Raw genomic sequence first — 71,571 nt, forward strand, 5'->3', positions numbered from 1 at the left:
ATAATAAAATAAAGAAAGTCTTTTTTTTATTTTAATAGTTTTAAAGTAAGTCAGAAAGGAAGCTTTTATGGGTATTAATAGTTATAATCAAACAAGATATAAAAGCAAAAACTGGATAATTTAAATCGAAATATCAGTCGAGTTTTCAATTAATAATAATAATAAGAATATACAAAACAATTATAAACTGAAAAACAAGATGACTTTTAGTTATAATATATATAATAACAAGATCGAGTTTGTATTTAGTTATTTATAATTATTTATAAATTACTGAAAGCTTTACTTTTATTTGTATTATAGTAAGCTGATATTATTACTTCAATTCGTTTTTCTATTCTATAATTTCGGTTATATAATACTCTGTGTTCTTTTAAGTAAGGATAATAAAAAGTATTTTTTTTGAAATATAGTTTCTCAATATCTTTTATAAATCAAGCTATTAAAAAAAAATTAATTTTACTAAAAACTAATAAAGTTATAACTTATTTTTGCTATATTATTGTATTCAGTAATAGTCACTTAATATTAAAGAAATATTTCATAAGTCTTTCCAAAGAATAAATACTTATACTTATACTTATTGATAAAATAAAGTAAATAATAAGTTTAATTAAATAATTAATTAGGAACTTGATAATATATATTATCCCTTTTATTAAAGATATAATTATATATATAATCTATACAAATCCAATTATCCTTTTGAATATATTATTTCTATTATAGTATTATCTTTTTTGATAATCTTTTGCTTAGAGATTCTAGTTTATTGATATTAACAAAACTAACATTTCTATAACAAAATATATCGAAATTATAATTAGATTAACTTTGATATAAAACCTTTATAATCTCCTTTCTAATAATCTTTTATTCATTATTTTCGATATTATTAAAGTAATATATTACTATAGCCAACTTATTAGCAAATTTCCTTTTATAATTATTAATACAATTAATTAAAGAATTATATTCTTTTTCTAAATTTTGCCTAGAAATATAGTAAAACAAGTATATCCAATAAGTAAATCAAAGATCGATTTCATTTTCAAAAATATTATTCTCAGCAACTATAATTGTATTTATTAGATAAACTAATTATATACTAAAAATAAATAAATAAAAAACCTCATTTATATTCTTTATTAGAATTCAATTTATTATCCACCTTATCAGAATTATAATTACTTTTATAAAAAGACTCCTCCTCCTTAATAGACTGCTTACCTCATATAATAAAAGAAACAACTGCTTTTTTTTTTATAAATTAAATAGAAAAATAAGTTAATAAAACAAATATAGAAAAAACTATAAATAATTTATTATTATACATACATTCTCCTATTACTAAATCTATACCAGTAATAGCTTACTCTTACTACCACATCTTCTTTTTAGAATTAAAAATATATTAACTAACAAATATAAAAGGATTAATTAATAAAAAAAAATTTGAAAAAGAAAAGAGATTTGATTAATCTATATACTTTATAGAATTTGATTAATTATTAGACTATAAAATAATTTCCTTTACTTTACATATATTTTCTTATTATAAAAAAGAAAAATCTATATATATACCTATTTATTATACTATTGTAATTAAATAACAACAATACTATCTCAAAATTATTAATTTAATAATTAAAATAAATAATTATAAAACTTAAAAATAAGCTTTTTCGAAAAAAAAAATAATATTATAAATTAATATTTAATTATAATTACAATCACTCACATACACATACACATATATATACAATTACATATACATAATTAATATATAGATACATTCAATAAACACTTTACTTTCAATTCTGTAATTGTAGATTTTAAGGATAAATTGTACCCTGCTCTCGTAGTTCTTCTAAGGCAAGACGTCACAATTTTTACTTATATAGAATCCTCTTGAGCTGAATCGCGGATATGTTATAGAGTTTGTTTTTAATGAATAGAGTGGAATATATAGGTGTATTTGTATTTGTAGTTTAATTACTATAACCATTACTATTATCATCATCATCCCAAATACTTAATATATTTACTATCGTTCACAATCATCTCCATTTCCCTCCCTTCACAATCCCCTCACCCCCACCCCCACGTCCAATCCTCCTCGCCGTTTAAAATCTAAATATCCCAGCACCCCTCTCTCTCTCTCTCTCTTTCTCTCTACCTTTCTAATCCCCTCCAATCTGACCTCCGATTTCCCATCTCTGCTGACGCCATGCCATCCCTCCGGTACGGACCCTTCCTTTCCCCGTCATGTCGTCAAATTCGTCACATCCGATCCTATCCCATCCTTACTATAAATACACACACACACACACACATGTAAGATTCCACACCCCCCTTCTCCAAATGTTAACCACGCGACCTAGTTACCCCTGAGTTTGAGTTACTTCGCCGGGTGGGATTCTGCTGGCTGAGGGTTGATTTAGGTAGGTAGGTATGTATTTGAGATTGAGGGGTTTTGATTGTGTGAGATGGGATTTTGTGGGTTGATTTAATCTTGTGAGATGGGGGATTGAGGAATGGAGGGAAATTGATTATTATTTGATTATTGTTTGATTACTATTTATACTACCTACCTAATATCTCCTACTATTTCTTGAAAATAAGAAAGAAAGATGACAGACAATGCTTAGCTACCTAATGAGATGAACGATGAGATGAGATGAGATAAGATGGATTGTGATGATGACAATGATAGTGGGGTAAGTGTAGAAAATGTAGACAAAAAATAGATGGTATTTCTGGAAGGATGATCGAAAGGCTCGTGATATGAAGATGTTTCAGCATTATAATTGTATATGATATAGGACTGAACGGATGGACGGGTGGTAAGAAAGGTAAGCTGTGCACTATGTAGGCAGATATCGATGATCAAATTATCAGTCACGCAACGCAACGCAGCGCAACGCTACCTCCTTTCTTTCCCCACGTTCGGTAACCCACCTCATCATTACTAGGTAGGTATCTTACCTAGATATCATTCATTGATTCAGCCTTCGGCTTTCATACTGTAGAAATGATATGAAATAAATTGTATCTGCCTTATACCACACATATTCACACATATTCTAGGGTTACCTATCACTCAGCTCAGCTCGGCATACAGTAGAGTATTATCTAAAACAAAATAGCAATCCACCTTACCAGTCCATCATATCTTGATTATCAACCAGCTTGGTGTGTACATCTCAATCCCACAAGGCACTGCTTCTTTCCACAAGTACCTAGACATCTGTAGACTATCTACTTACCTATAAAATTCGAAATTTGAGATCCGAGATATGGTTGTCCAACAAGTTCAAAACCTTTGCTTGTCCCCTGATATCTACCGTATACTCACTCATAACCTATAAACACACACGTCAATAATCCATCTCGTGACTCCAGCACCAACAGTAAATCTGCACTTCGAGAAGAAAAACATCCATCTCCCTGTCTTGAATTAAATATTGTATACCCAGTTCCTTTCAAGTAAGTAAGTCCTACTGTCTGTCTGTCTGTATACACATGCCTAGTATTCCAACAATACGGCGCGTAATTAACTTAAAATCTTACAAGCGCACGAAACAAAACAATTCTATTTACAAAGAAATTTGTATTTCTAGCTGTGAGATAAAAGCTCATGATTAATTAATATATTTTTATTTCTCAGCCCCGTGGAGAATGAAGTGTTCAAGATAAATTCGATTTAATAGAATGATTGGTTATTTATTCGTTGTTATGTTTCCTCTCATTTTAAGAATGGGATGGGATGGGATAGGATCTCGCTTGGGAGGGGGAGGGGGACTTGGAATAATATGTGTTGTGTATGTAGATATTCAGATATCACCTATATTGCATGTACGGAAGAATTATTCATAGATGAGTTGGTGAATAAAGAGCAGGAAGGATGAATAGATGAATAAACACACGAACAAATTATTAATTCAAGAGCAAGAAGTAATATTTATTTTATTCTTGTTTATTTTTGTTGATTGTATTTCATTTATTCGCGATACTCACTCTGTACGCCGTGCAGCGCCCATTTTTGAAAACAGGTACCTATGTATACTATGTGTATGTACAGCTGATCCTCAATATCTTCCAAGAAAAAACAACAACGTGTGTTGTGCATGCATGCATAACGGCGGTGAAAGAAAGATCTGGAAGTCATGGAAGGAAGGATGGGAATTCTAGATGTGATGGTAGATACATATTCATCTAGAAGATACATACACACACACATACATACATACATACATACATACAAAAAGTGGCGGGATGGATGGAATTTGATTTTTCTTATTGGTTAAATATTTTGGGGGGATTGTCAATTTATTTGGGAGAGAAATGAGTGATGAGTGGTGAGGGGGAATGTGAAGAAAGATTGGTTGGGCTGACTTTTCACATATCCTCCGTACCTACCTAGTGATATATTAACGGCGCGCTTATGAGTGAAGGGAAGAGGGCGCTTGCTTATGGTGTGAAGAAGATGGTGTGGTGCATAAAGATGAGGGAGAGATGAGATTGATTGATAGGAGAAGGAGAAGGAGAATGGGGACCTGAGTTGAATTTGAAAGGGAATTAATGATTTATTATTTGAATATTATTTTATTGTGATTATTATTTTTTGAAGTGAATATGTAGAAGTTGTTGTTCTTGTTGTCGCTATTTCTCACGATGTTGAAGTGGGATGACCCCCTGTCGCTTGCTCGTTTGTAGACTCTAAAATCCCGGTTTAAGATACTGTGTGTATGTATACTGTAGTCTGTTTACTTTGCTTTGTCTACAAATGTACACTGTGATCTTGAAACTCTATTTTCTCACAATTCATATATATCCATATTATATCTAATAATGTAGAGAATTTCCTCACCAAAAAGGAATCCCGATCCCATACAATCGGCACAGAAATTAAACTCCGACCCAGAATATATAGTTTAGAACTAACTGTAGGTATCATCACTATCTCATATCTACGAATCTTAATCTAACCTAACTCTTTTCTTCCGTGGACGGTCTTTCCTTTCGTCATGAATTCACGGGCTGGAGCAGTATTTGAGATTCGTGATATTGAGAACGGATTAGCATAAAATGAAAAGCCGACTCTGATGCTAAATACCGACACCAGTACCAAGATATGCAAGCATAAGAAAACTTATGCAGTAATAGCTTTGACACTAAATGTATATTCCAAGATCCAAATCGTTACTATTATAGACCGTACATGATGAATGAATTGTTCTTTTGTTCTAGAAGGAATTACATGAAGTCTATTCTTTCCTCTTCCTTTCCAGAGAAGTCATTTGAAGCGAAATGTGGAAGTCAACTTATTCATTATACAGATTTGTACATACAGCCTACATGTTGTTCCTAGATCTATCTAACTTCTGAAACGGCGACATCCGTTACTAGAACCAAAGAAGAAGATACGAAGTTGATGAATATTCTCATCCATTCGTTGTATTTTCCTCATGTAAAAATAGGGGATAGACTCGTCATGACTACCTCATTAACTCGTAAGCACAAACCACTGTGGAAAAAATCAATAATATTACACCAAATATGAAAAATTTATTCTTCACGGCCCTATTAATTATCGTCTTTATATAATCATTGCATTTTTTGCGGTAAAAGATCCACTTAGTAGTCGCAGAGACGACACCGTCGAGAAAAAAAAAGAGTTAGTCAGGGTGAATGCATGGTTGATAGCTTAAGTGTTGGTAGGGCTGGAAATATAGATGGCGATGCAGATGTAAGGACAACGGTATGTAAGGTCAGTCGATACTAAATAACGCCCTGAAACTTCGTATGTGTGCCAGCAAAACGGTTGAGAGGACAATAGGTGGATGAAGATGCCAACAACGATGTCCAACGAACATGTAACTATTTACGAACGAGCTTACAATTGAGACTTTTCCACAAAGTGGAGTTGCACCGGTAGGTATGTGTGTGCGCGTGTGTGTCTAGGTATGCATGTACACGAACCAACCAACATGCAGATGTATATTTAAAATCTAGAAGATAAAAAATTGGTAAATCCTTTATGCGATGTTGCATTAGGCAGTTTACTAACGTGTAGACGAAGTGGAGATGGTGATATTCAGGGTACTTTTGGCCATGCTCGGTAAAATTGAAGGAGGTGATAATCTTCAAATTTCTGCTTCTGCATTATAATATTATAGATATCGGCGTTTCTGAGACCTGGTTACAATTCGCCCACCGAGTAGAATATTTATGTATGTAACCAGCGGTCATAATGCTTAGTCGATCGTAAATCTATCCATTCGGATGGCTTCAAAAATCACACAAGTGACACAAGGCTGACAGCGTGTGATGTGAAAGAAATGAAATCGACCTCCTCATTCATCATCCTTCATCAATTTTTGATATCACACACGCATTGGTATTTCCACGACCTAATCACTGGAGTCTCCAAATGTCAGATTGATGGAGGGTGCCCCAAGAATCCGGAATTCCCCAGCTGGAAACCAAGCGATCAGCTCCAATTCTCCAGATGATCATCCCAATTTTTTTCACAGATCTCACATTCTCAAACTCGCTTCGGACAATTGAAATCCACCACTCCACTATCCAGTTCTCGTAAACTGGATCCCTTTTTCCAAAAAATTTGTACACATACACTTAACTGCCACTCCATTTTTTTCTCAACGTGATTTCTACATTCTCCTTCCTTGCCTTTTAGGTGGATTTTTCATTGGGCTTGCCGGGAACTAGAATTTAGATCTTCTAGTTCAGGAGATCTAGATGTTTAGTTTAGCGTTCTCATTGATCATTTGTACTGCTGGTGACATGATAGGACAATTGACTTTATTGGTTTTTGAATTCCCACTTATCTTGATTCTTTACAAAAAATTACCCCTCCATGCAAGTCACACGCTTTGCTCTATGGCTCTAGTGGTGTTGTGTCACTAGCGTGCACCGCCTATGCAAGACCAGCATGCATAAGGAGTAAAGTCAAGCCGAAGCATAACCGCACATTGGGTTTGGGCCTTTTAATAAAAAAAGTCACATGAGGCGACTTTTTTTTTCTTCCAAAATTCCATTGTTGAGATGGCAATTAACTTTTTTCGGTCGCTGTGGTAACCTTATTGATGCGCTCCACTTGGGCAATTCGGAAACGACCGGGCGCAATCAGTGCAAAAGGTTTATCGTCCATACAGATACATATCACATGCAACGCTCATGCATGTACCGAAACCCAAAACGGGAGTTTCCTCGTCTTGAGAGGAGAAAATGCTGTCTGCTGCAGTCACTCGCGGCGAAATTCCTCAAGTGGGGCGCACCGAAAAATTCGACCGAATGTGCTTTTGAAGTTGGCAGTTTCTCTCATATGGTGTGCACGGAAATGTGTCAAGATGAGAAGAGGGATGAGTAATGACCATGCCAATGGGTTCTCATTCATGGGCGGAAAAGAGGAGCTCATGTTCATCAGGGGTAATGGACGTTGTAACAAACAGGTCTACCAGTGAGGGTCTCGGTCCGACGGTTGACAATTCCACCACGATTGATATTGCGGCTCGGGGGCTTTGCGGGGTCGAAAAACTTCCAACAGACCAGGAGACAAAAAATCAATGATGACAATGTACCAAGACTGGAGTTGGGATGCTTGCCAAGATCCGACATGTCTAAAGACACCGGTATTTGAAAAGTGATGTCCTCCTTCTAGAAGATGTATGCATGCGAGTGTATGAATTCAAGTGTAAACTCAAAAATATATTCCAACTATGTGGTATGTTGGTTTGTGAATATTTTGATTGGTTGCTCCAATTTTTGTCATGTGTGGAGGATCAAGGAGTCGAGTTTGGACAGGAGGTATGGGAAAAGGTGTTCAAATGCTCATGCACCCCGTGTCATTGAACTCTGTAAAACCTTTTGCCGTTGGAAGAGTCGTGGTTGTGTTTGATTCGAATGTTAGTAAAGAAAAGCCGGTTTGACACTTATGATAATTGTCCGAACGAATCAAAATATTCAATTGAATATTTTTATTTTTATTTCCTCTTCTCAAAATAAACTTAACACCGAAACACTGACTCGAGAATCACACTTGTCAAAGCATTCAGAGTTTTCTAGCTTCCGTCTTGACTCTGAGTAAGAGTAGAGTTTCGCTAATGTAATCTGGGGTTTGGTGCTTGACCATGGCAATGTTGCCTGGTGTCTGATTGTTGCCTTCCGATGTTCTTTTGGCCAGCCATAAGATTTGAATTTTGAATGGCACTTGAAGTTTTAAGATTCGTGATATCGGCATTGGGTAATAGTCTAAGAAAGTCATTCTACGAGTTAAGGAGTTTTCCGCTTAGCACTTGCGTGGAATGCAGGTCCTGGTGTCATAGGGTTTTCGTCGGCTCAAGTTGAACCCGCGTGCTGAACTCTATCTTCGTGATGAAAGTTTAGATGCGTGTTTCGCATTGAAAGTTCACACACGAGATTCAATTCTCAGTAACACACCGTGTTTATAATTCATTTGGTGAATTGGGTTGCTCTTACTTAGAGAACCCAAAAATAAACTTCAGGTCGGTAGGTGGTGGAACACGCAATACCTGCGCCATTCGTTCATTTGATATATTATTGATAAATGCCGAATATTCATATCCAATTGTTTTATGTTTCTATCAATTTGCTTTTTTGAAACGTTAGTTGATTACAGTTTAAATCAATTAGCCTGGTTTGCGGAAATCGAACTCACCAAATGAACATGGTAGACGACATCAAATCTTAATTCCGCTTCTTTACTCCACCGGCACGTTCAATTTAAGTTATATATCCCCTCGCCCGTCTTCATTGGCAGAAGAAAATGACAAAAATTCAACACGCCAAGCTTTCATTCCCGAGGGTAAAGATCTAAGGAGATAATTGACGCCAGCGAATCAAGCTCAAGGCATTGACGACAATTTGGTGGTTTCTATGCTCATGTGATAGATAACGAAATTAAGGACAAGATTTAGGAAATTCTTGGAGCAGCTAGAAATCTTGGTTCGGTACGAATTATTAGATGCAGCCGCATGAGCGAAGACAATTATCAATTGCTAGTCTGACTTCAGAATTCATCTCAACTCGAGGGATGGGCTTGGTGATATTAGGAAGAGCTAATGAGCTTCAATGCACAAGACACACACCGTAAAGATATTAGCAGAGATACAACTGCGGGGTTTAGTTCGCCTGATCAAGTGACAGCTATACTTTACAGATCTTCCCACGTTTAATGCAAGTCACCTTTGCATCGTTTACAGAATAAGCGAGAATCTTTCCGAGGGGAAGAAGCATTCGCGCACGTCGATACATTTCTACCCCTCATACATCAATAGAGTATCTCGTATGCATCAATCAAAAGTTAGAAAAACCGGGATATGGCGACATCGTGCACTTTGACAATCTTAGCGATGCGGAGAAAGGTTTATTTCTTGGGTGATACGAGATCTCCGCACATGTAAAAATCCCATTCTTTCCTCATCTCGTCTTGTCCCCATGCCATTCTTTGGTATAATAAGCTTTATATGAGGTTTTGTTGCAGATTTGTATCCGCGTGATAGTATTCGTGGGGAATGGAGAACGCGGGGTTCTTGCATAGGAGTAAAGTATCGATGATAATGGACGATGAAATGATATTTCTCTTTTGCAAGTCTATCTAATTAATTAGTATGAGAATACTTCGGAGTGTTGATTAGAGTTTTCATAAAGTAATTGTTAGTCGTCTGCTTTATGTATGTCCTGTCTCACTTTACATTGATATCGAAAATCTACAAACTCAAATTTGATGTCTGAGATCTTGGCTCCACTGTTAAGATGGATGAAAATAGTTGGATTGTGAAAAGATGGACATGTCAGAGTTGCATCCATGTGATGTGGGATTTTCTGCATTAGTCCGCTATTGTTATGTTTGGGTTTGGAATGGTGATGGTAAAGAGTAATCGGCTTGCTGAGAGAAAGGTCGTTAGAGACAGCAATGTGGACGAATCTGAAAAAGCTCCCAGCTTGGGTATATTGGAAGCTCATGAAGATCAATTCACGACGGAAAATGTGAGGATGTAAGAAGAAAATGAATGTTCACACTGCTCGCGTGACTACTAATTTGGAAGAAAAGAACCAGGTGACAAGATATGGGATCGGATGGAGTTTGACTACGAGTAAGAATACTAGATAGTGTGCGTTGAGATGGATCGAAATTTGGAATTTTATAATATTAATGTACCGATGCGTGATTTGAAAGAATTGTGAAAGCTGCAATGGGTATGAAGAGTACAACTTCAAAAGAAGAACAAGAAATCCGGAGATAATCGAGAAAAAAAGAGATGAGAAGGGAAGAATTGTAAGAATCAGTAATTTTGATAGAATGAATTATACGTATCCGCAAGGAAAGAAGTAACACCATAAATCTCAATTCCATAACCACATAGATCTCAATTTCATAACCATCATCTCCCCTCCCCTCTCACCAACCCCTCAATCAAACCATTAACCCCCTCTAAAATTCCCCCGCCTTCCCCCTAAACCCCCACCTCATCTGATGCGCCACCATAATCCTAACCCCCAACTCCTCCGCCCACTCCCACACCAATCCCGGATTTTTCTGAAACCCCCTCGCTACAATCACCAAATCTAATTCCGTCCCTTTCCCCTCTCCCTCCTCATCCACATCCACACCCCTCTCCCCACCCCTCCCACTCAACAACCCCTCCGCCTGCTTCCCACTCCCAATCATCCCCACCGTCCCAACCAACATCCTCTCCCCCACCGCCCTCTTAATCTCCTTCGCAAACGGCGCCTGATACCCCGGCCCCGCCGTAATCTTCTGTCTCGGATGATTCGCCCCCGAAGAAACATCCATCAAATCCACACCCCTATCCGCCAACAACCCCGCCAATCTCGCCGAATCCGCCACCGTCCAACTCTCCTCCTCAAACCCCTCATAATCCAACCAATCCGTCGCGCTAATCCGCACAAAAAGCGGCATTCCCTCGGGAATAATACTTCGCGTGAGTTCCACAATCTCAAGCGTGAGACGAATGCGATTTTCAAAACTCCCTCCATACTCATCATTCCGTTTATTGGAAACCGGAGACACGAATTCGTGAAGTAGATACCCATGCGCATTATGGATTTCAATAACATCGAATCCAGCTCTTAGTGCGCGCTTAACAGAAGCGGCCCATGCATCTTTAAATTCTTGAATATCTTCAAGTGTCATGGCAGAAGGCGTGCAATGATGTTCATCAAAGGGAAGAGCGCTTGGCCCTTTGACTTTGCTGGGCCATCCGCCTGCGGCCTCTGTTGCGATGGCGGCGCGATCGAGCCATGGGGCTACCATGCTTGCTTTTCTGCCGGCGTGGCCCAATTGAATTCCGATTAATTGGCCCTGGGAATGTGCAAACTGCACAACTTCTTTTAGTTTGTCGCCTTGAGAGTCTAACCATAATCCGCTGTCTTCAGGAGTAATTCTTCCTTCGGGTAAAACGGCGGTAGCTTCTACCATTGAGAGACCTGGGCCCCGGGAGATAATGCCGCCTAGATGAGCCATGTGCCAGGGAGTAAAGTGGCCGTTAGAAGCGGAGTATTGACACATTGGAGAGAGCATGATACGGTTTTGGAGAGTGAGAGAGCGGATTTTGAGAGGGGTGAAGAGTTTGGGTGTTGAAGGGCTGGGATGGAGGGCTGTGCCTGAGGGAGGACTTTGGAGAGGGGTGTAGAAGGGGACCTAGATGATGTCAATGATTTGTATTCTTGAGAGAGCATTGGAGAACGTACACCAGGTGCAGGTGTGTTGAGAAGACCTGGTCGAGGAGTACTAGTACCACATGAAACACCATGTTGGGGATGAGGTGTTGAAGTTGACATTGTTCTTTGATATTATTATTGTAATTCACAAGATTGTTGTTGGAGACCAAATAGATTGAACTGTATATGTCTATTGGAAAACAGTGAGGACTTTCTCAATCTTAAATATTCACTCCATACAAAGAAGCCTTTCTCCCCGCACCTACATGATGCATCGTCGCATGACATCACGCCAACCTTCCATGCATGCTCCAGACTTTGATGAATAACAAACTCGCATTCTGTTTGAGGTCCCTTTTCGGTATCGTACATCTCTAGTCTACCAAAATGCCTCCAAACATAGCTCTACTATTTGTTGGATTTAATTCATCGTACCACAGCTGTAAACAATCGGGATTGATTGGAGATATTTCGTCCATTCCGTTATGTTGTATTGAGGGTTAGTAATCTTGCTGCAGTGACCAATACTTTTTGATGAAAGGAGAAAAGGCTGTTATGGAAATAGGAAATTGACTTGGCATCTTCCCGTGTGATGCCCGATACATTCCTGTGCTACCGAGCCGAGTATTGTCCGACATACACACTGAAAACGATTAGGACTCTACATTCCGAGCATTTGGGCACGATGTTTTCGGAGAATAAAATTAAATTAACCAAGATGCATTTTGATCTATGATCTGAACCATTCTCTTTTAGATCATCACGGAGAGCGGCGAGTAGAAACCTTGAGTAAGAACGCCATAGTATTAATTGTAAATTCCTTTGAATACACAAATCCCATCAATCCATTACATGATGACTTCATTGGAAACATCCTATTTTTGTTAGTAAAAATACGAGAGTACCACGGAATAGAAAAACATACTCTCTTCAACTCCTTGAATGGCAAACAGACGCAGTTCTGCACACGAACTTCATCACCAACTCCACACTCCTTACCCAAGATCGTAATACTTTGAACCTTGACACCATTCTTGATGATGCTGGTAGTATGGCTATTAGCTGGTGTAGGAGTTCCCTCAACACGAGCCCAAGCACCGACTCTACTGTTCCATCCAATAATTGAGTAGAGAACACAAGCGTCATGCTTAATTTCAGCATCTTCCAAGACAATAGACTCCTTTACTCTGACACCAGGGCCAATAACAGCACGAGGACCGATTGAAACATTAGGTCCAAGTTTGGCGGTTGGGTCGACATGTGCAGTTGGATGAATGAATACTGGTCCGAGGATATTGGCAGATGGTTTGGCCAATTCCTTAGAACCAGTTTGCGATGCCTTTTGGAGGTATAAGGCATTGGCTGGAATAGCTGAGCCAGCGGTTTTGATTTGTCTCCAGAAATCCTTGGTCTCATGAACGAAGAATTGTTTGCTGTCGGCAAGATCACTCAGAATATCTTGTTCCAATCTAAGAACTTCATTCTTTTGTACATCTTCATCATCTTGGAAGAATGAGGAGTCGAGGTTCTCGGAGGATGGGTAGGAAACAAGACGTGGACGGTCGGTACGGCGCTTGATGGCAGTTCTGATGGAAGGGAAGATACATTCGGTTGCGAAGAGATAAACACCGCAGTTGATCAAGTTCGAGATGTGCGATTCTGGCTTCTCAACATAATGAAGAACTCGACGGGAGTGCGAATCGGAAACGATGCAACCGAAGTTGCTAGCAGCATCTTCACTGACACGGGTACCAAGAATAACAGCTTCAGCATCTCTATCTTCGAATAACTTAAGCATATCATTCAATGGGAATGAACAGCAGACATCTGCGTTGAGAACGAAGAAACGTTCTGGCCGTCCCTTGAGGATAGCATCTCTGAAATGATATAAACCTCCAGCAGTTCCCAAAGCTTGGTATTCTCTAAGGTAAACGATCTTAATTTGAGGGAATTCGTGTGCGGCATCCTTGATGAAATCGCGGAAAACGGATTCGTCGTAGTAACCGATCATGCATACTTCTTCAATGGAGGGGACTTTTGCGATGGCGGTCAGACAGTGCCAGACGATGGGATGACCAGCAACTTCGAAGAGTGGCTATAGGTAATGAGAGTTAGTCAAATATCGAAAGAAAAGGATATAATTGTATATACCTTTGGAAGATCCAAGGACAATGGTCTAAAGCGGGTTCCTCTGGATGGTCCACCAACCTAGTAGCCTCATCATCAGCCTTCTTCCTTGCGCATCTGCATACTTTCATGAATATAGAATTACCAGAATGACAGCCTTTGTTGCTGCTTGAGCAGCACTACCTGGTCTTGCTCTATGAGGGATCTGTAGGGACATTTTGAATGATTGAAGTGGTGAGGATATTTTTTTTATGGATGTTTTTCAATATAATTCTGCAAAATTAACAAGAACATGAACATGAACACCTGGCATTGGTTCTAGAGCTGTGGAATTTCAATAGTATGGCTTGTTCCGTTGGAATCAGGGGCCTCAATGGTCCGTGCACGTGCATATAACACATAAATCATACACAAGTCATGTGAAGATAAGAGGATAAGCCAGCTAGTACGCAGCTCGTGACTCCACTTTCTTTCCCCTCATTCCAGCCCAGCGAGATATTTCACTTCAATCAGACTTCAAGTCTAATAAGGATTATTATCATACCTCACTCACAACATTCAACCATGAGACTCGATCATACAGCGACAGGAAAGAGAGCTTCTCGTTCGGTCCATGTGAGAAGCCGAGTCAAAGAAGCAAATTCAAGAATCTCAGCCACCACAATCCATTCCATTGGATAGGCGCATCACATCAACATGGATCAAGACTCAACTACCCGTTACCGCGGGGTGATTAGAGTGAAGTCTGTCAATTTTGAGTCCAAACATCACTCCAATCTGCGTGAATTCCCCAAACTGGCAGTGAGTACAGGATCAAGGTCTATCCAAATGGTACAGCTGCATATCTGAAGTTCTATCAGATTATCTAGTGTTTGTGAAATTAGTTTGGCCATTCTTTGCAATTTTGGTAGGTATCTATCAGTCTTGATAGGGAGGGCCATATAAATCTGATAGTCGTCTGAAATATACCAAAGTGATATCAAACAAAAACAAAACAAAGCTAAAGAATTGAGGTTATTCAGCTTTCTCTGATCGCCGATTCCTAAGCCTTTCTTTCCAATTTATCATTCACTCTCATATTCTTTTGTCTCTCATTCGATGGAATTTACTTGCCCTCAAGACCATATGTAAACACTTTACGCGGTCACGCTCGCGTATTCTGAGAATATTTGATTCCTTCTATTTTCCTTTCACCATCAACTTTTTCTCTATCCAATCTTCTTGTCCCTTGTATTAAGTCCTCGTCGACTCCTGCAAAGCTACTTGCAGAAACCTCGAAGTTAATCGCCATTATTCTACTTCTGTATACAATTCCAAGTTGCTGCCTTGCAACAATCCTCTCCCGCAGTTTTCACAGCGTTCTGCTGGCTGGTTGGAACGATCTTAAATCTCATAGAACAGTCTTCTGCCTTTGTTTTATCAAACCAAGATCCCATTTGATGCTTCTAGCTCTCACTCTTGCACGGTATGGTATTCCGACTTTCAATCTTCACATGTATGGAATGCAGCGCACCACGATCTTAAAACTTCGCATGCCTTTAAGTTTATCGATCTATGCAGTAGCTGATACATAATTGATGCAGGATAACACTCCCAAAATTTGTATAATCCATCCTCATCATGGCTTATCGGGTGCCCAGAAATCGGAAAGAGAACTTCACTCCCACGAACGGCCAATTGTCAATTTCTTCAAGCACAAAACTCCCACCAGGTCGTCGGGCAGTCAAGAAGGAAAGACCGGCCACTAAAGATCTACAAGGCACTGTAGAGTTTCAAGCTGAATCAGAACAGCCTGGATCTGATCCAGATCATCATTTTGACAACAGTGAGAGCTAGTTTATCCATATGCTTCATTGTACGTTAGCTAATCACCAATGAGTGGCAGGATACTCACCTAATTCCTATTACCTCGCCGATAACAACCCCAGAAGCAAATCTGCTACCATCGATATGGAGAACGGCGATGGTATCAAGAGGATCGGCGAGCTCGCGCAGAAGCTGATCGATCATATCAATGAGATGCGAAAATTTGAACTTGAGCATGTTGCTAGCCTTCCCAAGCTCATACTTGTTGGAGACCAGAGTGCCGGAAAATCATCACTGATGTGTGCCTTGGCAGGCATACATGTACCTCGCGACAAGGGCTGTTGTACTAGATGTCCTGCCAACATAATTACAACACCATCGATAGATTGGTCATGCACAATCTCACTTGTTCAGGATTATCGGTACGACGCGCCAAAGGGACGGGCAGTGACAATTAAGGACGTAAATGAACACCAACCTTTTCCGCCTTGGGTTGCACAAGATCAGGTCCGAACTGAGTTCGCTAGACTCACGGACAAGGGGAAACTTGCGGAATACATGAAATGGGCTCAAATTGCTCTACTTAATCATGATCAGGATTATAAGATTTTTATACCTGGTACCGGAGAACGAGCTCTAACAGGTAATATCGAAATAGAGGCAAAAATCACGCCCAATGTTGTCGAAGTGAAGATTTACGGACCTCAACTCCCTGCTCTTTCGTTCTTCGATTTACCTGGTATTATTTCCAATATGCCAAACCCAGAAGAGAAATACTTGGTGGATGTTTTCGAGAGCCTTGCAAAAAAGTTAGCTGAGTTGTTTCTCCTGAAAATTTTCGCAATCACGCTCACAATTCACAGGTATATTGAACAAGAAAATACTTTGATCATCTTTGCCATGAGTATGACTGTTGATCCGGTCTTATCGAGAGCAAAAAAAGTCATCGAAGATTTGAACGCAACAAACCGATGCGTGGGAGTATTAACAAAGCCAGACACTCTAGCAGATAGGACAGGTAACACAGATTTCGAGAATATCCTGAGAAATAAGGAACATCGACTGGGACATGGCTGGTTAGTTACCAAACAGCCTGGGCAAGAATTTCGAGCGGATGAATCGAAGTATCATGAAAAAGCTCGCGAGGAAGAGGAAGAATTCTTTAAACATGATAAACTGTGGAACGGTCCATGGTCTGATTTCCTCGACAGATGTGGTACCAACCGGATTCAAAATGTCCTTTCTGAACTCCTCGTGACTTCTATAAAGGAAGAGTCAGTATCCGAGTACCCTTCGATTCTTGAACCTATCTAACATATATAGTATCCCTCAAATACAAAAGAAACTTAGTGCGTATAGAGCTACGATCGATGAAGGTCTCCGGAAGCTTCCAGAGTTGCCGAGCCAAAACGTCCAACTTGAGGTTCAGAGATTACTGCATAATTTCAGCCAAGAAGTTAAGAGGCTTGTGACCAGTGAGCATACTGAGACCAATTTCCATGGGGATTGGACCAAGCTTTCGCGCCAATTTCACGATTTATTGATACATATTAAGCCATTGATCGGCTGCTCTCATAAATCAGACAAACAAAAGATCCCAGTCATTAGTCTTGACGAAAGTGACGATGAAGAACCTGCATTTGTTGATGCTCCCGATACATCTGGTAGGAGGCGCAGATTCCAAGATGTAAGTAGTAATGTTGATCCCCCGCCAACATTTAAAGCAGAAAACTCGACCCCTGAAAGACCCAGACCAAGACCGATACTCAATGCCAAAGGTCCGTCAAACCCTTTCCGAGGCACCGTCTTCCAGGAATATGTAGGACTTGGTCGGAACTTTGCGACCATTGGCGATATTCAAGACAAAATGCAGAATAGTAGCTATGGTCTACCAAAGGTAGTGGATCCCAGGATTCACCGATTTTATTGTCAAAAAGCTGTGAGCAGGTGGAAAGAGCCCTACATAGCAGTCCTTCATGCCGCTATGAAAATACTACGTCTATCTGTGCAAGGTATCCTAGAGAAGCATCTAGGCATCTATCGACAAACTTTCCTCTTCAAGAGATCGATGACGGCTATTCATGAATGGCTTGACAAGCTTCAAGAACAACAGCTCCAAACGCTTGAAGATATATATCAAACGGAAAACTTCGCCCCATTCACTTTGATGGAAGACGGCATCAACGAGAATAAGAAGACTGAGCTGGAGAAACTTCAGCAATCTCGTCACAAGCATCGTGCTAATTGTTTTGTTGACAAACAGTTAGCCATGAATATCAAAAAGATCAAAGCGGAAAAATCTACGCCCGAATATCACAAGGCGAGACAGATCCTCGTAAGTCAAGTTACTCCGGAACAATTGGGTAGAGATGACTTTGATGTTCAAATCGATGTCGCGGCTTACGTTCGAGGATATTATATTGTTGCAGCAAATAGATTTGCGGATAGTGTGTGCCTCAGCCTAAATAATCGTTTGTTTCGCCACGTCCATGAACAAGTGGAGAACTATCTTGAAAATGCACTGGGTACTAATCATCCTGAAAATGGTAAGTAAATATTTACACTCTTATTTAATACCACAGAGACTTATACGAATAAAAATCTAGGCATTAGCAACAGCCAAACTCTGATGCAGGAAGACAACAATGTGGCCGAGGATCGCCGCAAGCTCTACAAAAAGAAGAAAAATCTTACAGATTTCGAAGAGCGGTTCATGAACCTTGTTGCAGACTGCAATAGCCCTGGAGTTGATGGGTACAATGATTCACGTCTTACATCCCCAGAGGAAGCTAATCATTCAGAAACCCCAGAAAATGAGCAACTCAGATATCGCGGCCAAAGCCCTATTGAAGATATGTTAAGCCGACGCCGCGGTGTATATGATTATGAGCATGAGATGCGACAGGCTCACAAGAGAGGTAGTGGCTACGTCAATGATTCACTAGAGATTGACGAAGTTTGAATATATCGGGGATTTTTGCTCTGACCTCGTTGTCTGCGCCTCTTTTCTTTTGACTCCTTGATCTTCTCTTGTATGCCATCAATTACCTCGCTCCACTTCGCTTGATAACCACTCAGTTTCTTATCTTCTTTTCACTTGCGGTCTACGCTGTCCGTTCTAGTACTTTTGCTTATTCAACATCGAAGTCCTCTTCATTATCCCGAGATAGATGAAGATGATTCAGCAACTGGTCGGTCACCTATTACGGACTGCACCATTTTGCTATCTCTTTCTTTCACAGCCACCTTGTCTTCTGGTCACACAGCTTTCACCAGAGAACTTGGAAGGAGGCACAATTCCAATTCGTCACACCTCGACCTTCTCCACTTAGAGTCTACCCGGTTAGAAGGAATTGATCGATGTACTGGTCTCAATTTAATCACACGCACATGTACCACCACATCTGTCATTACCAACCATCAAAATTCGCTTCTTTCAATACACACATTTTTTCTTTCTCCTCTTGTACCAGTCAGTTTGTACTTGTTTTAATGTTCTCGCAAAAGATGAAGGAAATGCGAGGAGTGGGTGGAAAAATTTCAGAACCTCATGTACTCGTTTTTAAACGATGGACGGAAAGAGTGAAAATGCAGATGGAGAATGAATTTCGAAATTGAATGTACCTGTTCTTGAGGGATCGAGGAAGTAAGTTGGAGAAATGGGAAATAAATTGTGGGATTGGGTGCGTTGTCTTATGGTACATGTATCTATCTGTCTTTTAAATTGGAAGAATGAAAGAGAGATTAGATACTCACAATCACAAATGAGAGAGATGTCATCTCATATGCGTCTTTACTTCATTCATTCACTCATTCATTCATTCACTCATTCATTCATTCATTCATTCATACATCGGAGATAGAAATTCTGTCTTCGTGGTTGGTATTAAGCTACTCCTCCTATGGAATGAATGGATGGCATGGACAATAAATAATAAGGTTACAAATTCTCCTCACTGTTCGTCTATTGATTGAGTCGTATGTGAAAATTCACTCTAAGTATGCGTTTGTGCTCGAATACCTAGGTATCTCCCTCTGCTAAACTCTATACTTACTTAATATAATATTGTGGACTCGAAAGGATGGGAATTCGTATGATGTGTGATTGATTATCTGCTGTGCTGTGCTGTGGGGTTAATGTAATGTAATGTAATGTAATGTAATGTAATGGAATGGAATATGATATGATATGATATCATGTAATGTGATGTGATGTAATGGAATATAATATAGTGGAATGGAATATAGTAAAATCATTTAAATTCATTATATTATATCCCTTTCCATGCATTATATCACTTTTCATGTATTATTCCTTTTCATATATTTCCTAATCATCCTTTCCTTTCTATTCTCCCCTCCCTTTATATATTTTCCTTCCTGTCCTTCACTTCTTAAGCAATTCAATCCAATCCAATCCAATCCAATCCAATCCAATCCAATCCAATCCAATCCAATCCAAACTCCAAACCCCGAAAACTCCTCTTTCTACTCCGCTCTTTACTCCGCTCTCCCCTTCCTCTTCCCTTCCTCTCCTCTTCCTCTCCTCTTCCTCTCCCCTTCCTCTTCCTCTTCTTTTCCTCTCCTCTTCCTCTCCTCTTCCTCACTCCCCTCTCTCGGACTTAACACTATATATCTTCCTTTAATATTATATACCATATACCATATACCATATACCATATACCATATACCATATACCATATACCATATACCATATACCATATACCATATACCATACACCATACACCATACACTATACAATATACCATATATCATATACCATATACCATCAATCTCATTCATCCCCTTCATCCCCTCCATCCCCTCCACCAACCACTTCACAGCCCAAATCCCAAATCCCAAATCCCAAAGCCTTCACATCTATCCAACCATTAAGAAAGAGTAAATATCTAATAGTAACGAGTATATGTGATTGTAGTACATCCCAACATCCCCTCTTTTCACAGATATATCTATAATACCCGGTACCAGTAAATAAATTTTCAATATCATATACTACTGCGTTACCACACGATCAGAAGCGAAAAACCTCATCGGTGGAATAGGTAGTGAAAGAAGCAAAATTAATTTGGATTTAAAAAGCTAGATACATACAGCAGATAGCAAATGGGTATATCATTACCCTCCTCCCCTCTTGGATTGTAAATTGTAAGAAAAATTGAAGAAAATTCGTAACATCGTGTCTTCCGTATTGGAAATCCTGTAGTAACATCCGGCAATACATTTTCCCCCTTGTTTCCTCCAGCTATCTGTAATTCGCCTTTCCCGTAGCTATACACTGCAAGAATGCATCTATACATTCACTACTCTTCTTGAAGAACGTCCACATTTTAATTCTCCTCCAGTGTGGAAAAGATTCGACGTGAAGCAATATTAACCCTTTTTCTTTCCGGAAGCAGCCTGAGAATACATGTCCATGTGACCGATATTCTTATAACTGCCCACCTTGGGCGCGGATTCACTCAGCGAAGCCAAACTACCTGGAACAGGTCTAGAAGGTGCATCATCGTCTTGCCAAGGAGTACGACAATAAACACAAGTGACAGATCCACCATGCTTACTAGCTTTCCATTGAGCGAAACAATCTTTGTGGAAGTTTTGACCACAAGCTGCTTTACACCAAACGATGTCCTCGGTGGCAGGATCCATGTCGAAGACACAGATGGGACATTCGCCTTCGATGGGTTTACGTTTGCCATTGTAGTTACTTTCATCCTCGGGACCGGCATTGGGGTCGTGTCCGTCAGGTGCACGGGTGACGGGTGCGTTGGCCCAGATGAACTCCAGTTCATGGGATAAGAATGCTTGTTGGTAACAAAGATGCATGGGCGCCTTATAAATGATTATCAAGGCATCTATTATCTGTTAGCATATGGCTAGATGCGAATTAGAGTGTGGAGATACTTACAGTTAATATGCTTGCATTTTTGACCACGAATTCTCTGATTTTGGGTCAGTGTTGATTCATCAAAGGGGAGAGTGGCACAACTTACTGCATCCATACAGGTACAACTTGGAACGCGTCCAATCTTGGTTTGATAAATATTACCGGTGCTACCCGCAATATCGAAATCCTCATGATCTCTTCCATTGATCTCGGTAACTTTCTTCCTGTTCAACATGAACATACGCTCCTTTTTGATTCGCTTGACCTTATCTTTGAACTTGGCATCAGGCTCTGCAACAAATTCTCTCTCCCGTCTCTCTCCAGTACGAGTATCAACGTTTTGATAGATGACGACATCAGATGCAAGTTGTCCTTCAATCACAACATCAGGACTCTTTTCTCTCTTGGCTCTCTTTTTCTTTGGTGGTTCATCAGAAGTGGTAGAAGGACCAGCTTCAGCAGGAGGAGGTTGAAGGACAGGAGCTTCGGGTTCATTATGCAATGCTTCCTCATCGGATGCTTGAAGACGTGCTACCAAATCTGCTTTCTTGCCAGTCTTTGGGAGTTGACGACGCTCGAGTTCAGCTTTCAAGTGAGTGACAACATATTGACTCCAATCGATTGCTTCGACTTCCTCAACTTCTACAACGGGACGTTTGGCACGAGGCATAATGAATTGACGAAAGAGTTTTCTTGTAGGAAGTATGGAATATTGATTCAAGGGAGTGGTAGAGTAAGTTGATGATTGATACAATTGTAGAATTGAGCGTGACAGGAATGAATATGTGTGTGAAGAGTATGAAAAAGGAATCAATGAAATGTTTGAATTTCGATGAAGAACCATTCAATTACTTATACTTTTTGAGAAAGGGATTCTCATTGAAACATCGAAAACGTGAAGTCTGTGATGAATCCACGTTTGTTGTATGTTAAGGTGAAATGTTTAATGAGAGAGACGTGTGAGGTGTGGCAATGGAGGAGGTAGCCTGAAATACCCCACTTTTATCCAGGCAGAAGTCAGGGTTTAACACGAATTGGGCAGGAAACCTCGTGATCTGATGAATTATTGGATGACTAAGCTGCGGTTGATCTTAAACTTTACTCAAGTCAACCTGGAGTGAAGCTTGGAAATGAAAAGCATCACTGAAATTAGATTAGTTCAAAAAAAGATGTCTACAACCATGTTTCATTGCTTTCTCTTATTTTATCGAAGATTCGAAAGAAAATTGGATTGGATATAGTCTCAAGCAATGTCACAGAACAGAGCATTGGAGCTATTTCTTGTCAAATTCCTTTCTGCTTTTCCTGTCTACCACTACTATTACAACATCATCTCTTCTCTCTGGCCAAGGGTTTTTACTCCGAAAAGGTAATAAAATTGAATGGAAATGGCTCATGAAGTTGGCCAATATATCTGCCTTTCAAAGAGCTAGAAGGATGTGAATATCGCACGAATAACTTCATACATTGGTATGCACCATGCAGTGCGTGTGTATATCTAGACTTGGGACAAGAGACCCAGCGAATGCTCAAGTGAGCCGATTTTCAAGTGGATTTATTTTATCCGGATTTCAAGCATCAAGTTCATCAAGGGACTTCTTTTCGGCACCTATCTTCTCTATTTAAGCTCTCCACCAATTGACTTTTCCAAAGCTTGTCTCAAATGGAAAGCCAGAAAAATGGCAAGACAGTAAAGATTTCTGCTATTAACCCAGCCACGGAGGTAAGATCTTACATGGTTCAACTACCGACATCATCAACACTCAGGATTGGACGAACAGGCTAGGATTTCCGCCGAGCAGAAGACTACTACTATTGCACACCTTTCTATCACTCATCGTGTTGCTATATATAACATTAATGAGCCCAAAATATCATTGAAATGGTTTTAGAATGTAGCTCCTGATGACGAGGAGACTCATGCATCGCCTAAGCCTCTCATTGAGGTGCTTGGGACTATTCTGAATATTCTAAATCTGTCATGAAAGTGGGAAGAGAAAAGAAACATTGACCAGGACTAACGGCGGACTTTGAAATGAGAAAATTCTTTTAATGTTCCATTGGTTATACCTGATACGCCAGATCTGAGTAAAATTGGACGACGAAAGTCTTCGTGCCGCTGACGTTGAAGCGGAACATGATAAGACCACCGTCAGACCCACTCCCTTGGAACAATACATATTGTTTACACAGCTCTCTAAACACTAAAAAGCTGCATACTAAATGATTCCTGCCAGTACTATCACCTTGACCGCTATCATCGATTTTCCTGTACTTAGACTTAGAAGAGGTAAGCAATAGAAAACGACATTACCAGGAATCGATACGAAACGAGCCCACGAGCCCACCTTTCGAGTGATTATGATATTCCATAAACCGAACACAATTTGCTACGGGCTATTCCTCAATGACCTAGTCCAAAGTCACCGATAGACCCAAAACCGAAGGCGCAACGTCTGTTTTATACAATTTGTTGGTGCAGATCTAGTTGAGTGTAGGGTGTCCGACGATTCCGTGTTCAGTGAAGGGACACAAGTGTAGGTGTTGGTATCAACTTGGTTGATAAGTGTAAAGTACTTTAGTCTATTATGGTTGTATTCGTTCTTGATCATTATTGTCTATGGGAAGCTAGTATTTAATATAGTAGAAGTGCTAGCGCTAGTGCATACGCTAGTGCAATACAGTGCCCTCTTTTAGATCACATGATCGATATCCCGACAGCAGGATATCTGACGCGTGAATGGGATTCATGGACATGCAGAGTCCGTATACGAAGCTAGAGAATGTAAGATTTTTGGAGGCGGGGAAGAAGGGAAGAGGGCCATCGCGGAGGGGCTAAAGAGACTGGAGGGTGACAGAAGAAGAACTCAGGGAGTGACGAGGGCAAAGAGGTCGATTGCGGGGAGGAGCGTAGGCAAGCTTTGAATCATGGTATGAGCGCTAGCAGTCTTCTTTTGGGTGGAAACTCTACCATGTTGGAGCATTCTGGAACTTGAAGGTTATGAAAGGATAGAAATAGTGTTTGAGATCCACACAGAGCAGATTTGTATGGAATTCGAGGATGATACTGTAAGTTTGTATATAACTACTATTACTACATTGTTTGTCTTGTATACATAAGAATCTGGATAGTCTAGAAGAGTTAACTAATAAACAATCACATCCGAAATTCTACCCTCTGTGACTGAAAAAACCAAGCCTCCCCTTTTCCTGTCCCGAGGAATAAAGGGTTTTCACTTATATGGCTCAATTTGTATGTGCTTGAATGTTTGGCTTGTTGTTGAGATGTTTTGTCTATCATTGATGAATTAATTTATGTGGTGGTCTTGAAGATGAGATCTGAAAATATTGAAATCGTTTAGGATGACATCTGGAATAACCACCTCGGGCCGACATTAATCCGAGCTCAAACAAGCACTCCCCGTGACCATCTAATCCACTATTTCATGATTGGTGAAAACACGAACTTGTCACCAAGCGTTCGCGTCTCCTTCACATTTCTAATTACTTCCACAGCTCTTTCAATACTCACCACCTTCAAGGAGCTGCGCATTCATTTTCAACTATTCTAAGTCAAGGTCGTCTTCTATTGCGATTTTTTTATATTTCAATTGAGTTTCGAAACTGTCAGGAAACGACCACAACCTATTTTGCGCATATTTGAAGCTTAGTCGCAATAATGCCTCCCCGTAAGTCGCACAAATCATATCTCATCACAGAGTCTTGGAGATACAATCCAGCTGGATTTCCATGAAAGATGTCTTTTGAATTGGTATAACTAAATGACCCGCGCTCGCCTTTTACAGAAATTACCGATGACGAGCGTTCGGTTTCCGATGCCAGCGAACAAGAATTTGAAAAACAAGTAAAGGGAAAGGGCAAGCAAGAAGAGTCGGAGCCTGCAGAAGAGTTGAGGGTTGAATCGGATGAAGAAGGCGATGAGGAGCAAGCAGAAGATGAGTATGCAACGGCCTTACTTGCAATGTTTACATTCAGTCACTAACCCATGGGCAGATACGTGGTTGAAAAGATTTTGAAGCATTCTTTTGATGAGGAAGTCGGTGAACCCACCTTTCAATGCTATGATGGAGATTTCTAACACTTTTGAAGGGCGTTTTGAGATTCCAGGTTAAGTGGGAAGGTTACGAAAAGAAGTCGGATATGACATGGGAGCCGGAAGAGAATTTGTAAGGTTCACTCACTCCCTCTGCCATTACTTGACTGACATTGATTCTTCAGAGAGACTGCGCAAGACATCTTGAACGCGTATCTCGAGACTGTAGGTGGTAAAGAACAATTGATCGAACAATACAATGAGAAGAGAGCAGAGGCAGCGGAAGCAGCGGAAAAGAAGCAATCAAAGAAGCGTGGTCGTCCAAGTACTGGTGTTAGTACTCCTCAATCTAACGGAAAGAGGTCAAGAAAGAATGGCCACCCCGCCTCGTCAACACCACCCGCATCCCGAGAAGCAGCTACATTCAAACCACCACAAGGAAGTTGGGAGGATGATGTTGTCACTATTGAAGCTATGGAAGGACCTAATGCGGAAGTTATTGTATACTTGACATGGAAGGGTGGAGCTAAGTCACAGCACCCATTACACCAAGTTTACAAACGTTGCCCACAGAAGGTAGAGTCTCCAATTATTCAATTGAGTATCCCGAGCTAACCAGAAAAACAGATGCTCAGTTTCTACGAAAGACATTTGTGCGACCCCTTCACATGACTCCTCTCACATACCACGCTAACATAATCACAGGGTTTTCAAAAAGACTGAAGAAGAATCATAAATGGACCATCTCACAATCGTGAGCGAGCAAGGAAACAGGTCTTCGCAAATTCTATACCTCCCAGCCGATCAGATTGATCATTTATCTCTGGTTTCGTGTGTCATGTCCACGCCGCCAGCCCACCCGCAAAATCTCCGCATCCCCGAAGCATTTTCTTCCAGAGAAACTCCGAAGAAACAGAGACCACGTCCATATTAGTCATCTGTTCTCTACTTCATAACTTTTCTTTTCATTGGCACTGAATGTGCACATGTGATGGGATTCTGCATACTCAAACGTCATTTCTGCATCCATCATGTTTGGGGTTTGCATTTCCATGTACCGTTTAGCAGGAGTTTGCGGTCAAGCTCGTCAGTAGGAAGACTTCAGGTTACTCAAATAATATCGGAAGTGGTGACCTTTACTTTTCTTTTGGCTTACTTCACACTATTAATGGCGCCGTTTGTATTTTTAGGGGGGGAATGCCTGGAGAATAAATAAGTTGAATAAAATATGAGCTGTGGTTTTTTGAGGTTGTGAAGACAGATGAATTTGTGAAGGTGATGATCGTGAGATATGTTCATTTTAAGGCGTTTATCTTTGCTTGCTTGAAGTTTGGTTTGCTTGGTTTTGCGTGGTTTGAGTAATCATTGATTGTATGTCAAATCACTAGTTTGCTGATGGGGAATAGGAACAATGATATTCATGTGCATGTATGTGTGGTCTTGTGAAGGTATCATGCTTATTAGATGAGAATATATAAGAAGTGTGTGTGTGTCTGTGCGTGTTAAAAATATCCCAGTGGATCGCATGGATAGGGATTGAAGACGGAGAGTTGGCAGTTCCGCCTAGGGCGATTAAGGTACGAGATAAAGCGTGCTCGTCTCCTTCATGGAACTCTTGCTTGATGGTATTTTGGGATAGGATCGGTCTCTATTTTCATAGATGGGTAGATAGAAATGCATTGGGAAGACATGAAAGAAATCGTGGGTAGATGGGCTCTCGATGATCACTTTGCTATTTATTCGTTTTTTGGTGATATTTTGGATCGTTTGGATATATCCGGGGTTAGCAAATAAAGCTCAATATTACTTTCTTGATCATTTTCAAGGAGATACGGTTTAATGTCACTTTTGCTGACTGGGGAGTGGAGATACGGTTTCTGATACTAGCGGCATGTCACAACGTTCATCGCTTGTACATCACTGAACACGATATTCACTGCAGCTCCAAGATTGATAAGAATAGCGTCTATACTATGGATATTTTAGATGGCGGTACAGCTTAATGATACTATCTTTGGCTATGGAGCGCAGAGATATTGAGGCGCTAGACAACTCGGTACGGGTTCTAATAGCAGCAATGTGAGTGACTTGACCAAAATTCAAAATGTTTCTTATATCTACAGTATTCTCTCAGGCTCAACCAATACCAGCACTAATAGGATGTGCATAAATCTACATGTTTAAATCGTCTAGGATTTCTGTACGGCTCTACATGCTATTGTCGTTGCTGTATTCTTAATGATATTCAGTACCGTTTCGAAGAAGTTTTATTTTAGAGAGACTTCTAGGAGAAATTCTAAAAGGTATTTCAGGATCAGAATGATTGCTCTTGAAGACAACATCTTCATCTGGTTCTTCTTCATTTCAAAGACAACTTGATTAAAAGATACCTACTTGTGACAAAATCAATTCGCACTTTTGTCATTCACTACTTTCGCTTTTCGATCAGATCAATTTCTACTTCTTATAAACGTCTCAATACTGCGAACACACTTTGACCACCATCGAAATTTCTTTTTACTCACACCATTTCCAGTCAACTCATACCTTATTGTCAAAATGAATTCCAACAATCAACTTTCCATTTTTGGCCCTTCCTCATCATTGGCTATCGAAGCCTTTAACGAACGTCGCGCCGCCCAGCAAGCAGAACGAGAGGATCGCGAGGAGCGCGAATCACAAAAGGAGCTGACCCACAAAAGCAAGACGGTCATCTTGAGAGTACCTGCCGCTGAACTTGATCCATCGGCTAAGCCTAGCTTGATATTGAAGTTCAACATCAATTTCAGACCCAGAGCCGCATGGAAGGAGATCCCCAACGAAATGCGATTTTCGATCCTCAAGTTTACTTTCCCTGGCCAGAGAATGTTCGACTTGAACCTTCGGCCCTGCGTTTTGATCGATCCAAGTTTTGCTGTTCGCAGCGCTATCGATGATCAGACGACCGAACAGCGCAACCTGAACTCCGCTGCGCATGCTGCAGCTAATGGTCAGGGTAATGTCCGCGCTAAGCCACCAATAGCACTATTCATCAATAGGGCAACTCGACAATATGCGTTAGAGAAGTACAAGCTTTTGGAGCAGCCTTTAGCAAATTTCCTCGGTACTTCTGAAAAACCAATCGGCCGCGCGTATTTTGATCCCGAAGTCGATATTCTGTACGGTAAATCACAGATGACATACATAGCTCCAGACAAGCAAGAGGGCCCGAGGGTTAATTCTTTCAAAAATAAAGAACTGATCCAGCGCATTGCCCTTCCGTATGAGTATTTCTCGACTCTCAATTACGATGTTGGTCGTCGACCAGTCCTGTTGAAGTACACGTCACTCAGAGAAATCATCGTGCTGGTTCAGCACTTGCACTGCTGTATCCACGGCAATGAAACTCGAACCTCGCTCGGAATACGAGGAACGCAACATCCCAAGGAACACTATGTCGAGATGTTCAAGACCATGATGGAAGGCAAGTGGGCTACTGCTATGGCGCAGTCTTGGGGATCTTTTCCGTCGGTGAGATATGCGGGGACTTGCGATTGCGATAATACTCCGTCCAGGAGAATAGTTCGTAGTTTTTAGTTAGTGCTGGGGTGGAGATGAGAAATGGGGGGGTGCGCGGATGGAAAAGGAGGTGTTCGGGAAAGGAGTGGGGTTGATGGATTACGAAGTACAAATTCTCACATGGTTTTCTTCGACGTGAAGGATAAGACACTCATTTTGAGTGTTTACAAGGGATTTGGTTGCTGTGGGGATTTGTGTTCAAAGGATCATAATTCCGCAGTTATTTTAATCATTGGTATACAATTCATTTTCTCAGCCTTGTGATGGCAATCATCTAGGCTTTCGACGCTACCGTCGATGAACCCCAATTGACTCTCTTCGTAATGTGGTACTACTTGATATATATGCTGATAACAAGTGACGAATTTCTCCCTTTTTGTGATTAGAAGTGACATTCCCAGACACTGTGTTGGGGTTCATGGTGATACATATTCGAATGAGCGATGAAAGGCTAAATAATCATTCTGGTTGATCTGTCCAGGGGAGAATATTGACAACGCTATTTAAAGCTACAAAAATATGAATGTCCTGCTAATGAATTTAGCGAAGTGTGATGAACGATGGGATTCAGACAGAGTCTAGCGAAGTCGTTAAAGATTTTTGTGAGAAAGATAAGACAAATCTTTCGACATAGAGTGAGTCAAGTACTATTCACGCAGGTTAATTGCATATAGTTTCCAGGGAGGGTTGGAGGTGAATATGTAATCTCAACAAGCATATACGTAACAAGAGCATACTAGCACCACTTGTCTTGTTTGAACTTCAAAATCCAAACAGAATAGTATTCGCATCAGTTACGAGATATTAACGATACATAAACTTCATAAGAATTGTTAAAACAGATCCCAGATAACCCATCGACTCCTAAATTCCATAGTGGTATCTCGCCCCCCTACAAATAAAACCCCAATGACAAAATTGTGAAGAGGTTTCATAACGTCATGATGCTCAAAGAAAAAAATGATGTGGATGGGCCTCCTACTTCCCCACATCATCCATATCATTCACTCTATTTTTTGCATCACCTTCATCCTCCTCCTCCTTGTCTTCACTCCCCGTCTCCTCATTTTCACCCTCAACAACCATCTCCCTTTCCATTTCTCCCGCTCTCTCCCCTTTCCAAATCCCTACTCCCATCCCCGCCACTCCACACACAATTCCAAACTTGACACCCCAATTCACCCACGCTCCCCATCTTTCAACCCATTCCACTCCTCCTCTCACAACAGGACTAACCATCCTGCTTCTCTCATCTTCCAAGTCTGGATTCATCGTCACCAATAACATACAGCCGACTCCAAAAATAACCGTCAGCATAATAGCCGTATAAACTTGTACTACTGCCAGCAGTATGGCAATATTTTTAGTCGTCTTGAGGACTTCAAAGCCAGATGCTACTAATGGATATCCGGCTGCGACGAGAGGAGTGACTTCGGTTTGGAGTCGTCGCATCATTATTTGCGATTGGTCGAAGGCGGAGTGGATCTGTTTACTGTATGGAATACCCATTTTGGAAAGTGGGATGAGCTTGACTTGTGTTGTTGATAGGGCTTGTGTGGTGGGGCTAGATACTGGGTATGTATTATTCAATGTAGCCTTAGCGATTTTTGTACACGAAACGCGAGGAGGTTGAAAAATTATTCTGACGACTATATATGTATACTCAAAATCTCATCTGCAAATTTTGATTCCTATCCATTTCAAGGAATCGTGGTGTTAATATGCTTTATTAAACTTTCTCTTCTCGAAGAGTGATGTCAGCGCGGGAAGTTCACGATGGCTTTTTCAAGAACCAATCATAAGCTGAAGCGAGCGAACCTGGTGAACTCAAAACAGGAATTGCATAACTTGTTCAGTTAGTTATTACTTTGGATTGGCTGGATTTTCGACCACATGGTCGGAAAGTTTTCAGGATAAATTCTTAAATTCCATGGGAATTTTCAAATGATTGCACTGATCATAATTTCAGATGACAATGGATTTTTGAAATCGTTTTGAGTTTCGTTACTGGATGACATAATCACCAAGCGAGGTCCACTGGTGGTCATCGTTCCATTTACATTTTGTGGTCGTGGAGTTCTTTGGGAAGTATTTCTTTAGAGAAGCATGTAGTATTGCATCTTTATATAATTTCGACAAAGGTAAAAAAAAATGAAAGTACCTTCGTTATATCAAACGGAACAAACTCTGGTGACAACAAGAGGAAGTATCTCCGGAGAACGTGTTGTAAAATGTCGTGGTAGTAAACTTTGAATATTTTAGCGAGCAGTAACCTGCAGCTCACCCCTTTCGAGATGTATTGCGCAAAAACGATACACAAATACCGTAACTCATATCGTATGGTAACTAATCTGGAACGGTCCTAAATTCGATCGATGTGTTTGCCAACATGATGCCCTAGGTCAGATACGGTTGTATTGACCGTATCGAAAAGTAGCAAACCCAGACCAGGTCCTATATAAGTACCTCAAATCTCCCAGTCAATCTGGATCCTTCTATAACACATCAGAAAGTCTTTCTACAGATACTTCAGCACAATTCTCTCTTCAAATTTTAGAATACAAATCTAAAACTTCCATCCTCTTAATCTTCATCATTGACAAGAGTTTTCAATCAACTTCGACTTCTCTTCATCACTCAATCAAAAGAGAAAATCTTGTCCATCTATTAGACCATGTCATACTCGTGGAATAACGCAACTGCCATCGCAGGAAGAACAAGCCAGGCATCTGGAGACAACTCCAGCATCTTGCACACCATGCTCGTCACATTGGGCGCCTTGATTGTTTTCGGAATACTGGATAACATCAATCCATTGTGGAACACATTGGGTCTCCAATTACGTCAGGAGAGTTACGAACCTCTAGAGCCTCAGGAATATATCACAATTGAGAGTGATCAAGAGGCTTCAGATGAAATCACACTCCCCATGATGCCACCGAAAGTACCCAGAAGAAATACCAGGGGAAGAGGCTGCAAGAAGGCTCGGGATGAAGAGCCCCCCATGACACCAACAACACTGAGAAGAAGCAGCAGGGTTAGAGAAAGAGAAGCCAGAAATGGACTTCTTACCCCTGTGTCGACTCCGACAACACCGATGAGAAGTGCCAAGGCCAAGGGCAAAGGCAAGACGAAGAGCCTCAAGAACAAATCTATTGATGATTTTTTCGAGCCAGTTCCAAATTCAACGGGCCAGAAGAAAGTGATCAAGGGTAGAGAAAAGCAAATCGTGCTTGACGAATATGAGGCTTTCATGAATGAGCCCGAGGAGGAGAAAAAAGTTAAGAAGTCATCAGAAGATGATTTCGATTATGAGGGATATTCCACCCCATGGACTGCGACACAGCGAAAGAATGTCAGCAAGGGGAAGTTCGGAAAGACCCCAAAAGGAAAAGCGCAGAAGGGCAAAGCTTAGTCTAAAGGACTGAGCGCAGATGCGCAGGTTGCCAGCTTGATGACTGGTTTTTTTTTTGCAATTGCGATGCGTGATACCTGGGATAAATCTCAGAGAGTTTTTATGAGGCAGTGATGAACTTTTCTAGGATAGGGAATTTGAGCCTCGACTCTTAAGTTCGAAGAATATAAATTTTTACCTTCTAACAACCATGTTGATCAAGTGAATGAGCTGTGAGAACTTATGTGATCTGTAAATGTCAGTAAGCAATGGGCGAGCATCAATGGGCGCTCCTATAGATGTTTTTGCATTTACTATCTGCTATTAGAGTTTCTTCTAAATACTAGAAACTTATTCATCCGAAGAAAAGTTACTCGAATAATGAAACCTTCAATTCGTGACAAAATAGTGCATCTTCGAGAGATTTAGTTTGATTCAATGATTCACTCATGCAGTAATGAAAATAGCGTCATAGTAGCTAGAATTAATGTTTTCTCATATTATAGAAAGCCTCATTAACGGTAATACTCGAGTGATATACAGAAATTAGATTTCAACGATCTCAGGCTCACTTCCTCAGATTTGCTTAAGCTTCTTAAAAAATCAATCAATTCCGGAGAGATTATCTTCGACATTGTATACATGGGAAGTAACTTGTTGAATTCCACTCTCTAAGATCTCATGATATAGAGTTCAATGACATCTATTCAAATAGATATATCATGTAAAATACATACGTCTTAGTAGAGCGGGACTTGTATGAAATATCTCAAATACCACTCAATCCCAGATATGTAAAGCCTGAATAATGCTAGTATCGGCATTAGAAGCCTCGGTAGTAATGGTAAGTGAATTGAAGGTGAAGTGCTAGCAGATGAAAATCTGTATTGCTCGGTTATATTATCATTCAAACCATCCAGAGGTTTGATTTAGCTTTTGGAATCTTCAACGTCGAATTCAAGATTTTCAATTTATCGATCTCGATCTCCGGCTCCGACTTCCATTCATAAATTGCCAACTCCTCACTACAATAAAAATACTTGAATCATACCTAGAGCAACACATCAGCATAATGCCTGCCGTTACTTCAATCATTTGTGCCGGGAATCGGTCAGAGGTGGGAGAATATTGTAATCCCAACATTGACTGGGTCACTTTGCTGAGATCTTTTCTCCTTCCGTTTACTACTGTGGGGCTCATTGTCGTCTTTATACATTCGTTGGACTGGATTGTCACTGCAATTGAAACCTGTCTGGAGAATCGAAAAAAGAAACAGGAGGCCGCCAAGAGAGAATACCAGCCGCTGTTGAATCCACCGAATTTGCAGGGCGCACATGAGGAAATTCACGAGAGACAAGGCGAGGATATATCGATTGATGAGTTTCAAGGCGAGCAGGAGAAGGGCATTACAGAGAGGTATCAGAGGCTTCCGATCGAGATGCGACAGACAAATTATGGTACAATTACCATCTAATCTGCTTCTTGGCATCGAAGGAAAATGCAAAGCCAGTTTGACTGAGAATTCTGGGAAGCATGCATTTAGGCAAGTTCAATACTACACCTGGGAGTAATAAAGGGGTAACAATGCTTTTAGGAATGGGAAACGGTTTTCGGTGGTTTATTAGTTTATTGGATCCTTAATATCACGAAGCTTAAGCTCTAGTGTTAATCCTAAGTAACAGGAAATTGAGAAATTTATTCAATTGGTTATCCTAAGAGTGTGTGGAGCGTGTATTGATATTTCTCTACTGTAATTTATGTATATCAGATGAAGATTGTAAAATCCCGTGCGATGCATCTCAAGCCGATTATTCAGTCAATTTAGGCTTAAGTAGAACATTCCAGGCTTACTTGAAAAACTTTGAGGTTAGATGCTACCTAGTACTTTTAAATTTTTCGCTTCATAACATATGAATATCAGAATTCCGGGAAGTGGATAGATTAAGACAAAACATCCTCAAAGGTTTGAAGGACCCCAGCACGTGCCGTCATACGGGTCCATATCCCCTAGAGTGCCAGAGATGGGCTCCGAAAGTGGTCTGTGCGATATACCTTGAATGATAAAACCTGATTGGATAGAATGGATATTTTGATGGTTTTTCAGTCACGTTATTTATAATATAGAATCTTGATTTCAAATTTCGATTTTTTATAATTTGAAAGAAGAATAAAGATTAAGAATTATCATATATAATAACATTCAAAATTTTGATATAGAAATAATATTGATTGAATTTTATATTAAAAAATAAATATAAATATTGAATCAAATTCAGGAAATCCTAATAGTTTAATTGGTTGATAAGATCCCTGTTAAGCGACGGAGCCCATCTCTGGCACTCTAGGGGATAAGAGTTCTGGCCCCTGCTCACCGCACCCCTATGACAAATGTGACAAAATCCTTGTGAAAATGGGGTTTTTCCATACAAATTATTATATTAATTATTTTATTCAAATCTTTATATTTTCTTTTTCAAAAAATCGGAAATAATAAGTAATTAGAATTGAAATAAAAAAATTATTTGAAATGTTTTTTACTATTTTTGTTGAATAATTATATAATATTGAAATCAAATTTTTCCAAAATTTTTAATATATAACACTTTTCTCATACAAAATAAACAAATTTTTCAAACTTTTTTGAATTTTCAACTTTAATCCTTTAAAACATTATTAGAAAAATATTTAAAAATAAATGATATATTTTCCTATATAATTTGAATGATTCTAAATCCTTTTATAATACTATATTCAATTTTAATTTATACATTTATAAATAAACTAAAATATAAAAAACTGAATAATCATACATTTTAGCCGAAAAAGCGTTACATGTACATTGAGCAGGGGCCAGAACTCTTATAATATGTGCGTGCCATAGAAGTACAGTCGCGGGGATTGCTACTGCTTATATTACGGTTGAGGAAGCCACACTAGCTGGTACGCAGATGTATTGGAAGAGGCTATTGTTATAACCTGTCTTAGTTTAAATCGTCCAAAAATTCGATTTAGTATCTGAATTCTCACAGTAACTCATCATTTTTAATCCTCCCGATCATTTACACTCTCACCAGGATTCGACATTTGTCAAACAGCAATACATCAAATTCTCAATATTCCAACAAGAAGATGTTCAAGATCCCGTCATTCAAGCCTATGATTATCAAAATAAGGTCCAGCAGCGGAGCTGAGTTACTGTACACCGGGACTAGTTGGGCAGAAAAACTGGAGATTTTCCTTTTCTTGGTCATTTGTCTAGCGGTCTTCAAATTAGTCAATATCGCCCTGATTGCTGCAAATAGTAGATTCGAACGAAAACTACAAGTGGAAAATGCCAGGATAACACGAATGGCGTTGTTGATTCGGAGAGAGATGAAAAATAGAAGACAGGCAGGAATCAAGATTGAAGGACAAAACTTGTTGGACGAGAAGCGACAGAAAGAACTGTGGAGAACGATTATTTTCGAAGAGAGAGTTAAACTGGTTTCGAATAAAGATCTGACAAGAAGAAGCCGTGCCTTCTTCCCTAACTATTGAGGTATCAAGCCGTAATGCAAATCAATTTTCACTCAATCGCCGGGGGGATCTTTGTTTCAGGGATGGTATAACACAGAAGTACAACATTTGCTATTATCGATAGCGATGAAATAAGGGACGGTGGAGTAAAGGTGTAGCGGGGTTCATTACTTCATTGAATCCCAAATCATCTGGGGTCTTAGTTCATCATGTCATTTAGTCACTAATTAAGATAATGACTATTTTGCCATTATAAGTTGAATTAGAATATTTCAATAACGTGCTAATCGAAACCATGGAGTGATGTAGCATCTAATATGATGTAACTTAACTAAAACACGAACCTCGCTTAATTGTTTTAACTAGGTCATTCGCATCATTGTTAGTTTCCAAGGTTATTTCAGGAATCTGGATTTTACCAAAAGTGATTCTGTCCTTTCTATCATAATATTCCTCATGTCAGCCAGCCACCACGTAATATCTCCACGATATATCAAGATAGTAAATGTGTGGCAAATCTCACATCTACCTCACCCTAAATGCATGCGCCGGATCCTCAAGACTTGTCCATACCGTACCACCCCAATTATATTATCGACTCTACCCATTTTAATATTTCGGAGTATCAGAATTCTTTTGGACGATTTCGAAGGTTCTAGGACAGCTTTTATGTTGTTCATTTTCCCCGAAAGTATTCTGCACAAGGATGAAATATTGCGGCGGGAAAAAGACATCAAGGAGCACAAAACTCGTTAAACCAGCTTGGAATCAAGGCTAATAAATGAAAGCGCCGAGGAAGAACTCATATCATCTCTCCCAGAGAGACAAAGCAAGGGAGAACGGATACCGATATCAGCTTGAGAATCTGAACAGGTAATCCTTTTTCGCACAGGAGTGACTGACGGAATTAGTTTGGATGACTCAGTGAGCTACGAATGGCTAGACTAGAATGGGGTTTCAATTTCTTGACTGTCGTATTATAAGTATCAGAAATTGCGTAGAGGATAGGGGTATTGATAAAGAGTGAGTACGAACGCAGTACTGGATGGAAAAAGGTTGCAGCTGGCTGTTTTGTAAACATGGTACAAAAACTTGGCCTTCACTCGAATTGGAAGTTAGATTGCCCTGGATGGGCTTCGGCTGCAGGGTTGGATTGTTTTGCTAAAAGTGCTGTATTTACCTACTATGCACCCAGCTAGCCTATGCGCTAGTATACTCGTACAGATCCCCCTATCCTATATGACAGCTCACATTGAATTGTAATAAAAACATCTTCTTTTGACCTTCAACAGTTCTTGACTCACAATATACTACAACCCTGAACTCGACATAAACACAAGCTTGCCGAAGATTTCCACGACCCTCAAATAAAAAGTTCTCGACACGATTACAGATCACGAACGCTATTACCTCTCGACCTCATAATTTCACACTAATCAGCGAATTCTCTAGCTCAAGGATCGAAAATCTTGAAAGCTTTGGAATTATGCCACCTAGATTTCTCCTCGGACCTGAGTGGAAAGAGGGTGACTGGAAGGCGACCAGTAGAGCCTATAAGATCTCGCTTTATTTAATCTGGACGTTGGTTGGCATCGAACTTGGTTTGTTGGTTATTTCGATGACACTTGGCTTCTACAATGGCTGTGCCATACTACTTATTTTCATCGGAAAGCTTTGTTTGCAAGAGTAAATCGGGACGAACCACAAGAGGAATTCAATGAAAAGCGTCAAGAGAAAGGCACCGAGGGTGAATGCAAGCCTTTGTTGATGGAAGATTCTGGTTAAGGTCCGTGTTCTTATAAAGTATTTCCCTGGAACCTGCTAATATGGTTGTACAGCTTCTTTCTGAGAGCTATGGTACGGACACGGGGTGACTTTTTGTTGCTGCTGGCTGTCTTTGAATAGGAACCTATTCTAGGGCTGGAAAAGGTTGCTGGTGAATTATTCAAGACTATATCTGAATAATATTACATAACAAAAACACATCATTCCCACCGCAATGAATACGGTCAAGTAAATGATTTCATTCTTTGAAAAAAGTGATTCTGAGTGAAATGACAATCAATAAAACAGCTGTTCCTCAAAATGAAAGAAAAGCACTCAAGCGAAGCTGGTAGTCTTTTCCTGATTTTCACTTGGATCGAATCTTTGAAGAGCTAAGGAATTTAGCTATAAATATTTTATTTAGATCCTAATGCACATCTGAATTACTCAACGACAATTTCAAGACTAATTTACTCTGCGCACCACATACCATTTACTGCAAAAAACCACACCTGAAAGACATTTACCCTCAAAGTCCACATCACAAATAATTCTCCTCATTCGACACTGATTCTTCCTACTAAGTCAAAGCCCTTCATCATAACCGAAGATGAGTTTCCTCCGACAAATCACTAGACAACGTCGCGCAGCCAGCACCGGTACGGGACAACCTAAGAGAGCATATTATACACAGAAATTCTATCAGTACAATAAGGATCACTTGTATGTTGTTGTTCCTGTTCTCTCTACTGCTGGTCTCGTGGCTTTTTATCACCGCACAGTTGGATTTTCCCTCCCACACCACAGGGAGCAGATGAAAGGTACAGGAGCAGAGGCTGCTGTTGACAAAAGAATATGAATCGGTGATTATCGCCTTACATGGAGCTCTTGAAAGTTGCTGATACAAGTATACAGCTCATATTCTTACAAAGTAGTGGGTATGTGGACAAACTTACCACATGAGGATCTGTGGAAGATAGCCTCGCTAGTAAATTTGATACAGTCATAGAGTTCAGGGCTGTTGATGATGAATGAGCGTTGCTTTTACTTTGGGAGAGGGATTGGCGGCTGGTATCCATAATTTGTCAAAGAATGTGATAAATAAATGAGAGATTTATCATGATAGTTCAACCCTTGAATTTGTGATCTTGGGGTGAATCAGATGAAAATTGTTTTACGTATCTGAGCTGAGTGAACCAATGGTTTGACAACTGTAAACTTCAATTACAAGATCTAACCAAATGTAAGCTCGAACCCGAGAATGCTTGGGACATGGGTGAAGCTCTCTGCCGTATGAAGGAACTTGCTAATTAGACGTAGTGAATGAGTCTTTACGATGGCTGTACAATTAAGATTCTCAATATTTAAATCACCAACAACCTGCGATTAATGCATCTTAAATTTCAACAACATCATCACGTCTAGGCACTAGCTATTACAAACAACAACTAACACGTCCATTTACAAACTCTACAACTCCAATACAATAAATCTCTTCTTTTTCCTCAACAAATTATGCTAAACGACGAAGCCTGACAGCAACCAGAGACAAATATTGCATCAATTCAAAGAGCTTCATCATGCCACCAATCAATACCATCTGGCATTGTAAAGCACGAATTCCGCTTTCTAGCAGCCCACAGAATAGCACTGTGCCACCTCCTTCTGACAACTGGCACTGCTCAAGCCATTTGGAGCATATACCTAGTGATAGCGAGGAATTTTGGTATAATCTCTTCATTATAATGGCGTGGATCATCATAGGACTTACTGTTGTTTCTTCATTCATCACCATATTAGCCTTGATAGCCGCATTTATCCAGGAGCGCAAAGAGAATCGGGAATGGGAGAACAATATAAAGGCAAAATCCAAGCAGTCGTTGGCAAAAAAGGATGGAAAAGAGGATGGAATCAAAGCAGAATGCCAGTCATTGTTGACTAAAAATTCTGGTTAGATATGTAAGGTTGTTTTTTCTCGAGGAGATGGTGAAAAAACTTGCTGACGATTACCTAGGGAAAGAATGTTCGTAAAGATCCAACGTGGATCTGTGAGACCAGGAGAGGTGGATTGGGACTGAATATGAACAGATGACGCGTTTTTGACCTGGAATAGAGGTATATATGAGGGCATATTTGAAAGCGGAAATGGCTTCAGGTGGTTAGATACACAAATGAAAATTAGCAAATCACTTTCATGTCCGAAAAATCCAATTGATTTATCTGATGTCTTAGGGCCCGTTCGAATCGATTTTTTTTTTTGACATTAGACTAATATATTAGCCCAATATAGTGTTTACCGAACACAATATTATATCCAATATGTATTAGCTCAAATAAATATATTTACCGAACACAACAATAGATCTAATCAAATATTAAGTCTAATAATGTTAAAGTGATAAATGTGATAAATTTTCTCAACCTTTCTTATACAGTAATCAACAGTAGCTTTTGAGATTTAGTTAAATCAATATATTTGAAAAAAAGCATCATCTTCTTCATTTTCAACTCAACTTTACATATCCTAATATTATTCCAAATATATTAGCTTCATTCAAATATTAATATTTCAAATCCCTTGCTATTTAATTATTATTAGAGATTTCATCAATAAAAAAAAATCGATCCGAACGGGCCCTTAGAACTGATACCTGCTTTATTCTGGAATATGATGCCCCTTAGTTTCCGTGATGAATTGATCATGTACTCAAAGAGTTAGGATATATCGAAGTTAGATTCTACAATAGTAATACAGGAGGTTGAGTCACAAAGTGTTTTGTTTGACTAGGTGGCTGCATCGTTTTTACATATTTCCCCTTCTCTGAAATCTGGTTGATAATGACTGAATCCATTATTCGAGAAGAGTTCATTCAATATCTGAGGGGTATGAGAGCAATTTGTAAATCAAAAAACAAGGATTTCTCGCACAAGGGATAAAAATCAAGGAAGTTCATACAGCTCTATTATTGGATAAATCGGACTATATTGGATACATATAGGCATTTTTGATACCTTATATCTCTATGTACCTCGGCTATTCATTCATCAATTTCAAGAGATTTGAACAGTACAAGCACAACCATTTCTACATAAAAGGACTCCACGATTTCAGTAATTAACTTTCGACTACGAAACAACATGAAAGCTTTCCCAAACTCGATACTTTACGTTCATCAGGAGACCTTCAACACAACAAGATTTAAGTTATTCAATTCACAAATAAAACATGTCACCTACTCCCCCAGACATCTGCGACTGCGCAAAATGGTGTGCCGATCAAAGTTTATCCGCTGTGCAGGAAATTTTGAGAGATGTCTTCTATATACTAGTCGCCATTCTGACATGTGTAGTTTTCATCGGCTCTTTAACCTTTGTTGCTACCGCCATGGCCATGCTCGTTCTAGTAACTGGTTCTTATTTGATACGTTGGCTTAAGTCTATCAATGCGGATCGTGCTCCGAAGCAAGACAATCATGGTACTGGAGGAGAACGACAAAGATTATTACCGGGATCATCTGGATTGTTCGAGAATCATGGACTACCTGCATATTCTGCATAAGTATGTTTTTACGGTAGAAAAGATTGTGGGAACTGGCTAATATTTCAAAGTGACATAGCTTCATCGCATACCGGCACAGTCTTGTTTCAGAGAGCAGAGTGCAGGTTAGGGGTAGAATAGCAGACTATAAAGGGTTGGCATGGGATTTTGGGACAGAAATCGGTTGAGAGCGTTTCATTCCATGCGGAAGACAACGAGACAATTGCATGGTTCGCGATGGACTGACTACCGATATTAGCTACGGTTCTGATCAACAATAGTTTACTACAACTCAAATAAAACATGTTCAATGTACCTGATATGTGATATCTCTATGATACGTTCTCCCTTGGCAATTCTCAAGTTTCCAAACAAACTCTCATTTCCATCCTCACCCATTCCGTGCCGTTGCATGAAATTAACCAAAGAAGTTGAACTGTTAGTAAATGTATTTAACCCTGCATAATTTAATTGTTCCCGTTAATGTTATTCTTATTTGGCGGTAAATGATGTTGAAGTTGAGTATGGAGTACCGATGAGGAAATATAATGGCTATGGAACTATCGGCCTCATGCATGCTATTTGTGGTGTATTCAAGACAGGAGGTAGGTGATGGTGAGGAGATAGAATGAGAGGGGGAGATCCAGATAATGAATGTAAGCTGTCCAGTTTGAAAGTTCAGTATGATGGAGTTTGCGAGCCAGTGACGGAAATTTTGTAGCATTATATAAAGGGATTGTGGTAAGCAAGAGCCCCATTCTTTGATTACAGGAAAAATCGCATGAGAGCAACGTGCTAATCTTGTCTTTTAAGGTGGTGGGGCGTGTGCTCAATGCATATACTATCATACCGATAGCTACACTAAGAGACTGCTGGGCCTCTGGATCTCTTTTTGGGATTTTCGAAATGTTCTTTAGAATGACAAGTATGAATCACTTGGTGGATTGACCCAGATAAAACTTGAGCAGATGTTTAAAATACGAGGTATGGGCTAATGACAGCTGAGATGCACAGAGTAATATCACTCATTCAGATGATGAAAATCGAATTAGTTCGGACTCTGAGATTTGATAAAATATCTTGAGGTTCAGATAGTATGGGGATGTCCTATCTTCACAAGTGCCAATGCGGGCCACTCTTTCGATATAGCTTAGAGAACATGAATGCAATTGCTTGGGCTCAGTTTTGGACCCGTGTCTTGAGCTTCGTTCCCGAATTCCTTGATATCTGAAGCCAGTGATTTCAACACTAGATCTCCTGAGGTTCAAGTTCAAGGATTTTCGGACGGCCTGTAAGTAGAAAACTCGAGAAAAAGATGTTCGAAACTTTTTTATCCATAAAGCTTAATCAGCAACCATGGAAAGAGTTTTTCTGAGCGTTTCGTTTTCGTATACCTTTTCGCAAGCGAAATGATTAGATAAAGCTTTCAAGTAGTCTGGTTGTAATAAGAGCCCATCGCTGGCCAATAGAAATTACCTTTGTTGAATGACTAGACTTGCTCATCCGAAGTCTAGAGGCTTTCTACACAAGTGAACTTTCAATCATTATGTCGGGATATCGACCATGTGATCTAAAGAGGGCACTGTATTGCACTAGCGTATACACTAGCGCTAGCACTTCTATCATATTAAATACTAGCTTCCTATAGATAATAAAGATCAAGAACGAATACAATTATAATAGACTAAAGTACTTTACACTTATCAACCAAGTTGATACCAACACATTATTTGAAGTTTTATGCCACCTCTCACATTGCCTGAGAGATTGCTTGGATTGCCACCATGGGCAAATCATAAATATAGTGGAGCTAGATTCCTCAATCTTCATTCACCCGCCCAACTTGTTATATTCCTCTCCAAACATGCTTTTGAAGCTTTGCCTGGTCTGCTCACAAACCCTTTTCTCTGTTTTATTCCCCCAGCTCTTAAAGACAATGCTTTCATCACATGCCATTTGTACCATATACTCCCACGCTGAGAGTTCGACGTCTAAACCATTGAAAGTACTCAATGAGTGTTCTTCACTACCCCATTGCCTCGAACCTTGGTAATTGTGTAGCGGATTAAGCTTCGGCGGCCAGCTTGCATGGATGAAAAATGCTCTTGAGATTTCCTCTCCTCTTGAGCTCACATCTTCCATGGGGTCAGCTTGCAGAACGGCTGCGCCATTTCCACGTGAACCAAGGGGACGAGGTAATTGAGAGACGGTGTAGAAACTGTTCCCAAGAACGAGGGCAGCCGTTGAAAAAGTTTCTTTGTCGCCTTCTCCTGCACCTCCTTGAGTCATAAGGTGGTAATAATAATCACCGTAGGCATTATAGTATGCTGCGAGTAACAAGGCCTCGGCTCGATGTGCCTTGTTGACTAAGATTTGTCCAGCTTCGATTGTAGGGCGGTTGTTTAGGATGGATCCTTCAAGACCAATTATCTTACTAAGAGTTGGCGAGGGTGTCGGGCTCCAGTAATCTGGCCACAGGACAAGATGTTCTGATGTGAAAGGTGTGGATGCGAATAGATCGTCGGGGGAATAGACAGGAAAGTTATCTGCATCGAGAAAAAGAACTGATTCAAAAGATGAGAATAGTATCGCATATGCTTTTAGTTGGTATCCCGAGAAAGAAAATGACAGCTCGTGTTGATCGATGATATCGGAAAGAACGAGGCATTTCGCATTCAATGAGGGAAGAATTGTCTCGCACATCAATGGTTCGTATTCATCCGGTGTGGCAAGGAAGACTTCGATGGGCAGTTTAGATCCGGTGCGTCGAAGGAATTGAAGACTGACGAGAAGTGGAGGGAAATAATCACCTCCTGCAGATGTTACAATACCCTGGGTTCCCTTCTTGAATTCCAACTTCGGGGCATTTTGCATAAGTTGATCAACGAACCAAGTATGGGATCGTCGCATCGTTTCGACATCCTTTTCATCCATGATAATATGCTCCGCGGCTCTTCTCTTGCCAATCTTCATCGAATATGCTTTGCCACTAAGCTCCGGGGGTGTGCATCGCGGTGCAGCAGCTGCCAATAGTGGAGCGAACGAAGCCCAAAAAGTACTGGAAGTAGCAATCCATGGTAGAGCTGGCTTTCCGAATGTGGAGAAAAGTGTTTGACGATCAAGATATGAGTACCGGTACTCAGAACCAAGGCCAAAAAGTACGATGATTGTGATGGATGAGAAGATCACAGCAAAACGGCGTTTCTCTGGCAAGGAGTTCCACATGGTGATACGGCTCGTTCGGCGATAAAAAGACAATACACAGATCAAAAACAAAGGATCGCATCATGAGGACAAACATGAGATTATACCAAAGAGCTGAGTCCCCCAAGTCACGAGCTTGCAAACCTTATGGCAGCCATGTCCCAATTGTGGAGAAGCACACACGCGGCCGTTGACGCTGCCGTTGCAGTAACTTACGTACCCGATCCATGCTATAAAAGTATCATACTGCGGGACTCAATTTATATCTCCTTGCATATCCAAAGAACCAGCGAGTATGGATCATGGCCACGAGAACTTTCTCGCTCTTTGCATTAGCCTGGAAATTACAAAGAATTGAATGTGTTCAAAAATAGAGTTTGTCATTTACCTACCTAACCTCAGTCAGTAGTTCTTAGAGGTTAGCTCTTATAATAAGAAGGAATAGTATTATTATAAGGATAGTGGAAGATCTAATCAGTTTAAGCTATAGGGATAAATCGAATATATAGAATAAGAGTTGAATTGAAGTCAATTTAGAAGAGCTAGGCTAAGTTGAGATAAATTGCTTGCTTTTTCCTAGATTTTCTTTAAAGAATATTCTAAATTTATATAGTTTATAATGAGATTCCAGTATATTCTATACTTATAAATAAGATTGATTTAAATTGTATCTTATAGAATTACTTTAAATAATAAAAAGAAAGTATAATCAATCAATTTAGTAAGATTTCCTGTATATTTCTATCTAATTTCATTTTATTCTATTTTATTATAAATCAATTTGATAAGAGATAATATTATACAATTATATAATAATATAATTTTATAATATAAGATTATATTATATGTGTATTAATTATCAATATATCCCTTATTTAATAAGATATTAGTAAGTGATTTAGTAGACTTATTATAAATCCTTACATACCCTCTTAATAGATATACTAAATCAATCTTATTATATATCTTAATTCAGATTGATCTAATTCGTAAATTCGATCAATTTGATTCGAGCTAATGGTTTAGTAAGCCCATCAGCTTTCTGTTTATTAGTAGATATATAAATTAGATCTAAATCTCCTAATTTAATAATATCCCTAATATAATAAAATCTGATTGCTATATACTTACTTCTTTCGTGGAATATAGGGTTCTTAGCAAGCGCTAGCACGGTCTGATTATCTGTATATAAAGGAAATTTATTCTACTTATATAAATTAAGTTCTAATAGTAGCTTTTTAATATAAACAGTCTCTTTAGCAGTTAGATTTATAGCAATAAATTCAGATTCGGCTATAAAAAGGGCTACTACTGACTATAGTTTAGATTTCCAACTAATAGACCCATTCCCTAGTATAAATATATATCCGCTAGTAGATTTATATATATTAACCTCCCCTCCATAGTCAGTGTTACAGAATCCTTAAATATAAGAATTTTTAATTTTAGTATAATTTATACCCTTATTTATAGTCCCTTTTAAATATCTTAATATTCTTTTAGTGGCTTGAATATATTCTGTATTAGGATTGGATAAGAAACTAGTTAATTTAGATATTAAAAATACTATATCTAATTTAATTCTGAGAGCTAAATATAATAAAGAGTCTATAATTTCTTGATATAGTTTAATATTATTATTATTAGCTTTTTCTTTATTATAAATTAGTTTTATTTTCGGATTTATTAAAATGGAAATAGGATTAGAATTTAGTATATTAAACCTAGTAAGTATCTTTTTAATATACTCTGATTAGTATAGTTTTAATATATTACTAATCCTTTCAATTTGAATACCTAAATAATCCTTTATAAAATTTAGATTCTTTAAATTAAAGTGTTCCTTTAGATTATTAATAAATTTATTAATAATCTTTTGATTTGGGGTTATTATAGTAATATTATTGACATATATACTTAGAATTATATTCTTATTTTTATTGATAAAAATGTATTTCTTTGAGATTAGATTTATAAAGTCTAATTTATTTAATATGTTTTTTAGGGTATAATATTATATCCTGACTGATTATTTTAGGTTATATAAAGCTTTATTTAGCTTTAAAGCTTTATTTTTTAGTTTACTAAATCCTTCCAGTGGACTTAATAAAAATGGTATATCAATATTACCTTATATAAACACTAGTATTATATTGATTTTATAGATTAGTCAATCATTTTGGAAAACTAATATGAATAAGAGCTTCTATATCATTGATTTAACTATTGATACATGTATATCAATATAGTCTAATTCATATAGCTATTTGAATCCTTTAATGATAAATCTAGCTTTGAATTTAATAAATTCACCTGAATCCTTTATTTTATATATTTATCTAATCCTTAGGATTTTATTATTATTGGGATTATCAATAATATCCTAAGTTCTATTGAATTCAAGAGTATTTATTTCGTATTCTATAGTTTTTAGCTAGTATTCCTTTTCCGAAAAGCTAATAGTTTTTTTGTAGGTCTTAGGTTCAATCAATATGCGATTTGGCTTATTAATAATGATCTTTTTATTATTTTTAAGCCTAGTATCGAAAGCTAATTGAAGATCTTGTTAATCTATTTCGATATTCACCCCTTTATTGATTGAATTAAAGTACCTGGAAAAAGCAAGTCCATAATAGGAAACCACATATTTTCTATTTTTAACAAAGCCTTTATTATCAGGAATTAGATCTTTTATACATTTAAATTGCTGTATATTAGATTCTATTTCCTTATTAAGTGTAGATTCATTGAACATAGACTCATCGGGATTAATCTTTACATAGTTTATTATTTTGTTACTTTCGCTATTTTCGTTTATTTCAGAATTAGCTTAACACCTATTAATACTAGTAGTATCTTTATTCTTTATATTATCTTAAATAAATTGAAATTCGAGATCTTTTTTTTTTAATAGCTTTAAATCCTGATTTTTATATTTATTAGAGTATATAAGATCTTCTTGAATATCAATATCTTTCAAGCTAATTATTCTCTTATTAACTAGAATATAGATCAAATAATTATTAAACAAATTAAAGTCTACTAGTATACCTTTCCAAGTTCTAAAATTCAGTTTTTTATTACAAATTTTTTTATTATTAATAATATAAATAAGAGAGTTTAGAATTCTAATATAACTTAAATCGGACTTCTTATTATATATTAATTTGAATAATGAATTATTAATAGAACTATTATATGTTCTATTCTTAATATAAGCAATAGCTTTAATTAGGTATAGCCATAAATAGAGTGAAATCTTTTTCTCTTTAATTATATAAATTAGTCTTTTAACTATATATCTGTTTAGTATTTCGACTATTTTATTCTAGAAATAAACATATAGATTAATATATTTGTATATAATCCCATAATTTCGAATAAAATCTGATCATTTGTTCGAAAAGAATTCAAAAGTATTATCTAATCTTAATATTTTAATATTAATATTAAACTGATTTTTAATTAGATTATAGAATTTTATTAGAATATTATAGATCTAGAATTTGAATTTAATAGAATATACCTAAATCTTTAATAACCCAATCAATAAATACTAAAAAATATTTTTTATCTTTAATCCCTATAGTTCTAAAAGGTCCAGTTATATCTAGACTGAATTTTTTGAATTTAAAGCTTATTTCAGAAATTTCAAAGGATTCCTTATTTATTTTCTGATAGAATTTACCAAATTTGTATAATTTATATACCTTTAAATCAGATTTAGCTATATCTAATTGAATATTCAAGGATTTAATAATATAATCCTTATTTATATAATCTAATCTCTTATAAATTAGATTGAGATTGACTTTATTTAATAATAAATTCGATTTTTGAGTTAATTCTTTTTCAATTTCAAAGATATTAATATTTTTAAGATATTTAGGATTCACCTTAAAATTAAGGTAATATACATTAATTAGTTAGGGAGCTGCAGTTTATATATTAGCCTCTTTATAAATAATATCAATCTTATTTCCTGGGGGAACAATATAGCTAGATCACCCTTTTTGGGCTATTTATTCGAACTGATAAGATTAAAGGCTATATTAGAAATATAATACATTCTCTGTAATAACACCTCTGATTTATTATTAATTAAAATAGGAATATCTCCTATATTATTAATACAAAGCTTTTCCCTATTAGCTATAATAATAGAATAATTGTTAAATGGCTTATAATTTATAAACTATTTTTTATTAGATAAATAATGCTCTATAGTACCCGAATTTAATATAAATTTATATTTAGATCCAAGAGATTAATTAGCTAAGTCTATATAATGATCTACAGCCATTAATTGTTTATTAGAGATGAGTTTATTTGAATCTTTTTTTGAATCTTTATTTGAATTTCTATTTGGATTCAATTTAAATTGCTTTTTATTATCCCCTTTATTAGTTTTTAATTTAGAATATTTTATAAAGTATTTCGACTCTAAATACCTCTTTTTAAAGTAATGCTTGTAATAGGGAGCTTTATTAAAGTTTATTTTATTAGCATTTAGGTCAATATTAGATCACATTCTAGTTTTTTCAAATATTAGCTTGAAAAAGAGCTTATCCAGATTAATATTAACTATATTTTTAGCTAATTCTTTGTATTTTCGAGAGGCAAAATTATTAAAAGAGCTAGGTAGGCCTTTAAAAAGAAATTATACTATAAAGGTATCCAGAATGTCAAAATTCATCGATTTTAGATAATTATACAATAATTGAATCGAATTAGTATATTTATTCATTTCTTTTAAGCTAGTATAATTAGATTTTATTAGCCTATTTAGGTATCTTCCCATTAATTCAATAAAGGACTCTCCAAATATCTTATTAATAAAATCCTATAGGCTTTTAGCCATAGTTTTCTTAAATCTTTTGACTAATTCAAAGCTAATTATGAATTTAATAGCTTCTAATACCTTTCTTTTGTTTCTCTAATATTCTGAAAGTCTTTTATTATATTTTATAGTTAATTCAAATGAAATAGGTCTTTCTGATTTATCTATATATAGACTTTTATTAGATAAAACTTCTGTACCGTCGATATATGGTATAAAACCATTTATTTCGAGAAAGAGCTTAATTCGATTAATCCATTCGATATAATTAGATCTGTCTTTTAAAAGATTAGATTTAAAATTGATATCAGGGGTTATTTTAAGTCCTTTATAGATTAATTGGTCTTATGCTGGTTAAATACTAGTCTAAATGTATAGCTAGTTTTGATCTTAAATGGATTAAATGAATAAATCAATTTAAAATCGATTTTAGTTTTGAGGATCGAATAGACCAGTCATTTCTTAAATTAGATCTTTATTTTAATTAATATAAAATAAAGACTAAATAAACTAGGGCATCTTGGTATAAAGAGAATTGATATATCACCCGCTATGAATAGCAATATAGTATAAATTTATTGTTTAGGGATCTAATTTTATACACTTAATTAGATTTAGCTTTAAGGACGTAGGTCTCAGGGTCTATATACAGTGATTTTTGATATAAATTTGATTAAATTAATTCGAAAAATTCAATATTTAACAACTCAATAGCGGTATATATATAATGTACAGCCTTAAATCAAGCTAATTCCCTTTTTAAGCTAGTTTAAACTAGCCGGGCTTATAACCTCTTGGAGGTTAGCTTTTATAATAAAAAGGAATAATATTATTATAAGAATAATGAAAGATTTAATTAGTTTAAGCTATAGGGATAAATCGAATATATAGAATAAGAATTGAATTGAAGTCAATTTAGAAGAGTTAGGTTAAGTTGAGATAAATTGCTTGCTTTTTTCTAGATTTTCTTTAAAGAATATTCTAGATTTATATAGTTTATAATGAAATTCCAGTATATTCCATACTTATAAATAAAATCGATTTAAATTATATCTTATAGAATCACTTTAGATAATAAAAAGAAAGTATAATCAATTAATTTAGCAAGATTTCCTGTATACTTTTATCTAATTCTATTTTATTTTCTTTCATTATAAATCAATTTGATAAGAGATAATATTATATAATTATATAATAATATGATTTTATAATATAAGATTATATTATATGTGTATTGGTTATCAATATATTCCTTATTTGATAAGATATTAGTAAGTGATTTAGTGAACTTATTATGAATCCTCATAGTAGTTTTATAAATTTAAAGAGACGGTCTGTGCATTTCGATGTGCGGAATTGAACCGATTGTTAATAACCTCAAAGACAATAAAATATAATTCACGACATTGATATCTGGCAAAGGCAGATTTCTATTGGAGCCTCTTCGAAGTCATTGGTCTTTAAACGCGATGGTTATATTTTGTATAGTTGGGGGCCAAAACCAGCCTTGTTTATTAGCCCCACCACACATCGCAATGGTTTGTTTTCATGATACACCATCGTCGCCACCGGTTCGACAAGCTTGCGGCACATATCGGTAAGCGGATTTATGAGGTCTCGCGAATATCATGGGCGTCAGGAATAAAATAGAACGAGCAAAGGGCTATTTGCGGGGGGAGTCCAGATATGATCCTCATGGAGCACCAGGTGTTGTTGAACAGCTAGCAAAATGGAGCATCGCACCCTCAACTGCTGCCGCCATTAATTTACAGGAGCCAACTGAAAGCCCAGCTAACATGGATGCGGGAGTCAAACATCCAAGCGCTCCAGTGTATCCGACGAACACCCCAACTGTCCAGACTAAACTCAGGGGGACCATAAAATCAGACGAGTGGAAGGACCTTTGGCTACAAGCATATGTCACTTCGAAAGTCCAGGAGCCGGAGTTGGTGAGCGTTCTCATTTCTTCAGACCGATTTCTTTGATATCAGCTGGTTCACATGGAGTACAGTGGTGGAATCGATTCCCGATATTTGTGTGAGAAAGATTCGATCGCTGCTAACCCCGCAATTTTCAGATGGAAGATTACACTCGAATCCTTCTCCATGAATTAAATACAACGCTCGGGGGAAACAATAGCCGAAATGCGCCAATCTCCAACCATACATTAGTACAGTTAATGAGGAAAAAGCTGGATGGTTTTTCAATTCCCTCCAGTCGATCTGAGGATAAGATTGAGAAAGTTGTCAAAGTTCTGATGGCAGCCAAGAGTTTTATTGATTTCGCTTTTCAGAGTGAACCACATGCTGCTGTAGCTTGGACTGGCGTCTCCATGTTTCTCCCTGTAAGTGGACATATCTGTTTATAAATGCATGAAAACATGTCACCACGTCTAGGAAAAATCTATCCTCTCAAAGATTGGAAAAATATCCCTTGGTTCTGTCACCTGTGGCTGTCTGTATTCGATTGTGTTAAGTCATAACTCAATGTTAGTATGGAACAGTGTTAGGCATATGGCAATCGGTCTCCTGTTCAGAGTGCAAAGTGATTAATTAGCCCAGGCCAACATGTTAACAATACTTTAGCTTTTGATCAATCCCATCACAGAGAAAGCGGGATGTCGTGAAGGATTAGAAAAGATCCCACCACTCATAGATCGATATTCTCTCCTCGAAATCTCTGTTTCAGACCCGACCAGCACGAATGAAAACCGGAGCAGTAAAGTGAAACAGCAGCTAAAGAAAACTATACTTCAACTATATACCAAAATCTTACTTTATGAAGCTCGAGTAATTGTCCAATTTTCTGGAAAGTTTGTCATTAGACATCTTCGAGATACCTTTAAACTTAACGACTGGAAGAACATGTTCAATGAGATCAATAAGCTCGACCTGCAATGTGAAGTCTTGATCCATGCCATTGATCGTGATCTACACCGGAAAGCGATCGAAGAACAACGCACCCTACTAGAGAAGGTTTCGAATGGACTCAACACCTCGCAGAAGATCGAGGATTACCAGGCTTGTTTTCAGTCATTTCGGACAGGAAATCTGTATGAACTGCAAAAAAATCAAAATCCCTCTCGCATTCCAGGAACGTGCAAATGGGTGCTTGAACATCCTACATTTATGGATTGGAAGCAAGGAAATGGGCCGGGCGTTCTCTGGATTTCTGCAGACCCAGGCTATGGCAAAAGTGTCCTTTCGAGAGCGCTCGTTGATGAAAACCTTGTCGCAACAGAACAAACCACGGACGTATGTTACTTCTTTTTCAAGGATATCTCGAAAGAGCAACGCAGCCTTACGAAAGCCCTTGCTGCCCTACTTCATCAGATATTTTCATCTCAAAAACACCTCCTGAAGTATACAGAGCCTGGCTGGGCAAAAAACAATATTGAAATCGCGAATTCAGTGCAGGAAATGTGGGCTATCATGGAGAACATAGCTATGGATCCAAATGCAAGAAATGTAATATGTGTGCTGGATGCTTTAGACGAGTGCGAGTCTTCCGAGCGAGATTACTTTCTTGAACAACTACAAAAATTGTATAAGAGTAGTGTACATGACAGAGTCACTCGGTCATCTAGTTTCGGTCTCTCCACTGAGTCACTTATATCAAATTTGACTGCCGATTCAAAGACTTGGGCGAACCATACTGACTTACCACCACTGAAGGTGAAGTTTCTCATCACCAGTAGGCCTTACTATGAGATTGAAGAGCAATTCAAAAATCTCACAAATACATTTTCAGGAATTCGCTTGGCGGGTGAGGATACTACGGCAATGATAAAACAGGAAATCAATCTTGTCATTGACGCTGAAGTGGATAAGCTCAAACTTCCCCCGAAAACTAACACTTGGCTCCGCTCTCGACTAAAAGACACAGAACATCGAACCTATCTCTGGCTATATCTAATCATGGATACGATACGCCATAGCGCAACAGCTTGTAGTCAGGAAAAGATCTTTAGAAGAATATTAGACGCTGAATTACCTTCTACAATTGACGAGGCGTAAGTAATCTCTACTTTAGATCTTGTGTTGGCCAACAAAATTGATGTCGTTCTGCCTGCTTCGTTCTACATATTTTGTGTTTTCTCGTGCTGATCGTAAATTAATCCAGCTATGAGGCGATTCTGCTTAAGAGTCCAGATAAGCAAGAAGCTACCAAATTACTCCATATTGTGGTTGGGGCCGAGCGACCTTTAACACTAAGCGAGCTTAATATTGCCCTCAATATAGACAAGTGCTACGACGGATCTCAATCTTTCGAAAATATTGAGCTTGAAGACCCCGGAATATTCGCCAGCCAGATTCGAAGACTCCGCGGTCTTTTTGTTTCCATATCCAACTCGAGAGTATATCTCATTCACCAGACCGCAAAAGAGTTCCTCAGGTCGAAAGACTCAAGTCCTGCACCGACAGGCTGGAAACATAGCTTGAGTCGACTAGATTCTCATTCAATCTTAGCTGAGATCTGTGTCTCTTATCTCTATCTGAAAATGTTCTCAGAAAACAACACTAAACACCAGTGCTTTATAAGATCGCCCGAAGGCCAGCCACACATCTCAAATGAAGGTCGATTCATGTTTCTCAAATATGCATCAGATTATTGGATGAAGCATTGGGACATATCTCCTTCTGATATCGATATGCCAACAATCATCGAATTATGCTCACCATCAGTTCGGCGCTCAATCTGGCTTCGGGCTTGTTTGGGAGGAAAACACCCCCCAAAACACCTCCAGGACAGCGCCTGTACAATTTCGGAATTAATGAAACTAGACGATTTTGATAAAGTAAACGCCATGTCAACGCTCATGATAACGTCATGTCTTGGCCTTATCAATGTTTCTGAAGCTCTTTTGGCCAGCCCATTGTCACATTCTGAAGCGAATGAATTGTGGAAAAGAGAAACCGCATTATCTTTGGCAATACACAAGAAAGATTATAAAATGGTACGAGTAATAAATCTTTGAATTCGTTCTGCGCAAGCGTCTTTATGTTGCCTATAACTCTTATCTACCCTTTGGATTACAAAATTTTAACGCTTCTTCATCCTGCAGATAAATTTTCTCAAATCCTCCGTTGCCAATACAGGTAGCAATAGTTCCGACGAGAATGTTCGAATCGCCTTGGAAGTCGCTCTCAAGCAAGAAAACTCTGGTCATTTGACTGTCTTATTGAACAACGAAGCTAAAACACATGCTGCATTAATTATGGCCCTGGAAGATTATATTCTCCACTGGAGCTCTGAACTTTTCGACTTCATATTGATGCACAATGGACCACTTACGCCCTGTTTGAGGGTCCGACTTCTGAAAATTGCAATGTCAAACAAGAATGTTGAAAATGGTATACGAGCTGTCAAATTTGTGCTAGAATGCCCTCACGAGCAGAGTGTTGAGGAAACATTGCAAGAGCCCTTATATTTGGCACTGACGGGGCATATTCTTAATGTCGGCATTTGCTCATTGATCATTAACGATCCGGCAATACATGACATTGACAACTGTTGGGAACTCAATGATCGTACTGGCAGTAGGCATTCAATAGTTCATTATATTACTAGCCGCTGTTATTCCCGCAGGCTTGAGTTCCGTCAGTACCCAAATGAAGTAGCGCTCCTAAAAATTCTAGGGGCTCGCGGTGCATCCTTCGATAGACATTATAACGGTTCGACATTTTTGTACGCAGCTCGTTATAGCCAAGTTGATTATTTTCGGGGTTTTATCCAAGGGAATCCTAAATTAGCAACGTTCTATATCAATGGAGATGGACTTCATGTGACGCCTATGGAATTCGCAGCCAGCAATCGCAATTTTGATATGATCAGGTGTCTTTTAGAGCACGGTGCGAATATCAACCGAAGTTTCAGCTTCAGATTGCCTTGCTTTGAAGAAGATTATTTTTCGGCTATTTTGACTGCAATTGAACATGGAAATGTTGACAGCATGTCTGAAATCAAGGTGAAAGGAGGATTACTTGACACCCTGTCAATTCAGCAAGTTCAGAAGCTCATTGGTCATGGTTTTGATATCAATATGAAAATCAAGGGTCAAAATCTTCTTTCATATGCGGCATCTTGCGGGAATGTCTATCGAGTCCAATGGCTAATTGACCACGGAGCTGATGTTGATGGACGATTTCAGAATGAGCAATCTGTTCTTTCATCACCATTAATGGAAACGATTTGGGGATGCAAAAGTGCCACAGCCGCATCGTTGATTGTTAAGATTCTTCTCAACAAAGGTGCAAACGTTGATGGGCCTAGGTGTTACAAAGTACATAATGGTCCCATCGTGGCATCTTGTTCCCACCTTGCTATTATGAGGGATAGTGTTGGCATCCTGCAAACTTTACTTGATCACAATGCCGACGTGAACCTTCATGGGGATGACCATGGAGTTCTTCTCAAAACAGCAGCTGTCAACGGGCAGGTGCAGATTGTCAAACTTCTCGTATCTCTTGGAGCAGATATTGACATAGTAGGAATAGGCCCCCCGATCTTACATGAAGCTATAGTCAATCGACAAATAGAGGTCGTGGTCGCCTTGCTCGATCTCGGTGCTTACATAAACATCGTTGACCATATCCAACGCACACCTTTACAACTTGCAAAGGATATGCATTATGCAGAAATGGTATCTTTGCTGCTGAGACGTGGAGCATTATAAATGTGCAATTCAAAATCACTGGGAACGTCGAATCTATATCATCAAGCTCGTCGTCATACGTCAACGATTTCGTTGGGTTTTCAAGGGAAAACTTGAAATGCCTAACCCACAAGCACTTTCGCGCCGATGAAGTGCAGGTCTTCAGAGCTGGATCACGTACAATTCTTTTAATTTCAATTTTGCCAAGGGACAGAATCTGATCGCTTTCTGGAAAAAGAGGGAATGAATGATGTTCAATTGGAGTTGATGCCCAATCTCAAGAGGCTAAAAGGTTGAGGAACAGGGTGATAATGTGAAGATTGATACGTCGACTAGTTATACCAACTTTGATCACTCAAGTATCAACATTGATGCTATGTATATCTATCATAGCTCAACTATGAGTTATGTGCCTCTACTGGGACAGATCAAACATTCGAATAATTGGGAGCTTCATACACTCCTCCCTTCCCAACACATACACTCGGAGGCAAGAACAGAGTGCGGGTTTCAAATAAGTTGGCAGTCGCACTGAAGCTCCGAGTATTACTTCTTATAACCACCTGGTCCTTTCTCATGCGTTCGGGAACCTCGCTCAGTGTATACCGTGAAATTCAGGACGAATGTTTAAGTCACCACAACCACTCGGGTCGCCTGATTCATCTCACCAACCAAATGGTTGTGTTTTTTGTCAACTATGTTATCTCAAATTTCATTTCACAAATTGGGCTTTTATTCGATATACCTTTCACTGTACTTATGGGACTCTGTTGAAGTCTCGCAACTTTCACTGACGCAATCTCTTTATGCATCATCTTGTTTTTGGGGGCCTGGGTTCAATCAACACACATAACGATATGACGACACTTTTCATTGATCACATGTAGAAATAATGCACTGAATCAAATTGCCCTTTAATCGCTCAAAATCTTTCGGTGCCGTTGAGAATTTACTTGTATCTACCTGAAATTTGGTGTGCATACCAAAGTTGTTTTAGCGTAAACACTTCGGGGGCAACAAATGGTAAGTAAACACGAGCACATAACGCCACAGTGGATAATATACTGTCTGTGATATCTTAGATATCTCAAATCGTGATTTTAAAAGACATTGGAGAAGAGCATCTCTGAATCTTTCTGTTATGAATTATTGCCTACTCTCTGGTGGTGATAATTGTGAAATGAAGTATAATGCCATATCCTCGTTGGGTTTCAAAAAGGCCAAAACTATTTTCATATTCAAACACAACCTCTTCTGCATTCACTTTCATATGTACCTTATCTCTCGGCTCCAGAACAGTTGAACTGACTTTCACATCCTCGACCAACACAGGTTTTTCGTCGCTCTTCGAACTTGACTTCCTGCCCCAAAATCTGCTAATATTTCCTGTTGGGCTGGGAGCAACCTTTTTAGGATCTGTTTTCGCAACGACTTGTCTGGAAGGTAGCTCCGGACGGGGTTTCAAAGCCTCTGCGAGTCGTTTTGCCATGTCTTCATCCTCCCAGAACCATGATCCACCGTTAAGACTCTCCTTATCTCCTATCTCCACAGAAACGTCATATCCAGGATTCTCTCTATCAAACTCAAGCGGTTGTGCCTTTTCGTTTTGAATACAATGTGCGGGGATCAACAGCAATGTTCCCTTTCTCAAACCTGTGTTCGCAAACTCGGATAGATAGATTTGGATTTGAGTTGTAAGGAGAGAAAGAATTTTCTCTTCTTGTGCGTGCTCGAGAAGAGACTTTTGGGTTTGGATGGAGCTGAATTGGGTTCTTAGGTGGTTCAACTGGGATTGAATTTGGGTACCGTAGGAGGTGGACGTAGATGGGAGGGCGGAGGGTCCCGAAGTCTTCGATGCTGCAGGAGATACCGATGATGAGGACAGAGAGTCCATGTATGATGGGGGAGCCGGTTCATCGTCGTGATCGTGTATTGGTATTTTAGAATCCATGCTGACAGCTAGGTACAAAAGTATGATGACTTTTGATGCGGCTGAAGAGATCAAGGTTTGGTTGTGGGAAGGAACGTATTGGTTCTCTCTCTGCCGAGAATATGTGAGCGAGCCTTCTCGTACGTCCGATTATGTAAATCCGATTATCGCACTCTCTATTGCTTTTGCAGCAATTCGCAATCTTGGTAGACTCAATAGTAGCGTTACTAAGTGCTAGTAGATTTTAGTGGTCCAATAGTCACGAGACCGGATTCACTAGGAAGAAAGCCTATCAACAATCGATGATGTGTGTGACTTCTCTTGATCTAATCTTTGATTTTTGCGAATATCTGATGTGACTCAAAATTTCCTTAAAATTTCGGAATCTGCATTCGGACCCAAAAGAATTGCGATCTCACGGATTGGTTAAGTCGGGTATTCGGACAACTCACTCGGCTGTGCTGCACCCCGTGTCAAGAAACATGTGTTATTTAGCTGCCTAATATGCACAGCAAGGCTTTGAAATATGCGGGAATAAGGTAGCCATTTAAAGTTGTCTGCCTCGTCGGCCTTGGTCAAGGGATGGACACTTTTAGAGTTTAACAGGTAAGATATGACGATGGCTGTGTGGGGCTGCTGAGATCAGGTGAGACTTTCTAGAAGCTCGCTAGAAAGTCCTCAGTGGATCCGGGGAAGATCATCAAACTTAGGGGCTCGGCATCCCAGGCTGTCCCAGCAAGCCTTGCCAAGATGTCAAAATTGCATCTATATTTGCCGTTTGCCGATTTCGCAACATTGTTCCTGTTTGCGGTCAAACAGCTGATAAGCTTAAAATGTTATCTGTCTAGGTACTTTATGGTTTCACTATTAAGGTTTTATGATATTGCGGGGATTGGACTTCCTACCACAGCATTCTTGTTTATCCCACTTTGTCCTACTCTGTAAGTAAGGAAATTGTCAATGTGTAGATTTGGGATTGGTCTTAAACGGCCAAGCTCTTACTCTACGCGGTCGGAACGGCGGCAGTGTAACATCTTGATCTTGAGTCGAGAGGATTGCGCCCTTAACGCTATTGGTTAGACGAGGCTCCCTTGTCAATCCAAAGGGTTTGACATCAAATTGCTCCTCAATTGTTGATGCATCCTATCCCGCTATCGCCCTGCCTTTTCACGAAGTATTCACCACAATTGTCATGAAAACACCTCAGTGAGGTTGTTCTGTACGCCTTGAACATGTCTTGCTTATTGATGACGCCCTCAGCTTGGCGATTCGGAATCAATGTATATATAGTCACTCTTAATCTTCCGTTCGACGTTTCCTGCTCGCTAATTCTTCCGTCATCACTTATCAATTGCTCTTTCCATATTGTTCTCTCGTCTAATTACTAGTGTCTTCGCCGTTACAGCTTCATTTATTCCGAGAGAGATTAATTGATCAGCTGATCTACACCATTTTAATTTAGTGTTGGGCAAATAAGAATCAGACCATTTTAGAAGGAACTATCTAGGTACTGATATACCAGACCATCTCTTTCTCCCAATCAAACCACAACATCTCATCTCTACATCTACAATTACCTATCAGAAATTTTCAATTTCGTCAGCACATTTATCAATATTTATACCATTATCTTAGACGTCTTGGCAGTGCATTACGAGCTCACCAACAATTGAGAGTTCACTATCGGCGAATTAGGCAATCTTGGAGAACTTTTAGGAGTATTCCAGAAGTACTATAACCCTGCACTCAAGTTAGTATTCACATTTATCGACTGATCAGGCATAGTTCAGTATGTTCAATGTGCTAGATTAACCACTGATTGCATGATACAGAAAACATCTTCCCCTCTTCGAAAGTCTATAAAGTCTGTCAAGATCCCCCTCGATAGGGTTTCAATTGTCCAAAGAAAACTCAGATATCAATCATCATGTATCAAATCGCTTCTCCCAATGAGGTTTGAACTTGTTCCTAATTCGCTTAAAGACGAAGTATCTAACTGCTCACAGTACCTCGCCATCACTGGCGCGAAGATCGCGACTGTCAAAATTTGCAAGAGTGCTTTTGTTTGGCCCTTTCAAAAGGTAGGTTCATGTTCATTCTCTCACACTGCACTGCTAATGTTTTCCAGGTCCGAAGGTTCAACATTCAACCTCGCGACTATGAGTTGTCACTCCAAGCTATGACAAAGGAGAAACTTCAGTTGGCAATTCCTGTAGTATTCACCATTGGTCCCGATGTCAACCGCAGAGGCGATAATGCCCGTACTGCCGACTCTAATCATGAGAGCGCCGCAGAGGATGGCGACGACGCCCTTTTGAAGTTCGCAATGCTGTTGGCTGAAGGCGAAAGCAATGATGGTGATGCTGGCGCACATCTCAGAAAGATTGTTGTCGGTATCATCGAAGGTGAAACCCGTGTTCTCGTCAGCTCCATGTCAATGGAGAAGATTTTTACAGAGAGAGAAGCATTCAAGAAGGATATCTTCAAGAACATTCAATCTGAGTTGGGACAATTCGGCCTCAGAATCTACAACGCCAACGTAAAAGAACTCAAAGACGCTCCAGGCTCTAATTACTTTGCCTCTCTCAGCAAGAAAGCCCACGAGGGTGCCATTAACCAAGCCCGTATCGATGTAGCAGAAGCTCAACGACTGGGTACTGTTGGAGAGGCTCAGCGCCGGGCAGAACAGGATCGAGAACTCGCCAAGGTTCAAGCCGAGACCGCAGTTCAAAAAACAGAACGTGATAGTGAGAAGGCTCGAGCTGAAGCTACACTTGCAACCCGCAAAACTGTTTACAGCCGTGATGTTAACGTTGCTCAAATCGGTAAGTGACATTTATTTTTGTTTTCTGGAGGATCCGCTTTCCTAATACATTCCTCTAAGAAATCTCCAATGCTCTGAAAATTCTGAAGCTTGAAGACCCTGACGCTCGAATTCTCCCTGAGGATATCGAAAGAATGGTCATTAAAGTAGCAATTCAAAATCTTGAATCACAGATCTTGCAAAGGGAAAAGGAGATCAAGAATCTTCGAGAGAGACTCCATTGGTTTAATATGCAATAAACTGACACATTGAACGTTTAAAGAGGCCACACGTGCCACTGAAGTCCGCGACGAAGAACTCCGCAAAGATGTCGAAGTCAAACGCGCTTTCACAGAGCTTGAACGTCTTCGTGCTAGTGACGTTGTCAAGGCTACGATTGCCCGTGAAGCTAAGCAACAAGCTGCTGATGCTAAAAACTACGAAGAGCAAGCCCGCTCAAATGCCGAATACTATAGCCAGCAAAAAATAGCAGAAGCAAAGGCCAACGCTGAACAAAGGGCTGCTGATGCTAAGATGTACAGTGAAAAACAGGCCGCACTTGCAAAAGCCAATACTGAGCAGAAGAGTGCCGACGCCAAAGTATACAGTGAACAGAAGGCGGCTGACGCCAAGGCATATAAAGAGAAGGCCCGCGCAGAGTTTGAGCTTTACAGCGAGCAGAAAGCTGCTGAAGCCAAAGCTTACAGAATCAAATTGGAAGCCGAAGCTAACTTTATCGCCGAGTCCAAAGCAGCCGAGATAGCCCTCTTGAGGAAGCAAAAAGAGGCAGCTGGTATGAGTGCCATGGCCGCCGCATACGCAGATATGAGCAAGGCTATGGGAGGTCCACAAGGCCTCATGCAATACCTCATGATCGAGCGTGGTACTTACCAAGATCTTGCCAAAGCCAACGCCGAGGCTGTTCGTGGTTTGAACCCCAAGATGACGATCTGGAATACTGGTGCACAGGCCGGGGGCAATGGTGAAGGCAGCTCTGCTGAAGGTCAAGGAATCGGTATGGGTGGTATGGATAGTATTCGTAATATGTACCAGATGCTTCCACCACTCATGTCTACCATTCATGAGCAGACTGGCATGACTTTGCCAGAGTGGCAATATGGACGTTTGGGTCCTGTACCCGGAGAGAATCAGGAGGTTACCAAGGTCAATGGTAAGACCAATGGCACTAATGGGTATAGATAAGCGGATCGCGAGGGACTTGGTTTGAGTGATAATTGTTTAGTTGTTAGGGCGTTCCAGGCGCTGGGGGGACTGGAGCGTACATGATGGATATTAGGAAGTTCCGGTGGGCCTGCAGGGATAAGGAGTCATGTTTTCTATAACATTGATCGATGAATCTCTTAGAGATACGTCCAATCTTTTAGCGTGTCATTGTTCGGAGGTATCGATCTCCAAGCGTTTACGTCTCTAGTTGTAAATTCGGCGGAGTTATCACATAGAGGGAGTTGGCCAAGCAGTACCCTGGGGTGGGGGTTCTTTGACACTTCTGGAGTTATAGCGTTTGGATGGTACTTCTGTTATTGTTCTTAGTTATTCAATAGCTTGTTTGTTATCTTAGTCTTCCCTTACTCTATTAATATCAATTCATCACAAATCAAATTCTGAACATGGTTTTCACTCTCGGATGGGGATTTCCCATGCTTTTGAAAAGAATGTGAGAGAAGGAGGGACACAATGGTTCACAGCAAGGAAGGGAGGAAAGAGACGGACTACTGTAAATTATTTCATGGATGTTAATTGTCAAGTACTTTTGTCTTCTTCGTATTTCTCTTCATGTTTAAGTTGCAGTGAAAGCTCTATGATTTATACTTCGTCATTAGAGTTTATGCGAGAAATCTTTGGAAAAGTTTAGGTAACTTTGTTCATTTTCACTCTCAAGCAACCAAAATTCTCCGTAATGCTAAGAGTCTTTGATTGCTATCAGTTTCTAACTTCGTCATTATACAGTGCGCTAGAATATGAAGTTTGAATTCCGCATCTCTCAATCCAAGCGCTCATCATTCGATCGTACGACTTTTCCATTGGGAACGAACAGATGTGGGCAAAGCTTATTGGGCCATCCCCACCTTTGCTAGAAAGTTTAAAAAGTTTTTTAGGATCTAGATTAGTATTCCATACAAACAAATCAAATTTCCCGGGGACAGACTCTTTCTGCAACTGCCATGGGGGAGTTGACAGGTGCTTTTTTAAGCACAGGTCAAATTTGAATGGATGAGAGTGAGGAAAGGGCCGTTGTTTTCAAGGGGGCTCGTCGTTGTAGTAGTAACGTTTGGTTTCTGGTGACGTGCAGTGTATCATTACCAAAAGATTTTGTGGTAGCTTTGCTGGATTCTAGAGAATGATATCGAAGCAGGTGTATCGCGGCTGACTTGATAATATGTAGTGGTTTTGGGAGGAGAAGGAGAGATTTGCGGCATTATTTGCGAGGATTTTGGACCACAGTGCGGCTACAATGCATGAATCTTTCAGCCCTCTAGATTTTACGCTGTAGTCTTGGTGTTGTGAACCATGGGGCAAAAATAGAACTATCATGACTCCCTTAGAATTTTGATCAAGGGAGGAAGAAGAGGTTATAAAGAAAACATGTTTCATAGGTGTCATTCCACCGGCTCAAGAATGGCGTCAACCAAGCTTTAATCTAAATCATTGTTCTATGATCGTAATCTGACCGCAGCCTGAATTGAGCCTGATGCAAAACTAGATCGAATCCTAATCCTATATTTAGTTGAAGGCAGTATTTCAGCCTCCTTTCAAACTTCGGAGAAGGTTTCAATTTGCTTTTTATCTCGACTCAGTTCTTCAGCTGTTAAACTGTCAAAAATGACAAGTGGATGGTTCCAACTGTTGCAACATTTCATAGTGACTTACTTAGTTGTGTGAAAACGGATCGTCTTTCTTTCTCTTTCTTTGCTTTTACCCGAATGCACGAAGGGGGGTAAATTGGAGGGGGTTTACTAAGCAGATTTTTTTCAAATTCACATGATAAAATTGAATACGAAGTGAAAATATGACGTTTGAAGTAGTGTGAAGCTAGTGAGCAGAGCTAAGACAACACCAGCTTCTAATTGGATAATTAACCAAGGTGTATTCCTCATCACCACGTGATACTGCCATGTCTCAAAGAGAAGAGGGTTGATACGAGGAATGGTCTCCTATAACCCCACTTATTAGACAGCACAGCTAATTCTATGGAAAGAGCCCCCTTCAGTCTTTTCTTTCCGTTTCCGTCTTTCACCGCTGATTTTAACAGGCAGAACTTCCCCGTCAATGTCCGTACAAGGAAGCGGTGAACATGTGAATTTCGAAGATATAAGGTTAATATCACCAGCCCGCTTCTACAAGAACCATCATAGCTAGAAGTAAGCGTACCTTAACTTCGCAGTCTGATGTACGAATATGTACGAAGCGTTGTTCATTCAAATAACTCAATATTTGATGCAATGCGGCAGCTTCCTTCATTACCAAAGCACAGCCTCTTAGTGCTAAAGCTAGACTGGCTTCGCCACCGCCGGTGTGGGTATTCGGCGTTCAGCTAATACTTGCCTTGGCCTAACCACCAGCGCCGGCAATCATTTCCGTCTCATGTGAATAAAGGTCCATTTTCAACTACATTCCTTCGTGTTCTTCGTATATCATATCACGAATTTTGGTAACAAATAGGCTTGAATCTCCCACTTTTAATGCTACCCAACTCTATGTCCAGACGACGAGCTCATACCAAGTCTTCAAATGGCTGCGCACAATGCAAAAGGAGGCGGGTAAAGGTCAGTCGGTCTCATTTCTTTACTTGCTGACAATGTTTTTAATTTTCGCTTTCTGTTCTTCTGAAGCACAATTTATGCTTGTACCAGAGTTCCAATAGTCTAGACTGCAGTCCGATAACAAGATGTTTGACATTTCAGAATTCAAACAGCACGTTCCAGTGGCACGAATTGTTTAAATCATTTGAGCAGTGAACTGCTTTTAAACATCGAGGTACCTCTGGCACCAAAAGCCTCCTCTCAGTCTAGTCGGGATTACTGGATGTTCTGTTCGGAATGTTCGGATGAAACATTTGACTTGCTGCATTGTTACACCGAGCTGTCGCTGATATGCAAAATTTCAGTGCGACGAAACACGGCCGTCATGTGCAATTTGTGCAAGAAGAGGTGAACCATGCAGTTACCTTTCGCAGCCATCAAATCAGACACAAGGCAATTTGCTTGCTGGATTCTCGGCTCAGACCTCACCCACAACATCTGAGTTCGAAGTTGATAACAATAGGGCTCTAGAGCTAAGATTGATGCATCAATATTCAACCTCTACATCCGTCGTTCTTTCCAAAGACTCGAGAGATATAATGTTTTACTCCGATGTTATGGTCCATCACGCAATTTCAAACACATTTCTGCTTCATTCCATTTTAGCCTCCGCCGCTATTCACATGTCGACTATTGAGACTGACAAATCACAATATTGGGTTGCTACTGCCCTGCAGTATCACAGTCGTGCATCACTTGGTCTCAATGAAGCTTTAAAGAATTACTCATCTGCTTCAGATGCGATATCTCTATGTTCCCTGACCATGGTTATAAATTCTTTATCTTTGTCGAGAGAGAGATTGGGAGGCGAAGAAATTGATCCTGTGGCTGAGTTGGTTCAAATACGCAAATTACTTCAGGGGCTCTCAGTCTGCTTAGACCAAACAATAGGGGGTAACTTGTGGAGCGGTTCTTTCGAGGCTTGGAGGGATCAATTGATCCTGAAATCATCCAATCCGAAAGACACGGTTCATAGGGACCTTCTCACACATATTGATAACACAAATTCCATTTTTGGGCACATGGGTATATTTTTGAGCCAGCACGAGAAGTTTCCAGAATATCAATCCAAAAATGAAGAATTCATCCAGTATGTATAAAGTTTATCTGGTCCCAAATGTAGGACTTGACTAGGCTGTTCACTGACTTCAAAAACAGGACGATACTGCATAAGACGAATGAAATGGCTACATACATAGCTTCTATTGAAAGTGAACATAAGACTGAATACATCAATGCTTATACATCACTCTTATCATACATGGAAATTTTTCGAATAGAACAGGGCGCTACCATCATAGCATGGCCACTGGCAGCCAGCAATTTTCTGGTATCCCTTTTAATGAACGGTGATGACATAGCAATGCTAATATTTATGCACTATGGAGTAGCGCTATATTTATGCAACTTACATAGTTTTTCGAAAGGCGCCGGAAAGCATTTGGTAGAGAAATTATCGCTAGCACTCGAGGCAAAACGTCCAGAATGGATCGAGGTGCTTCTCTGGGCAAGGGCCTCTGTTTTACGGGATATGTAGGCGTTGCTTTTGTTACCTTCAGATGTCTCAAATCTTTCTTACTGTATTTGTGTATTATAATTTTACATTGTTTGGCCATAAAAAAGGCTAAAACTTTATGAGAATAACTTTCTAGTATCTCTTCGGCCTTCCGCTGAGGTCGAAGATAATGAGCCACAAAGCAATAGAATATGATAATCGACGTGATCCCTTCTTCAATCGTGCGAACAGCCAGCCGCACTCCTTCAGCCTCAAGTGTTAATCATGGGTGTTGGAAGTAATTGGATCTTCGTCTCTCAACTATCTCCTGTCAAAATCACCTTCCACCCACTCCTTACCTTACCTCGCCAACTCAGACCCACGTTAGCATATGCAGGCATATGCAGGCATCTGCATTTCCCCGGTTCCCCTTTTCATCTTCATGCCCAGACCCACACTCCTCTCAACAATCCATTTAACACAGCAATAGACAGACTGAAAACCCTCTTTATCCGATCTAAGTTTGACACTAAAAGGTCAACTTCGACTTGGTCAATTTCTTCTCTACTTTTTGGATTCTCAAAGACAAGAATTCTTGCTTGTATTCTTCAACCGAGGCTCTATGGATGCGAAGATTGAATATCGGGATGAACTATATCAATGAGTGATTACTGAGAGTTAGGTTAGATGGCGGAACAGTTCTCCTCATGAGTTTCGAGGTGGACAAGGTATAAAGAATACAAAAGAGGTAGAAGAGATTGGAGGAATATGATGGTAGTTCGAGTGATGAAGTTTCAGTGGAAAGCTTTTGTGAGAATTGGAATGATTTTCTTTATTCAAGACCTTATGATACGAGATATCTCGGCACGAATTTGATCATAAGTCTTATAAGAGCTCTAGTCCCTTGGTAAGGAAATAAATCCCGCGATCTTCTGATTTTGAACCTGAAGAAGACTTTGTGAAGCCGGACTTAATGCTACTAGCTACCAGCTTCAGGAGCAAAAAATGAGTGATAAGACCGGATTAACTTGGCTCTTTTTACATGCATATCAAAGACTTTGATATGTTTTGGATGTATGTATGGATTTCTACGATGGTGGGTACATTCTGCCAAGTAGGAAGTCTGAGATAGGTCGATAGTACCAGGGATGATAGTTCTCCTAAGTGACTTTTTCAGATGTATATTCTATAATTACCGATTACATTCTCGCAAGACTAATGCTGTCCAAGCACAATTCAGATAGTAGATGGTTCAATATTCTAGTTTTGCACAGTACGAATAGGTGATTAGAGCAGCCTTAAATTAAAGCTGCTTTTATTTCTAGCAACCTCTATGTTGAATGTCTACCTTCGATAGCGGGCATTGCATGTTTCTTGTCTTGGAGACATGTTAAGGAATCTCGCCGACTCGGCACTAACTCGCGGAACTGACGATTCGCAGTCTTGCGAATCCTTATGTTGCATATCTACATTTTCATCTTACAAGCTTCACCCTTACAAGCTGAACCCGATAACATAGGCCGTCAAGAATGAACAATCTAGTTCATAAGCTGGCTCATATTTGACTCATTAGTTCAAGCATATTTTCAAACGTCCTCTAAGATTTGACCACTCATGAGGTCTTAAAAGGTTGTGTTGCATATCTGATATTCCGTGCGACAGGCTATATCTCTACGAGTTCATTTTTGACCAATTGACATTCAGGTTAATAGGATCCGGCTCATTGGCAAACTTACTACTCCCGAATTTAAATAGGTAGAACATCACCGGTGCTCCCTATACAGCCACTCACAGTCTTGGAATTATCATTGTTGCACATCTTATATCCTATTTTACAAGCTTCATGCCTACAAACTACAGATGATGGTGTGCAGAGTGGGTTTAATGGAAGTAGGAAGCCAGTAGTGGAGACTTATCAGTGAAGAGGCCGATTCCAGATTCTGGTAGACGCATGTAAATAAGGTTCTCTGTCACTCATTGATTATAGGCTAGGCCGAGAAACTGTCAAGTAGCAACTTTAGTATAAGTTACACTATCTATCCAAACGATAGTTATTTCTATTTGCAGAAAATGTATCGACTAGTGAACAATGCATTAAATCCTAGTTGTGAAGTCTCATGGTAAAATCATCTACATCGATAGCAAGTGCGGCAGTCATTGATTCCTAGTCAAGAAGTCACACAATCTAACTTTGCAAGGTTGAAATTCTAGCTTTAATCTCCAGACATTGTGAAAAAAGCGCTCCCATACCAATTAATTAGGAATTATTTGGATGAAAATTGACTTCAGATGACTCATTTCCTTCCGATAATTTTGAATATGTATTACTTGTCAGCTATTCATAATATGACCAATCACTTGTAGGTGGTTAATAGTATCAATTCTGATCTATAGTGGTTTTTATATAATAAAATTATTTTATAAACTAATAATAAATCAATTATATATTTAATTAAAGAAATAAAAAGATAAAAATATTTATTAAAATAGTTTCAATATAATTATTAAATATAATTATTTTAATAATAATATTGAAAGTATAGATATAAAATTAGTAGTGAATTAGATTGTATTCAAAATTTCAGGATTGAAAAAATAATATTTTTATTTTATAATTCAAATCTTATTACTATAATTCTATTTTGAGATCTATAATCGAATTGCTTATTATATTGAAATCCAAAAAGCGAAAATCTAATATATAGTGATTACAAAAGAAAGTTTTTGAATTATAAAAATTATTTTAATATAAAATATAGTTTTATAAGGATAAAAAAAATCGAATAAAGGAGGCTATTAAAGCTTAGCTCGATTTAAAGGATATAGAACTATCTAGTCTTTATATTATCTATAAGATATTCAATATTGTATATTCAATTATATATATTCAATATAATAGTATCAAAACTTTTATTATTAATAATAATGTTAATATACAATTAGATAAATTACAAAAAGCTTGCCTTATCAATTATATTGATAGATTGATTGAGTTCAATTATTTTTTAAGATATAATTATATAATTAAAGTTACTATTTCTATATTGAAAGTTTCTAGAATAGATACAATTCTATTAAAAAATCAATTAAGAAATATTTAGATATTAAGATGGGTCAAAAAACAAAAATCATTAGATTGATATCATACTTTTATAATAAAACCAATGAAAAAAAAATGTAAGGAAATTTATATGACCGAGAATATTGATTAATATTTTATAAATTTAAAGATAATTGGGGAGTAATATAAGATTAAATCTAAGAATAAATATAATTATAATAAAACCGATATATAAATAGAATATATTATTAACTTTTGTATTATTATTTATAAGAATATTAAAGAGGTTTATATTAAAGATTTTGTAGAAAGAGAGTCTATTATTGTTATTGAAATTATCTCTATAATTGATAAAGTGATAGTTTTAATGATTATTATATTAACTAAGATTTTCTAAGAAAAGCTATTCAATAATAATTTGGATTTTGATATTCTATTTCCTATTAATAAGAATAGCTATATTGATAATAAATTTACTATTAAATATATATAATATTTTTATAAACAAATTAAAAGGTTTAAAATGGAAAATATAGAATACTAATATTTGATAATTATAGTTTTATATAATTTATAAATATGTATCAATATATAAATAGCTCAAAATCATACCTTTTTATTTTCTATTATATTCAATATATTTTCTACAATCTTTCGATATTGCTTGTTTTGATATATTTAAATACTAGTATAAGTATTCTATTGAGAATAGAAAGCATATTGGAAAAGACAATTTTAGCAAAGTAACATTTTTAAATATTCTTATAGAAATTCGATAAAAAAAATTTCAAAAAAAAGATTATCAAAGTTGTATTTTATAAATCTAATATATAATCTTATAATCTAGAATTTATAAAAAAAAATCTCAAATTTATTGAGAATATAAAAATCAATATAAAGAAGATTAATAATCAATTTTATAATACAATTTCAAAAGATTTGATTAATATAGTATATACCGATCTTTAATAATTCTTTTAATAAAATTGAAAAAGAATTTTATATTATTTGATAATAGTAAAGCGGAGATAATGTATTAGAGATATTAGGGGATAATAATTTGAAAGAAGATAATTTATAAAATCTATTATTAGATGATAATGAATACAAAGATAGAGAGAATTTTAGCAATTTATTATTTAATAATAATTTAATAGATTTTAGAGATTCAAATTATTATATATTTATACCTTTTGATATAAAATGGTGTTAGGATTGATCCATTTTACCACTAACCCACAAAAGTGTGGAGTATGTCACGGTCAATCCGTGTAAGGGCTGGCGAGGGCACGTGAGTAGCCCCTGCGGGGCTACTTCGGGCCGACGCCAACCCGCGCACAATTATAAATTGTAGAATTTTCATAGTTTAGAAGGATTAATGAAAAGTCTTTGTGCTACATTACACCTAGTTGATTCATTGCTATTATCTACTCTAACAATTCTTTTCATTCCCCTATATAGAGCAATCCGTCAACTATTTCTTAGTCGAGCAACCATCGGTACCACTATGGTTTCAACAAGAAGAACACCTGTCCCAAGGGGAGAGCGGGATACCCGCAGTGCGACTCAAGACCAATCCGGTGAAACTATCGATCAATTCCTGCAGAGTATCGGCAGCGATGCCCACTCGGCCCAATTGCACCCCCCTGGTGACAACGAGGATGTGTCGTTGGCCCAACAACTTAAAGAAATGAAAGAAGAAATGGCAGCTATGAGAGAGGCTCACAGGGTGGCTATGGACCGCATCTTATATGCAACCACCCCGGTCGAGCATAACCGACCCGCAGCCGTACCGAATGCAACCCACCAGGGTACCAACCTTGATCGGGGAAAACCACCGAAGTTGCAGAGATTGAAACAATACGAAGGAAAGAATATCGAGGAAGCTAAGAACTTCTTCTTCCAGGCAGAAATCATGTTTCGAAGCGACGGTGGGTACCATTTTCCCACCGATACTAAGAAAATAGAACATGTCATCCAATACTTTGAACGGCAGCCCCTGGCGATTTGGCGTCGGTATATGAGCGAGTCAAGTTACGAAGAGATGAACTGGGAAAACTTCAGGGAGTACATGTATGACGCTATCATGGACAAAGGGACTAGACAGCGACGAGCAATCCAAAAGATCGTGCATGCGAGGCAAAAAGAAGGAGAAACTGTGAACGCATTCGTAACCTACCTAGAAGGCCTTGAGGAGGACATCGAGCAGGAGGCGGAGAGTGTTCGGGTCGAGAGGCTCTTAGCGGGTCTACTACCCAGTATAGCCAGGAAAATATCGGAATCCCCACAACAACCTGAGTCGCGCAATGAGCTTATAAGACAAGCCTGTAGACTGGAAAGTGTGGAGAAATTATTCCGAGGAAGAGA

At 38.7% G+C, this 71,571-nt stretch overlaps 15 protein-coding genes across 15 annotated transcripts; 9 read left to right on the forward strand and 6 right to left on the reverse strand.

Moving 5' to 3' along the window:
• Positions 1-10,480: 10,480 nt before the first annotated feature.
• On the reverse strand, positions 10,481-11,850 carry EAE98_012434 (uncharacterized protein; the record flags this gene model as incomplete). The annotated part of the gene is made up of 2 exons (XM_038960059.1): positions 10,481-11,710; positions 11,761-11,850. The coding sequence occupies 2 exons, from the start codon at positions 11,848-11,850 to the stop codon at positions 10,481-10,483; spliced, it is 1,320 nt and encodes a 439-aa protein (XP_038803567.1).
• A 728-nt stretch (positions 11,851-12,578) lies between these two features.
• On the reverse strand, positions 12,579-14,074 carry EAE98_012435 (uncharacterized protein; the record flags this gene model as incomplete). The annotated part of the gene is made up of 4 exons (XM_038960060.1): positions 12,579-12,605; positions 12,656-13,825; positions 13,882-13,938; positions 14,003-14,074. The coding sequence occupies 4 exons, from the start codon at positions 14,072-14,074 to the stop codon at positions 12,579-12,581; spliced, it is 1,326 nt and encodes a 441-aa protein (XP_038803568.1).
• A 1,403-nt stretch (positions 14,075-15,477) lies between these two features.
• Positions 15,478-18,625, forward strand: EAE98_012436 (uncharacterized protein; the record flags this gene model as incomplete). Its single annotated transcript, XM_038960061.1, has 5 exons — positions 15,478-15,682; positions 15,743-16,472; positions 16,527-16,937; positions 16,987-18,209; positions 18,270-18,625. The coding sequence occupies 5 exons, from the start codon at positions 15,478-15,480 to the stop codon at positions 18,623-18,625; spliced, it is 2,925 nt and encodes a 974-aa protein (XP_038803569.1).
• Positions 18,626-21,057: 2,432 nt separating this feature from the next.
• Positions 21,058-22,241, reverse strand: EAE98_012437 (uncharacterized protein; the record flags this gene model as incomplete). The annotated part of the gene is made up of 3 exons (XM_038960062.1): positions 21,058-21,539; positions 21,593-21,626; positions 21,678-22,241. 3 exons carry the CDS (start codon positions 22,239-22,241, stop codon positions 21,058-21,060), a joined length of 1,080 nt encoding a protein of 359 aa, XP_038803570.1.
• A 2,805-nt stretch (positions 22,242-25,046) lies between these two features.
• EAE98_012438 (uncharacterized protein) lies at positions 25,047-27,029 on the forward strand. Its single transcript, XM_038960063.1, has 7 exons — positions 25,047-25,260; positions 25,378-25,531; positions 25,586-25,628; positions 25,682-25,758; positions 25,811-26,201; positions 26,253-26,278; positions 26,331-27,029. Exons 1-7 carry the CDS (start codon positions 25,251-25,253, stop codon positions 26,359-26,361), a joined length of 732 nt encoding a protein of 243 aa, XP_038803571.1. The 5' UTR covers positions 25,047-25,250; the 3' UTR covers positions 26,362-27,029.
• Positions 27,030-28,184: 1,155 nt separating this feature from the next.
• EAE98_012439 (uncharacterized protein) lies at positions 28,185-29,201 on the forward strand (the record flags this gene model as incomplete). The annotated part of the gene is made up of 1 exon (XM_038960064.1): positions 28,185-29,201. The coding sequence occupies one exon, from the start codon at positions 28,185-28,187 to the stop codon at positions 29,199-29,201; it is 1,017 nt and encodes a 338-aa protein (XP_038803572.1).
• A 960-nt stretch (positions 29,202-30,161) lies between these two features.
• Positions 30,162-30,692, reverse strand: EAE98_012440 (uncharacterized protein; the record flags this gene model as incomplete). Its single annotated transcript, XM_038960065.1, has 1 exon — positions 30,162-30,692. One exon carries the CDS (start codon positions 30,690-30,692, stop codon positions 30,162-30,164), a length of 531 nt encoding a protein of 176 aa, XP_038803573.1.
• A 1,165-nt stretch (positions 30,693-31,857) lies between these two features.
• Positions 31,858-32,598, forward strand: EAE98_012441 (uncharacterized protein; the record flags this gene model as incomplete). The annotated part of the gene is made up of 1 exon (XM_038960066.1): positions 31,858-32,598. The coding sequence occupies one exon, from the start codon at positions 31,858-31,860 to the stop codon at positions 32,596-32,598; it is 741 nt and encodes a 246-aa protein (XP_038803574.1).
• Positions 32,599-33,649: 1,051 nt separating this feature from the next.
• Positions 33,650-34,051, forward strand: EAE98_012442 (uncharacterized protein; the record flags this gene model as incomplete). The annotated part of the gene is made up of 1 exon (XM_038960067.1): positions 33,650-34,051. One exon carries the CDS (start codon positions 33,650-33,652, stop codon positions 34,049-34,051), a length of 402 nt encoding a protein of 133 aa, XP_038803575.1.
• Positions 34,052-41,083: 7,032 nt separating this feature from the next.
• Positions 41,084-41,416, forward strand: EAE98_012443 (uncharacterized protein; the record flags this gene model as incomplete). Its single annotated transcript, XM_038960068.1, has 1 exon — positions 41,084-41,416. The coding sequence occupies one exon, from the start codon at positions 41,084-41,086 to the stop codon at positions 41,414-41,416; it is 333 nt and encodes a 110-aa protein (XP_038803576.1).
• Positions 41,417-43,225: 1,809 nt separating this feature from the next.
• EAE98_012444 (uncharacterized protein) lies at positions 43,226-44,620 on the reverse strand (the record flags this gene model as incomplete). Its single annotated transcript, XM_038960069.1, has 1 exon — positions 43,226-44,620. The coding sequence occupies one exon, from the start codon at positions 44,618-44,620 to the stop codon at positions 43,226-43,228; it is 1,395 nt and encodes a 464-aa protein (XP_038803577.1).
• A 6,447-nt stretch (positions 44,621-51,067) lies between these two features.
• On the forward strand, positions 51,068-56,115 carry EAE98_012445 (uncharacterized protein; the record flags this gene model as incomplete). Its single annotated transcript, XM_038960070.1, has 5 exons — positions 51,068-51,388; positions 51,517-51,783; positions 52,025-53,451; positions 53,562-54,396; positions 54,505-56,115. The coding sequence occupies 5 exons, from the start codon at positions 51,068-51,070 to the stop codon at positions 56,113-56,115; spliced, it is 4,461 nt and encodes a 1,486-aa protein (XP_038803578.1).
• A 1,132-nt stretch (positions 56,116-57,247) lies between these two features.
• Positions 57,248-58,045, reverse strand: EAE98_012446 (uncharacterized protein; the record flags this gene model as incomplete). Its single annotated transcript, XM_038960071.1, has 1 exon — positions 57,248-58,045. One exon carries the CDS (start codon positions 58,043-58,045, stop codon positions 57,248-57,250), a length of 798 nt encoding a protein of 265 aa, XP_038803579.1.
• Positions 58,046-59,951: 1,906 nt separating this feature from the next.
• On the forward strand, positions 59,952-62,030 carry EAE98_012447 (uncharacterized protein; the record flags this gene model as incomplete). The annotated part of the gene is made up of 4 exons (XM_038960072.1): positions 59,952-59,978; positions 60,031-60,105; positions 60,153-60,849; positions 61,111-62,030. The coding sequence occupies 4 exons, from the start codon at positions 59,952-59,954 to the stop codon at positions 62,028-62,030; spliced, it is 1,719 nt and encodes a 572-aa protein (XP_038803580.1).
• A 2,513-nt stretch (positions 62,031-64,543) lies between these two features.
• On the forward strand, positions 64,544-66,185 carry EAE98_012448 (uncharacterized protein; the record flags this gene model as incomplete). The annotated part of the gene is made up of 3 exons (XM_038960073.1): positions 64,544-64,612; positions 64,954-65,738; positions 65,807-66,185. The coding sequence occupies 3 exons, from the start codon at positions 64,544-64,546 to the stop codon at positions 66,183-66,185; spliced, it is 1,233 nt and encodes a 410-aa protein (XP_038803581.1).
• Positions 66,186-71,571: the final 5,386 nt, after the last annotated feature.

Source organism: Botrytis deweyae (assembly GCF_014898535.1).
Source record: "Botrytis deweyae strain B1 chromosome Unknown BDEW_067, whole genome shotgun sequence".
NCBI lineage: Eukaryota > Fungi > Ascomycota > Leotiomycetes > Helotiales > Sclerotiniaceae > Botrytis > Botrytis deweyae.

Coding starts and splice junctions, on each gene's coding strand:
- EAE98_012438 (XM_038960063.1), top strand. Junction 25,629..25,681: donor AGCATTCTTTTGATGAGGAA/GTCGGTGAACCC, acceptor ACACTTTTGAAG/GGCGTTTTGAGATTCCAGGT. Junction 26,202..26,252: donor ACAAACGTTGCCCACAGAAG/GTAGAGTCTCCA, acceptor CCAGAAAAACAG/ATGCTCAGTTTCTACGAAAG.